General features: G+C 52.9%; 1 protein-coding gene across 2 annotated transcripts; it reads right to left on the minus strand.

Moving 5' to 3' along the window:
* Positions 1 to 11,137: 11,137 nt before the first annotated feature.
* PXDC1 (PX domain containing 1) lies at positions 11,138 to 27,926 on the minus strand. 2 transcript variants are annotated; one of them, XM_031435268.2, is made up of 5 exons: positions 27,014 to 27,926; positions 17,744 to 17,835; positions 17,288 to 17,405; positions 13,593 to 13,704; positions 11,138 to 12,182 (listed from the first exon to the last, which is right to left on the minus strand). In XM_031435268.2, exons 1-5 carry the CDS (start codon positions 27,267 to 27,269, stop codon positions 12,065 to 12,067), a joined length of 696 nt encoding a protein of 231 aa, XP_031291128.1. In that variant the 5' UTR covers positions 27,270 to 27,926; the 3' UTR covers positions 11,138 to 12,064. The 2 variants fall into 2 exon arrangements, with proteins under 2 accessions (XP_031291128.1, XP_064332215.1); XM_064476145.1 differs by lacking the exon at positions 27,014 to 27,926 and adding an exon at positions 23,318 to 25,106.
* Positions 27,927 to 59,130: the final 31,204 nt, after the last annotated feature.

The raw sequence follows: 59,130 nt of genomic DNA on the forward strand, positions 1-59,130 counted from the left end.
GAGTGTGTGTGAACATAACTCACACCCAAAGTTCCTCCCGCCGTTTGTAATCAGTCTCCCCGCCCCCCGCAACCCCCACCCCCAGGGGACCCTGATCTGCTCTCGGCCACTGCAGTGAGCTGCCTTTTCTGGAATTCGTCACAGATGAATTCACAGTCTGCAGTCTTTTTCAGCTGGCTTCCTTCACTCAGCGTACTTATTTCGGGATTTGCCCGTGCTGTTGTGTGCGTTAATAACTCTTTCCTTTCATTAACTCTCAAGAAATAGAGACAAATGAGCAATTTAAGTAAAGCTCATCCCGGAGCCCCGTGGAAGCCCAGTGGAGGTCCAGCTGTGCCATCTACACCCACCGGGTACCACAGCAGCAGTCAGGCCCCAACCCCGCACGCGCTCGCTGGGCGTGCGCCGAGGGCCGGGCGGGGCTGGCCGCCAGGGAAACGGGTGAACAGGTCGCCACTCCATCCTCAAGGAGACTCTGAGGTGAGAAACTCCATGCTTGCGAGCTCCAGAAGGACCTGCTGCATAAAAGGATGATTGAATTACTTTAAATGTACCTTTGGTGGTAAGTGTATTTCACGATCTTATAAAACTTTTGTGATGAAAAAGAGTTGGCTGATTATCCGTTGCTGTATGACGAATCACCCCAAAATTCAGCAGCTTAAAACAACCGAGGTCTGCTGTCACAGAGTGTCTGTGGTCAGGGGTCCAGGAGCAGCTCACTGGGTGGTTCTGGCTCAAGGTCTCTCATGAGGTTGAAGCCAAGCCATCGGCCACAGCTGCCGTGGCCCTGAAGGCTCACGTCGTGGTCGGTGGGCCCAGCTCTTCCCCGGCTGCTGGTCAGACACTTCAGCTCCGGGTCCCATGAGCCCCTCCGCTGGGTGAGTGGCCTCATGATGTGGCAGCCAGCTCCCCCAGAGTGTGTGACCTGCAGAAGCCAAAGTCTCTTTATGATTGAATATCGGAAGAGACATTCCATCACCACTGCTGCATTGCACTGGTCACACAGACCAGTCCCTGTAAACGAGGACGGGGACGGCACGCGGTGTGGGTGCCAGCACGGGGCCATCCGGGAAGCTGGCTAACCCAGGAGGTCACCTTGAACAATGTGTTTACTTAGCCTTTGTACTTGAGTTTCCGGCATATTCTGTGTAAGTGAAGTTTAATGATTAAATCTGTCAAGAACAATAAAGTATCACAATGGGTTTTAATAGGACAGATTGTGGGTAAGACATTTGATGAATAGAGTTGCCACACATCACATTTACCCCCATTTATCCCCCCTTACTTATTGACCTGTCGTGGATTTGTTTCACGGTGACAGTTCCCTAGTTACCATGGCAACAGTTTCGAGGTAAATTTCACTCAAGCACAAATGCAGTTTGCAGGAGAAACAAAACTGAGGAGACTTTCAACAAAAAGCAGAAAAGCTGTCTTTGTTTTCACAAATGGAGCTGGTCAGTTTTAAATTACACAGGAAAAGCCAAAAAGAGAGCCCCCAAAGGAGGTTATGCATGATTTCCTCTAAAATAAATGTAACAGACACATTTTGAAAAATTGGAATCCTGATGGCAAGTACTCAGAATGTCCGTAGAATATGTGTTATAAAAATTTTGAATACGAGGCTGGGATGGAGCCGGAGGTGGCAGGGGGAGTGAGGTGGGAGGAGACATGAGACGCTGGTCCCTGACCAATTAGTTTGGTCCAGTGGTTGGTGACCGCTGTGGTCTGTGGTTTCAGCTAAATCAACTGACCTCTAGTGTCACTGACACGCTCCCTCCACCTTCTTCCCACAGCTGCTGTGAACGACGCGAAGCCAGCGTTGTGAGGCTCTCACGTGTAAGACGCCGCGCCGCGGGAGGACACCAGAGAGCTCTGAGCAGGACTCCAGGTGCGGTTTCTCTGCCTGTTCACTTCACACATTAGGAGGATGAAAAGAGGGCCACATCGCTTCATTGGAAAACAATCCTGCCGTGCGTAAGTTTTAAAAAAATACGTGTCAGGAAACTGAGGTTGGTGCTTCCTCTAAACGCCAGCCCAAGGTCTTCCCAGAGGAACTGGTCCCCCTGCCCCCTCAGAATGACGTTCTGTGACGAGTAAGAAATGGGCAACTGACAATGTCTGACATGTTCTCTGAGATTTCCAGCTATCATTGTGAGTTTGTCAATTTCTCCCTGTAATGCTGTCCATTTTTGCCTTGTACTCTTTTGAAGCTATGTTTTAAAGGCATGCAAATTGCCCAGTTTTACATAGTTTTTTGACCATTAATTAATGCCTTTATCAGTGATCTTCTTATATCCCATTTTTTCCTGATATTAATTTTGGTATGTCACCTTTATCTTAGTAATAAACTTTTTGAATTATTAAATTTTAGGTGTGTTTCTTGAAAAATCAATTGACTGGATTTTGAAGTTTTTAATCTGATTTGAGAGTCTGTGTTTTGAAATTGTCGAATTTAATCCATTTACATTGATTGGATTACTGCTATATTTAGACTTTTCCTGCCATCTTCTTTTGTGTGTTTTATTTACTGTCCTTTTTTTCTTCTTTTGTTCTCCTTTCCTGCCTTCTACTGGATCACTTTTCTTTATTCCCTTTTCCTTCTATAATTTTTGAAGTTGTAAACAATTTCTATTCTTTTTTGGTTACCTCATTTTTGACATGCATTCATAGTTCACATTTTTAAAAGGCAAAAAGCTGATCAATATGTTTGTCTTATTCCTCAGAAAGGCAGAAACATCTAACCCCTCTCCCATATTTTGTGTTATTTCTGTCTGGTACCAAAACTCCACTGTGTTTTTAATCTTCCCTGTGCAGTGAGTTATTAAAATTTTAAGAGCCAATTTTTACGGAAAGCCATCAGCAGGTCATTCTAGTATCTTTGCTTAACAATGCTTCTTTCGCCCGACTTGAGTTTTGTGGATTCATTTTTCTTCTTGATACAGTGAATCCTTTAGGGTTCTTTGAGCAAGAGATCAGATCAGTAGGTGGTAAAATCTCTTAGACTTTGTTCATCTGAAAAGGTATTTATTTTGCCCTCTGTTAAAGGATAGCTGTGCTAGGTATGGAAGTCTAGGCTTTTGATGATTTTCTCATCAGCTTGAAGATATTATTCTATTGTCCTCTGACGTTTGCCATTGGTAATGAAGAATCTGATTGTCATCCCTTTGTAGATAATCTGTACTTTTTTTCTGAGTAATTTTAAGATATCTCTTTGCATTGGTCTTTTTGTAAATATATCTGTTACTTAGTGTGTTTCTTTTCCTTGGGGTTCAGCACAATTTCAATTTCAATATAAAGAGTCCTGTCTTCAGCTCTGGAGTCTCAGCACTTTCTATTTGACCGTAGCCCCTCCCGTTGACCTCCACTCTCACCCCCTGGGGCTTCCACGCCTCTGTCAGGGCTTTCGTGTCTTCCGTCTTCGTTTCTGCATTTTATATCTCACACCACAAAGGGGCTCTATTTTGGATGATTTCTTCAGCTATTCCTTCCAGTTAGTCATGTTTTGTTCAACCTGTCTATTAAAGATTATTATTTCAATGAGTACATTTTCCTTTTGTAAAATTTCTATTTGGTTGATTTCCAAAGCCAATGTTCTTTTTAAAAAATGTTCTATTCTTGCTTTATACATTCTATTACTTCTTCGTTTTAAAGTTATCATTAGATTGCTGTTATCCATAGCTCTTTGCATGCTTTTCTCCCATGGATTGTACAGTTTAGTCCATAGTATTGGGGCAAGGTTTGATCGAATTCCCTATCTGCTTTGTAATTTTGGTCTGTGAGCTCATCTTTAGTGGGATCACCTGATGCCAGAGTCCTAGAGACACACTGGGCTGTTGAGGGGTTCCTATGGGAATGTTTTTCAATTGCCTCTGAAACTATTCCAGAACTTCTCAGGATTTTAACCCTGCATGGGTAGTGTTAAGAATTCTGGACAATTTGCAGCAACACGGATGGACCAAGATTATCATAGTAAGTGAAGTAAGTCAGAGAAGGACAAATATCATATGATGTCACTTATATGTGGAATCTAAAAAAAATGATACAAATGAACCTATTTACAAACCAGAAATAGACTCACAGACCTAGAAAACAAACTGTGGTTACCAGCGGGGAAAGGGGATGGGAGGGAAAAATTAGGAATTTGGGATTAAGAGATATACATTACTATGTATAAACCAGATAAACAACAGAGACCTGCTGCCCAGCACAGGGAACTATAGTCAATATCTTCTAATAACCTGTGGTGGAAAAGAATCTGCATGACTGAATCACTTTGCTGTACACCTGAAACCAACACATTGTAAATCAGCTACACGTCAATAATCCATAAACAGGATACAAAACCAAGAAAATCAGTAACAACAACAACAAAGAATCCTGGTCCTACGTCAATCCTCCGCAGAAGCTACGGATTCCAGTTTCTCACAGCTGGTTTTATTTTCACCCACAGTCCAGGGCCAGAAACCTGCTTCCTGGTCACGTCTGTAGGCCGTGGGCAGAGTTTTCTTAGTCTTGGTTCAGACACAAAATAATCTTTCCCTGGCTCCAGGCTTCACAGAGGAGCCTAGTTCTAGGTGTCCCTGCAACTGTAACTCTCAGCCTTAAGATTAAAATCTCAGTCCTTACAATATATTTCTAGTTGAGTTACCTTTATGGGCCACACAATTTTGACTCTTACTCTTTGAAGTAGATTTTCTGTTTTTTCCTGATGCCTGGTAAATTTTGTAAACTTGCTTTCAGCCTTAAAATTGTTTAAGGACAAGTTTATGGAGCGGGAGAGAGGCTTCCTGTAGCCCTTTAGTTTGCGATCTTGGCTTTGAATCTCAAGAATGGCGTTTTCCCTTAGAACACACATGTTGATCTAGACTGACAATGGGGAGTTAAAGTCTCATCAGATTGTGAGCATCCTTGTGGCCGCTACTGTCGGAAGCTTCGTTAGGAGTGAGACACAACAGGTCAGAGAAGAAAAAAGTCAGTGTGTGTATTGAGTTACTTCCCCATCCTCTTCAGAATTTTGTTGTGTGATTTTACGAGCAAACGTAGAGGGCGTGAAGAAGTCGCTTTGATGCTCTTCATATCTGTGCTTTTCAAAATGTGCCTGTAAGTGTACATGCGTTAAAAATGTGAATTCTACCTTGCGTAACTCTAAGCTCTAGAAGAGCAGCTGGAGAGAGGATAGAGGAAAGCTGATGACCTTGGGGTTTGCATGGGATAGAATTCAACTTTTTTAAGCACAGAGGATCCACCGGGGAAGCTGAAGCGTCCTGCGGGTGGACGGTGGTGATGGCCACACAACAGCGTGAGCGTACTTAACGCCACCGAGCTTCACCCACCAGCGGTTTGAATGGTGAATTTTGTGTTGTGTCTATTTCACCGCAGTAATTTTTTTTAACAGTGAGAACTGAGTAGCCAGCAAGCAGGGAAGAACGAGAGTTTGCAGCCAGAGGCGGCAGAGTTTGGTGTATTGTTTTGGGGCTGGCATAGTTTCGGGTAATTTGAGTCCAGGGCCAGGCCGTGAGACTGGGTGGCTGAGGGGCCGGGATGAGCACAGGGGCCGGGACAGGAGGCTCCACGTTCGTCCGGGGCCTGAGCTCTGCGGATTTTCCATTTCACGCCCGCTGCACTGGGACTACGATTTCTGCCGGAGATGTGTTTCACAACTACTCGCAAACACCTTCACCACAGACAATGGAGAATGCAAACACATAAGACGTCTTGGCAGAGCCACCACCAGCTTGAGATCAAGTGTAATCTGACTGCAGGAGCCTGGCCGGGGGACAGGGTCTAGCCACACTGCCCCTCCGTATCCCTTTCCCTGTCTGGAGAGCGCCAGCAGGGTCACCGCTCCCTCCAGCAAGAGCCCTGAGGTCAGAATGAGACACGGATTCCACCAGCACCGGAGACCACGGGACCGCATCTCTCCAGCCGAATGCCGTTCAGGGGTCTTGTTTTCTACAAACCCGCCCTGCGCACGCCAGCTCATCGTCTGAATAATTGATGTAGCAAGCATGAATAATTCAGGCTCAGCTGGGACCCACGCTGAGCAATGCTATAGCTGGCTTCCTCACACAGTGTGACAAGGCAGTGACAGAGAAGGAGCCACCCCCAGCGAGCCAGTCCCGCCATCCAGGTGAGGGCGGCTGCTGAATCATACAGTGTCCCCCGATCCGTCAAGGCCTGCTGGGGCAGGTGGGTCCCCCTGCGGTGGGCACTTCTGGCTTTCTGGGTCCCTGTTGCTGCAAAAACTTCTAAATCCCAAAATATTCCCCCTTTGTAGGGAGAGCAAAATTTTCTGGGGTATCATCAGAAGATGGGCGTTCACAGCCCTGGAAAGAAGCCAGCCTGACATGTGTCAGCACTGTGAGGGCCACTGGTTCCCCTTCCCTCACTGCTCTTGGACAGCCCGGGGAAGAAGCTGGTAGACAAGCGTCCAGTAGCTCGGGGCTGAGTACGTTCCTGCTCAGGGGCTTTGCAGGTGCTGTTCCCTCTCCTCCGCTGCTCTTCCCTGCGCCCCCTCCCCGACTTATCCTCCCTCCACATTTTACTTTAACCACCTGCTCAGGAAAGCCTGCCCAGGCCCCCGGGCCCTGACTGGATGGGGACAGCAAGGGTTTCAAACCACTTCTTTTGGGCAGCAATGCAGGTTTCAACTAGATTTCAAAGCCCAGGTGCTCTCCTTCAGCTCGCAGCAGAAGAAAGGGAAGGAGGAGACAGGGCTTCCAAAGCCATGACCATGGCTGTAGGATGGCTTTACATAAACCGAATCTGAGTGTCCTCCTGAAAACTGAGAGCTGGAGGCGAAGTCAAGGGAGGGCTTTCCCAGCCCCCGTGCCCCTGGCTCACAGGACCCCAGGCAAAGCCGGGCCCCCCCCCCCCACCGCCGCGGCTTCGCTAGGACCACTCAGGGTCCACGCTCAACACTGTTTCCGGGCAGCTCCCCCCCGCCCACAGGCTGTGCCTGGACTGCACCTCGGAGTCCTCCCTCGGGGCCGGGACTTTGACCCCTGATAGGATTCTCAGTACAAGGAAGGGGTGCCTCCCCGCACTGCGACCAGGCGTCTGCAGCTCTGGGTAAAGCAGCGTCTGGGGCAGGTTTCATGAGGTGAAGGAAAGCGAGGAGGTTTTGCAAACCCTCCGACCCTCCCTGTGCTCATTTGGGACGTAAACTTGCGAATGTGAACATGAGCCTCTCGCTTCATCTTTAGGGAAACAAATATAAGTTGTTCTGGACCAAACTCTACTACAAATTGCTCCCCAAGTAGGTGTCCGGTGCCAGAGTCCATCACCGGTTGACCACACGTTATTTTCCAGACACTGCAAAGAGTTTCCCACCCTCTGTTTCACTTAATTCTCATGACAAGCTATGAAGGACTTCTGATGACTCCTGGTGAACTGGGTAAAGCTGGGTAAACTGAGGCTCAGAAGGGTCACGTGATGGCTCAGGGTGACCCATCCTGCAGTGTAGCCGGATCTGAACCCCGGTCTGTCTGGCCCCAAAGACTTCCAGCTCCTCTGCCGCGGCTGTGACTTGTCAGAGCAGCTGTGACACGTGTCACTACCACCTGGCTGGGCGAGAAGGTTGCCGCAGGACCCACTTCACCCCTGAAGTGCAGCCACAATTACAGACAGAGGTTAGCAGCGGAGCAGAGCTTGGACCTGTTCCAGGCAGACGTCAGGAAGGAGCGGGGGCCCGTGGCTTACGAGACCAGGCTTGGCAGCTTTGTGTGTGAGACGGGAACTGCCAGGTTCCAGAGAAAGCGGGGGGATCCCCAGCATCAGGCTGTTCGCAGAGCTCCCAAGACCAGCGTGATCTTGGCCCCACTCAGAGGCAGCCTTTCAAACTGACTCCCAAGACGGTAATAAAATCAATGGTGAAGTCTCCCCAGGCCCCTTCGATTCTTAGAAGAGACTTGTGGAGACCCACTTCCTGGGGTGCTCCATTCAGCCCATCACCCAGATGCTCCTGACCTCCCCGTGCAGACCAGCCGCACAGAATGGCTGTGATGTGGGCTCTGAGCTGGGGTGGGGGGGAGACACACACGTCTGTAAAGCACAGACGGAATGAATCTCTTGGTAACCGGAAGCCCCGCTCATGGTGACGGGACGTTTTGATGGCGGAGGACGGGTCGTCTGGGGGCCGTGGCGGGACAGGGCCACAGCCACAGCCACAGTTTGGATCAGGGCAGCGGGGCACCTGCCGGAGGAAGGCAGCTGTCAGGGATCCGCACAGAACAGGCAGGACTGGGAAAGGCCCATGTGCTGGGGACCCGGGCGCCCAGCAAATCCAGGCTCAAGTCCAGGCTCCGAGGGGGTGAACGCGGCAGCGGCTGCAGCAAAGTCAGCAGCCCCGATCTCAGCCTACCTGCCTGGGGGAGGAGCCCCACATCCGGCTGCTGCCCCTGGACAAGCTGGGAACTCCGGAACCCAGGCTTCCCCTTTGCTCCTAGTGACCAGGAAGCCGAATGACCATCCCCACGGCCCCAGGAGAGCGCAGCCAGGGCCCTGGTCATCCTCAGGCCCAGTCCCAACTGTCTTCCTTGAGCAGCCGCACCAGACTGAGAAAGTGTCATTGACACGTCCTCATTCTTTTTTCTTATTTTCTTTCTGGGAGGGGGACAGTTACACCCATCCCCCCAGCACCCAGGGGCACTGAAAATCCAAGAGAGACGGATTCCCGGAGAGTGAGTTCTGCCCGGGTGCCCGTGGTGTCTGGGGGACGTGCGAACCTGTCCCGCCGCTGCGACAAGCTCTCCCGGCGCTGGAATGTGCAGCGACTCTGTGTCTGATGGGCAGACATCTTGGGGCCTTGCTGGCCCTGGAGAGACTGCCCTCTCACAGGATGGGCCAGTTCCAGGAGACAGCTGACGGCTTGTCTTGGAGAGCACCTTCCAGATTCAAACCAACCCGTCTGGGGCCCACAGCCCCTCCGCTTCCTCTCTGGGGTCTCACGTGCCGGCCACTGTCCACCTCCCAGAATCACCAGAACCAGGTATCGGACCACTGGGGCAGCCCTGCGCCCCACAGTCCACGAAGCTATTCCACCTGGCCCATCCTAAGCTGGCTCACCCCTTCCCTCCCTAAAAGCCACAAGGAAGACTCTTGCCCACAGCTCCCTGCCCCCCCTTGCCCCCCGACCAACCCTGGTGCTTCCCTGTGTGGCCCTGTGTGGTGTGGTGAGCCCTGTCCCGGGACCTGAGAGTGACAAGCTATCTTCCGACAGCAGTCGTGTCCTGATCTGTTGGCCCCTCCATACCTGAATGACAATGAAACCTACATTTTAAAACAGTGTGAGCAGAACACTGGTCTGCAGGAGGCACGGCGGCTCAGCCGCGGGCAAGCTTCACCTGCAGTAAACATGCTTGTAATTTGACAGAAGCCCTCGTAATGAAGAACAAGAACACACTCTGTCCGCAGGGGGAGGAGGTGGAGACGGTCAGGACACACCGCTCAGGGCAGGTTGGTGTCCATACGCCTACGTACGCTCCTGTCACTGGGTGTTAACATCCGTGAGAACCACACCTGACGGATATTACCAGGTAGCTGGTGTGGGTCGGCTGTCCCCCAACAGGGGCAGAGCCGCCCAGCGCGTCAGTTCTGTGGGGCCAGCAGGGGGCGCACCTGGACCACATCCACACGTGCATCTGCTGCTCCAAGCAAGCCTCTTGCGTGAAATCCAGGATTTACAAGACAAAGAGGGGGTGATTCCTCTGCCTTTAACTAGCATCCACTGAAGGTTCCTTTCAAATAGGAAACTTAGGTGACCTAAATGATTTGATTTGCCAAAAAACCTAAAAGCTTTGTTTTAACTGCCCCCCTGCAGCCCCCGCAGGAGCCTACCTAACGCAGGGAACGCACCTCATGACGGCGGTCCTCACATTGGTCAGCAATAAAGGAGTGTCGGGCCACCACCGCCAAGGCCACCTGGTCAGCCGTGTGGCGGGAGGGATATGTCCCAGAGCAGGTGAGGGGAGAAGCAGGCTGTGTGTGCAGGAGCACAAACGTCCCGCCTGCCTGAAGCCCTCTTGTGCCGATTCTCTCAACTAATGGTTTAGAGGCTGCAAATTCCTGATTCTCTCACTCGGTCAAGTTTCTGGTAGTGTTTTTTGCAACACTTCAAAATGGGGATACTTCACATAGGAAGTCGGATTTCCGGCTTCCAGTGAAAGACGGGGAGAACGGGCCATGCTGGGCCCACAGCACCCAGTCAACAATCAGCTAAGCTCAGCAGAGCAGCTGCTCCCATGCGTGGGGCACAGGCTCCCTGTTTGCCACAGTCCCCACCACTCCACACTGCCTTCCCACCCGTAACCATCTCTCACTGCACTTAAAGAAACGCTGATCTGTATGTCAAGTCCTTTCAAATGTGGGAGCATAAGTGGGTCTATAAGATCATGTTTTTCCAGAAAAAGAAAGGGAGGGGGGAACCAGAGAGCACTGTGATGTGTTTTATAGGAAAGCATCCAAACATCTGACCCGACTTCAGAGATCTCATTGTGCCCCGACTGGAAGCAGGGAAGCTTCTCAGGGAGAGCTGACAGGGGGCTTGGGGAGCAAGCTAAGGCCCTGGGGGGCAATGCCGCCCAGGCAAGCAGAAGAGCTCAAGGCCCAACAGGCCGGGGGAAGCACCTCCATGGGCCATGGAAGATGAGGAAAACCCAGGACTCAATCACTGGGACTTGGATGGTAATTAACTGATTGCGACGGATTATAACCCTGCCAGGCAGGAAGCCCTGCCCTGTGCAGAACTGAATTCTACCCCTTGAGAGAGGGAAGGCAGCTGGTCGGCCCCATCAGCCACGGGACAGCCTCTCTGAAGGCCGGCTGCACGACCCTGAACACGGCTGGGTGGCAGAGGGAGACGGGGAATCCACAGGCCCCCGTGTGCTTCACGGCTGGGCCACAGAGGAGGCTTCCCCTGGGCCAACAAGGGACACGGAGGAAAGGGAAAACCCTACGTCAAAAGAACCAGCTGTCTGTTTACTTTCCAGTTCAGACAGATCATCCCCTCGGGTGGCCACGACGCATTTCCTACATAACACAGAGTGCTCAGGCCGCCCCGAGGGGCAGGGTGGGGCATCCACCCCGCCTGGCAGAGAAGACAAACAGCCACGCCTTTAGACAGGAACTCCCACGTCAGTAAAAGTAGAAGCATGTGTTTTATTTAATTAAAATAGATTAAAAACAGACTGTGTAGAAGAATTAGGACTCAATAATTTACTATTATTTACATGAGCCAGTTCTGGTCATTAATAGACTCTGTGAGGAGACACACACACAGAAAGCAGGCCTCCCCAAGGGTGAAGGGAGACCCGCTGGGGACACTCAGCGACCGGACCCCCCTGCTCTCAGGTTAACGCGTCACTCATGTCCCTGAGAGCCTGGTAATCGGCAGGAGGGGGCACCTCGGCCGCCGTGCCGCAGCGCTGTGACCCCGCACAGGAGGGCCGAGGAGACGCCGGCGGGAGCTCCCTCATCCTGGGAGAACCGTCCACACTCGGTGCCCGTCACCCGGGCCCCGGCCAGTGGCTCCCCGGGCCCATGGCCAACTCCCCGGCTCAGGACCAGCCTTCCACCAGCAACCCCTTGGCTGACACAGCCCAGTGTCCGGGGAGCAGGTGAAAAGCAGAAATGACAGCCGCACATTCTAGTTCCCGGGGAAGCTGGGGAGACAGTACACACACCATTGTGCCGTCCCCAACTTGGTGACAATTCAGAATCTCACACGAAATGCTTTGTGCGCTTATCAAGTGAGGGACCTGGGTTACCCACCAGGAGGAGGCGTGGGTGTCCAGCCCCGGCCCCGGGACGTCCCGTGGGGACCTGGGGCTCCTCCACATGGGGAAGCAGCAGGTCCCAGGGATGCCGTGCAGACGGGGAGACCTCTAGAAGCAGCAGGGGCGCCAGGCCCCCGTGACCTGACTCCCGGTTGTTGGAGATATGGGGTCCCCACTCACAGGACACCTGGCTCCAAGGGTGCGGGCAGTGGGGTGGCCGTCCCCGGCACAGCGATGGCAGCAGGGCCGTGGCCACGGTGGGGCAGGGGGGTGGAGAGACCCAAGGAGACTCAGTCCAGAATGTCCGTCTCAAAGGGCACCAGGTGGTAATAGGACAGGTTGGTGACATAAGCCGCCGGGTCGTCGCCGTCCTCCAGCTCTGGGGCAAACTCCGCACCGCTGTCAAACCTGAAACAGAGGCGACAGCACAGAGGTGAGGCCGGGCTGGCTCAGTGACTCGCCCCGACTCCAAAGACGTCCTGCTCCGGCTTCACCCCCTCAGAGACTGTTACTGCCCCTCGCTGAGCAGTGTTTGCCCAGGCCTTCGTCCACCTGGCCACTCCCTCATGGGGCGGTCACCTCTCTCTCCGACACAGCTGCTCTGTGTCAGGGTCTGGGACGCAGCAGTGGACCGGGCCCGGGAACCTGCCACGTGCTGGGCACGGACATCGGCAGCGATGGGAGGAGGGCCGTGTGGTCACGGCTCCTCATCCAACTGTGGCCCGGGCCACCTGCGCACGCCCCCTGGACCCGGGAGGCAGGTGGGGCCGGGCAGGCGCTGGGTGGGAGTGGAGGAGGCTGGCGGAGGGGCCCCTTCTAGAGGGAGCGTGTGCTCAGTGTGGGGGCGACATGGCGGAGGGGTGGGAAGAGCTCAGGGAGGGACCTGCACCCCCGGGAGAGGTCCCCTAAACACCTTCCCAACCTCGATTCCCCCTGAACGGAGACGTTCCCGCCTCCTGACCCGGACTCAGCCTCCTGAGCTGGAAAAAGATTCCAAATTGTCAAAGACGGCGAACAGAGCAGACGCGCACGAGGGCCTCCCCCAGGCGGGGAACGCACGCTGCCGGTGCTTCTCCCATCCCCCTCAGCTAAGGACCAGGCCAAACAAGGGGCGGGGGCTGCCCCGTCAACCTCCCACCCACGGAGCCGGCCCCGCGCTAGCTCAGGGGACCCGCGGGTCGTGAGCTTTCTTCACAGACCCTGCGAGCGCGCCCACGTGGGGAAGCCGGGGGAGGGGAGTAACGTCCCAAGCTCACACAGCTGGGAGAGCCGCAGGCACGGCCCCGACGGTCACCAAAGCCAAGTCGTGGCGCCCCTCAGGCTGCCGCCCGGAAGCATACCCAGGGGTCGGGCTCTCCTACAGCCCTCATCGGGGTCCCGAGGTCTGTCATCTGAGAAAGGATGGTGGGTGTCTTCTCTAATCCATGCATCCCACGACCAGGGCAGGCCTGTGAGCCACACAGAGGCCACCCGGGAGGCAACGCAAGGCCAACCTGCAGGGGATGCCCCCTCCAGGAGACCAGGCCCCAGAGAGGAGGCGGGTGGTCCCCAGACCCCTCAGGGCCCAGCACAGCACAGGCCTGAAGCTGGGCGGCAACTCAGTGTCCCCCATGCTCAGTCCAAGGAGCTCTGTCCCCACGGGTTTATGAATCAAGTCTCCCTGTCCTGTGGGAGGAGTGGGCACCTCGATAAGTCCCCAGTATTGGCCTCATCCATTGCCCTCCTGCGGAGCTCCGTGTGGGCGAGAGCCCCAGCCCCGGCACCGGCCGACCGGCTGGGGATCCGCGAACAAGACGCGAGTCAAAGCAGCGTACTCACAGGTGCTCCGCCGGGTCCACGGCCAGGTGCTGGTCCTTTCCGTTCGGGATACTGTGGTCAATAACGATCGTCTCCGTGTTCGCTAAACAGAATCCATTGGACCTCATGATTTCTGAAAATGAAAGCAAGAAGGGAGGTATTTGGAAGGGGGTCAGGTCTTGAAGTTTTGAAGTCTGGCGCTCATACAGACCTCCTTACTCCCCCCCCCCCACCTACTGTGCCCCCTTCTCCCCCACACCGAGAGGACGCTTGGCCGCACGGAGTCAGGGCTGAGCCTGTGCCAGCCAAGAGGTGCACCTCCCCCCGAGAAAGACGCTCGGGTTTTCCGAGCCCCCTCCCCGTTCACCCTCCCCGTGGCTTTAAAGCTGGAGGAAAAAGACTCTGGGTTTGAGGCCAGGCTCTGCCCAGGTAACCTGACCTCTCAAAGCTCCCTCCCCCCGTGTCTGAGACGAGGGGACCACTATCTACCGCCTGGGGCTGCCACCAGGGTCAAGGAGATCAGTGTGCCTTTGCAACCAAATGGGCAACTTCACCTTTTACTTTATACAATTTTGTATTAAAGCTGCCTTTTTATGAACAAGTTGAGGTAATTTTTGTTGTTTTTATATATATAACTTTTTTATTGAAGCACAGTCAGTTTACAATGTTGCATCAATTTCTGGTGTACAGCATAATACTCCAGTCATACGTATACACACATATATTCATTTTCATTCTCTTTTTCACCATAAGTTACTAAGAGATATTGATATGGTTCCCTGTGCTGTACAGTATGAACTTGTTCATCTATTTTATGTGTAGTAGTTAGCATCTGCAAACATCCAACTCCCAATTTATTCCTTCCCACCCCCTTCCCCCAGTGGTAACCATAAGTTTGTTTGCCATGTCTGCGAGTCTGTTTCTGTTTTGTAAATAAGTTTGTTTGTCTTTTTTTTTTTAGATTCCACACATGAGTGATATCATATGGTATTCTTCTTTCTCTTTCTGGCTTACTTCGCTTAGAATGACATTCTCCAGGTCCATCCATGTTGCTGCAAATGGCATTATTTTATCCTTTTTATGGCTGAGTAGTATTCCATTGTATAAATATACCACAGCTTCTTTATCCAGTCATCTGTTGATGGACATTTAGGTTGTTTCCATGTCTTGGCTACTGTAAATAGTGCTGCTATGAACTTTGGGGTGCATGTATCTTTTTGAATTAAGGTTCCCTCTGGATATATGCCCAAGGGTGGGACTGCTGGGTCATATGGTAAGTCTATTTTTAGTCTTTTGAGGAATCTCCATACTGTTTTCCATAATGGCTGCACCAGACTAAGATGTTTATTTTTCATCTTTCTAGGTATTTGGGTCTCAGTTGAGTTTCCCTCCATGTGAAAAGAATTAGGGAAACTACACACAAAAAAAGAAAGAAGAGTGGATTTCTTCCCCTTCCCCCAACCCAGGATGAAATGACCATTCATCAGATTTGCCAAGTACATGCTCAGATCTCCACTTTACTTTCTGGAGAGGCGACAACTCAGGTTGGCTGGCCTTTTGTGGTCAGCCAGTCTCGGCGAGACACCAGCACCTGTCTCTTCCCCACCCTCCCATCCCTGGCTGAGCACCCCTAAAGCCCAGTGGCCTTGGGGGACCTGTAAGTCGCAAGGAGACCATGAAAAGTCTGGTGAGTCTTTCATGGACGGGGCCTCCGTCTGCCCGGTGTCCTTGTGCTCGGGAATCTGCAGTGACGCGCCTTCCCCATGGAGCCCCAGATCGGGGTGTGGCATCATCAGCCTTATTCCTGGGGTGTCCTCTGCTCTCTCGGGTAAGGACATTTCTCCCAAGTCAGGTTACTATCTTCCTCTTGGCACTTAAGCAATATCTTGGTGGGGATGTGTTGAGACTGTGCAAATCCTGTTTCTCCTTAAACTTCGGCCCACTGATCTCGGTGACCACCAGTGATCTTTTCTGCAACGATGCCCACTGTCCACCTGGTGGTGATTTTCTTTTCTTTTCTTTTTTTAACCTAAAGCTTTGTTTCCACCTGCCCCACATGCTACCGCTCCTGAGTTCATGGATCCGTCTCTTCCCTTTCCCGCAGACAGTGCAGCTGCCTCCCTCTCCAAGTCCCTCTCCTGTCCGACTCCCAGCGTCCTCCAGCAACAGAACAGAGCCCGGAGCCATGCCTTTTCATTAACCGGCGGACAAGACTCTCCCCATGTGGTGAAAATTAAGGTTGAGACTGTACAGATGCCTGGTTAGTGAAAAATGAATTTATAACTCATTTCCAGGCTTCCCAGACCTGAATAATCTGATTTTTGTGGCCAATATCAATTCATCCAAGCAGCCAGGCCAAGGCTGAGGTGGATGCTGCCTTTTAAGGGACACAGACACAGCCATGGTGCAGAAGATGTAAGTCTTCTTAGCCTCCATGATGAGCTTTCAGATGAACATGCAGTGAAGGATGTTCAAGGCATCAGCACAGAGGCCACGCGCCTCCCAGAACCCCGGCCCCGGGAGGTGGCTGGTTCTCACACCGCGAGCGTCTGGCGCCATCTAGTGGAGCCCCGCCCCTAGACACTGTGACTCCCCCTCTGCAGTGTCCCTGGGTAGGGGAGCACGATGCCCCCAGAACCGAGGCTCCTGGCTTGCCCAGGGAGGCCAAGCCCCCGCCTTCCTAGCCCTGCACCCCAGGCCTCCTGAGCTCATGGACAGTAGGGAACCAAACCCTCTGTCCTCAGTCCTCGCCATGACCCAAGTATGTACTTAAAATCTCGACGTGGGACCCTAACGTTCTCCCCGTAAAATTCCATCTCCATCCTTTCAGCACTTTAGGATAAACCTGGGTCGTGCATTTACCCAAATCACCGATAAAAACGGCACCAAGACAGAGGGCTGGGATCTCCCTCCCGAGTTACCCAGACAGCATCAGCCTGTTCCCCACACACCCCGGGGCTTTCGGGGTCACCCGAAGCAGTGGGCCAGTGCCTGCCGCCAGCACCAGGCACTGGGAGGATTCTTCCACTCTCCCATTTGCTCAAAACAGGAAGAAATAAAGCAAAAGAGGCGCGGTGTTGGGACCGCCCACTCAGGACCGACGGGCTGCCCGGGCTCCGGGCCGCAGACGCCCACCCCGGATGGACGGCGGCCGTTTGCAGGCTCCTTAGAGAAGGTTCTGCACTCGCGGACGGGCCCCCAGCTCTCCCGCGGGGGCTCCCTGCGAAGTGCCCCTCAGCCGCCTCCGCCTCGAGCAGCGCGAAGACGAAGCCCAGCGTCCTGACGACGCGTGCGGCCCAGGTCCTGGGGAGCCAGGCCTCTCCTCCGCGCCCGGACCCGCAGGCAGCGGCCAGAAGGGGAGACCCGACAGCGCGGACGAGGCCCCCGCACCCCAGGGCTCCGGCCGGACGGCGCGGCCCGCGGCTCACCGCCTCGCGCCCCATCGATGCTTCCGTCGCGGCTGTTTGAGGGTGGCCCAATTTACACGCCAAACAACTCGCTTTGGAAGCAGGCAGAGCAGAAAGCGCAGGTCAGTGGGTAGGAACGCCGGCTGGTGAAAATCCGGACACGGCCCCTCCCCGGCTACTGCCACCCCTGCTGGCTCGTCTCTCTGGGTCCCCAGGGGGCGAGGTGGGCCCGCGCGGGGACAGAGGGCAGCCCGGCGCCCGGAAGAGCAGCCGTCCGCGGGGCACCGCCCGCCTCCCGCAGCCGCTTACCCGAAATCTTCACCGGGCTCTGGAAGCTGGGCTGAATTTTATGGACGTTGTCGTTCTTTAACACCTGATCCAGGGGAGACCTTTCGAAGAAGGTGAGCACGACTTCGGACCTGGAATACTGAGAAGAGACACGTTCGTTCCTAAAAACTCTCCTCCCGCCAGGTGGCTCCGACGGCCTGACTGACCCCACCGTCGGGCCTGCGTCCCCCACCCGCGCCAGGCGCGCACGTGGCTCGGAGGCAGGGCCCAGGCACAGGCAGGCCGGGGCCGGTGCGGACAACGGCTACCTCTTCCGAGGGCCGGGTCTGTGCGGGGCTTTCGCACGCGTCTCCCTCCACCTCACAATGAGCTGGGAGCCCCACCTCCGCTTCTTCCCCGGAGAAAACGCGGGGCACTAGGGCCCGGGAGCCCTTCCTCCCCGCATCGCAGCCCACCCGCAGGCGGCCGGGCACCCACCTTCCGCGGCATACTGATGACGGCCTTGAGCAGCTTCTCCACCTCGTTGAGCCTGGTCTCTATGTCGTGGGCTTCCTTTATGGCGACCAGTCCTAGGATGGAGATGCAAGCGGCTCAGGCAGGAATACAGACCAGGAGGTGTGCTCCCAAATGAAACACAGAACCACCGGCAACCTCGGCAGGGCTGCCACCCCGGGGTCCTGCTCCGTAGATGTCTGGGAAGATTTACCCGCCTCGTGAGGGGCAGCCCTGCCCTGAAAGCCCCGCTCCAACCCTTGATCTAAGTTTCAATGACTCGACAAGTGATTAGCGTGTGTACTGGAGCGGCCGCCGACCACAGAAAGCCACAGATGGACCATCGAAAGCTCCCCCCCGGGGCGGAGCAGTCTGGCCAGCTCCGTCATCACCCTGGACAGGGCTGCCGCTTGGCCCCCAGCAGCGTGGTGGCTGCAGGCCTGGGACCCAGCTGCCCCCCAGGACACAGTGGAAGGTCGCTCTGCTGACCACGGCAGCAATGGCCACGCGGTCAGTGCAAACAAAGCCCATGTTTTTTTAAACTTTTTTTTGAGTGAAGGTAGATTTATTCAGAGAGACACATGCTCCAGAGTGCAGGCTGTTTCAGAAGCAAGAGAAAGGCCACAAGGTGTGGGAACTGGGTGCTCAGTTTGAAGTAAAAGTAGTTACACACTGCACGGCGTGCAGGCGTCTCACTCAGAAGGGAGAGCGGCCCGAAGTCCATATTTAGACAAGCTGTTTACACGCTGGGTTTGGGATGAAAAAACCCCCAGCTCTTTTCCCAGAGAAAACCAACGTGGCATGACTCACAGCACCTTCCAGAAGCCCAAACATCACCCTCCTCACAGCTTCTGGAAGTCCTGACTGGCTGCTAGAAATGGCAGTGTTTTGTCTTTAAATCACGAGAGCTGGCGGCACGGAGACTGGGGTGCATTCCTGTCTCCGCACGAGCGGTGTGGCACGGATACATCAGCCTCCCCCGGATGGAGCACCTCAGCCGCCAAGCGCATTTCACGTGGCCCAAGATGAGGTCTCTGTGAGCTCCGACCAGACCACGGAGGCTGAGAGCCGGAACTATTTTCAGTCACTAATGCTCAGTTTTCAGAAGTTCTGGTTTGGTTTGGTTTCATACGAAAGAGGCTTTTTTCATTTTGCAGGCAACTCACTAACTCTATCTAGTGGTAAAAATTGACTTCCTGGACTATGCGGTTGAAATTAAGAGGCCCCAGAACAGAACGCTGGGTCCGTGGAAACCAGCGTGCCCCAGACCCGGGGCGGGGGGTGTTTCTGGAATCCTGGGCTGCAGCTGGGGGTCCCCTCACAAAGTGGGGCACGTTGAGTCAAAGCCCAGAATCATTCCCTCGCTTCCTGGAGTGCAGGCCGGGCACCCCTTCACCTGCCCACCCGGCGTCCCCACTGTCTGCCTGCCCAGCTTCCCCAGCCACACGGGCCCAGGCAGTCATCCTGAAGACCACGGGCCTCGTCCACACAGCCCTGCTCCTGCCCCACCAGGACACCCCAGTGTCACCCAGAGAAAGGGGCCGGACCACCTTGTCCCCTTCTCACCCACCCCACAGGCTGGGGGCAGCCAGGAGAAGGAAGAAGGGACAGCCAGGGTCAGTCTCGGGACGCCACCTGCCCAGCCCTGAGCTCCCTGCTTAGAATTCCAGACGCGCGCGCGCGCGCGCACACACACACACACACACACACACACACACACACACACACACAGCTCCGAGATCTCCTGTTTGCTACGGACAAGTCTACAGACGGAAAGAGAGACAGTGCAAAAATCCTCTGAAAAGCTGTTTTTAGAGAGAAGACAATCATGTGAATCATCCCCACACAGTGCTTCCTCATTCTAAATCAGAACTACTGCTGTGATTCAGCATTTATTACACTAAATGGACCGAGTTTATGACACAGCAGTTGTGCTTTTGCATCTTGCAGGTGCGATAAACAGGAAGGTTGGCCTTCCGTCCAGTCAGTGCATACGACACGTTCGCACGCGTTTTATAGGGCGTAAAGCAGGTCTGGCCCGTGGTTGGGTTGACAGCCGCCAAGGGCACCATTTGGTCAGGTACACGCACCCTGCTGTACGTTGCTTTTCTTTCAGGGCGGCCAGAATTAGCAAGTAAACACAGGACACTTAAGTGAATGTGAATTTCAGATAAACAATGAACAATGCACTGGTACGGAGAGACAAACTGAAAGCTTTTTCAGTGTTTATCTGAAATTCAAACCTACTTGGTGTCCTGTACTTCATCTGTCTTCTTGGTGACCTGCTTTCCAGAAGGAGGCAGAGAAAGGAAAGAAGTGTGTGGCCAGGCCTCCGGAAGCACATCAGTGTTTAGGCTCCGTGTACAGACCCTCGGGGGCCAGCCTGCTTCGCCAGCTCTGCGCCCTGCGACTCCCCACACTCTGACCCCAACCCCGGGGGAAGGGTCCAAACATGGGATCCAGTCCCACTGGCCTCCTCCACCTCCAGCTCGTGTGTGAAAATCACCCATCGCTTCAAGGGCTGGTGCAGGACACACCTTCCAGTCTGTGAAGCTCCCCGCCCCCACCGCCCCCACCAGACCCTGGGCTTGGTCTGCTCTTGGTTCCCCGAGACCTCCATCTACCCCTCCTACTCCACACTGGAACTGCTCCCTCACCTGTGTCCCCAAGTCTACCTGCGAACCTGAGGGCAGGAGGTGCCCATGGTCCCAGCCACCAACACAGGCCCGACACTGACACACGCCAGGGAGCCAGTGGTCGCCAGCTGTGCGTTGACAGAGTCAAGCTGCACAAGAGAGCAAGGTCAGGTACGAGTTACCTTCCTGTGTCATCAGCCCGCATCTCATGCTTCTGGGCATCACCCCAGCCAGACCCCAGCCAGCGGGCTCAAGGTCCCAGGCCTCACAGGCGAGCTGCCCGAGACCGCGGTGGCATCAAATCCACTGAGACACCGGCCATCCTAGTTTGGCTCCATCTGTGGACGCAGCACACCTTTCTGCTGCCCTTTACCTGTCTTTCTGTTTCTGAGTGGTCCTTGGAAATGGAAACAGACTTCAGAACAAAAGGGACTGAAGACACACCAGTGGGGGAAAGGAGGATGCTGGAATCCCTCCAGCCTGAACGGAGGTGACAGGTGGCCGTTTTTTAAGGTCTGGCTTTGCATGGGGTACATTTCCATCATTTATGTCCCCATCGCAGCTGCTGGGTGACAACCAAGGGGCGACAGGGATCAGCCTTCCTGAAGCAGGTCCTCCTTTCTCCGAGGAAACCCGTCTCCAGGAACAATGACAAGGTCTTCCCCAGGGGCTGCGGCCAATTAAAGGTGGAGACTCATGGAGCTTCAGCTGGGATGACTGACACCTGCCTCCGGGCGGCGGGCGGCGCTGACCCCAGCACGAGCACAGGGGTGAGGTTGGCACGTACCACAGGGCGGAGGCAGCCGCGCCCCAGGAGGGCCCCTCTCACACCCCAAATCAGTGCAGGAAGGGGACACCACTGGCCACGTTGCTCCCAACAGCCTGGCCTTCTTCAAAGTCTGCATTTCCTCCTCTCCTGGGCCTGGAAATCACCTCCGCCCCCACCATTGTTTTACAAGTGCTTCCCATCACACAGCAGGTGTATTAAATGTGGATGGAAAACATTAAAACAAACAAACCCAGAACTGGCCTCTGGGGCCATAGTGCAGAAATGAAGTAAATCTTCCTTTTAAAATTTCTCACTGTCTCAGAACTCACTGGGGCCCTTCCCACCACGTTTCTCGAGTTCAAACTGACAGGAGCTGAGCACCTGCTGGCACACCCGGAATGAGGGTCGATCCCCACAGTGACAGTGACGCAGCACCACGTGAGGTGGGTGCAGAACCCGGGGCCCGGGACAGACGGCGTGCTGCTGCCCCCCCTCAGGACGTGAAGTCGGGATGCTCCTGTTCTCGCTGCCGGGTTTAACTTTGTGACCCAAGGGCTTTGGCTGTAACTTACTGCTAGAGCTTTTCCAAATGTCACCTGTGTACAGTATCTATCTTAAACTTTATTTTTAAAAATGTGCTTAAGGACAATAATTTAGGATTATCAAAAGCTTTTGTATTCCAGATACTGCTGATGGAACGGAAACTCCGCGGGGATCTTGTCTGAGACTGTCATTTAAAAACTGCAGGCGGGTACAACCATTGTGAATTCGCATAGTGGGACAGGAAACCTCACACCCTTCTGGGTTATGAGGCTGTCGTTCCAGAGCCGGCCAGCAGGGGGCGCCGGCAGCCCGTGGAAGCCGCGGGCTCAGCCCAGTGAGGACCACAGGAGGGGACATCGACTACCTGCCGCGCGTCCAGGTTCTCCTCTCAGGCGGCTGACTCAGAAGACCTCACAGCCCCGGGAACTTTCTAATTTCTGATAAAGCATAATCACTAATCTGTTTTTAAGATTTCACTCGACACAACTTATGATGTCACAAATTTATGCAGGTACAGCCCAAAAGAGTCAAATATTTGAAACCAAATGATTGATAACACGGCTGTACAGAAATTGCAGTGTGTCAATTTTACACACCTTTGGGGTTAAAATTCAGCCTCGAGCAGTCAGGGCGTCCTTTCTGTCCAAACAAGTGTAGCCTTGAAAATTGGCTTCTGTCGGTTCCAGGGTTAACATCTTTCTGGCAACACAGACGCCTGACTCATTCTCGGGACCCAGACTGAACACGCTGCTATCAGCACAAAGGTCCATCCACGAGAGCAAACACAGACCAGTGTCCTCACCCCAGACGCCTGTGTCCCTCGTCCCTCTTCCGGGAGTGGAGGCTCCGGGCTGAGCACCTCTGCTAACTGTCCCCGCTTCCTCCCACATGGACTCAGGTCTGAATATAACTCAGCACCTTCTGCTGCTAAAATTCTGGAAGTGAAGACAGATGCTTCTCAGGTCAACCGGGAAGGAGCGTCCGTTACCCAAAGAACATCGGTCTCTTAAGCGGAGACTCCCACAGCAGAGCCCCAGGGATCTTTTCTGTAACGTGAACTTTCAAACTGAGCAGATAAGAAATCACATCTCAGAAGCCTGTGCACACACTGTCCAGGGGAGCAGATGGCTGGGGTGAGGTCAGGGTCACAGGGTCACCTTGCCTGCACAAGAGACATCTACATTCCTTCAAGGCTGAGCAGCAGACAAAGTTTGGAAACGAAATACTTCCAGTTTTCCAGGAAAAACTTTCAATGATTACTTCCTAAGTGCCTGTCTTCTAATAGGTGGTCGCCACTTGGGAAGTGGGGCCTCACTGATCAGCCGGAGAGCCTCAGCGAGGTGGTCATTCACTTAAGCATCCCTGCGGCAGGCCCACCTCCCTGGGAGCCCGGGAGGCCCTGTGAGACCACAGGCTCCCCTGTGGGTGGCCCACTCCTTGACCCCGCTCCCGCCCAAGGCTCGCAGCCCCTCCCTCCACCGAGGACCCAGGAAGGGGCAGAGAGGGGACTTCCCTCCCCGTCCTCTTCCCACACCTGTGAGACGCCCCTCCCTGATCCCCCCTTCCCTGGACGGCTTCCTCACTCTCCCACCGCCAGCAGAGTCCCCTTACCGAACTCCAGCCTTGACGTGTCTGAGGAGCCACTCAGCCTCCTCTGCCTTAAAACGTGGAAGGAATTCAGGGAATGAGCACACCAGCCGCTCCAGGCTCTCAAAACAGGAAGCACTTGATCCTGAAGCACTGCCTGCCTTCGGCTGTACCAGGTGCCCATCAGGGGACGGGGGCGGAGCAGGACTTACAAACACCTGGGGGCAATGGGAGCCAGGGCTCCCCACAGGCTGTGCCCCCATGGCGGTTCTCTTCCTCATGGGCAGGCGCGCGCGCGGGCACACACACACACGACCCAGGGAGTCCATGGTGGCTGCTCCCGGTGACACCACCTCCCAGCCCAACCTGCACAAGCACCACATCCTAACTTCAGGACCAGCAAAGCCACAGGCCTGGTGGGTAGGGGTCCTACAGAGGTTTCAGGGTGACCCCACCTCTGGGCGCTGGGGGCCAAGATGGGAGGAGGCAGGCCGCGTCTGCACCCCTGTCGGGAGGACTCTGGGCGAGGGGACACTGCATGTTCCAGAGCCAAGGGCAGAGTCACGCGGTCCTCACTGTTCAGTGCTCACAATGGCCCTGCCCCACCATCAGTCACACAGTGGGGACTTGTGCTGACTGACCTGCCTGAAGTCACATGGAGGGAGCAGGTGACAATGCCAGAACCTATCCTCGCCTGCCTGCTTCCAAACTCAGCACTTCCAACTGCTTAGCCTGACGCCTTCTGACTGTGACCTTGTGCCCCCAGGAGGGTCACCCTGACCTTGACCTCGTGTCCCTAGGGGTGTCACCCAATCTTGCAGGACCTCGACTTCCTCATGTGGGAATTGGGGGGCTCTGATGGGGTGAAGAGACACTGCAGTCAGAGCTGTAGCCCCCTGTCCGCCCCCCACCCTCTGTCCAGTTGCTGTGCCCCATGTTCCCAGTGAGCCTACGTTGCAAAGGACGACGAGATGTCTGTTTTCAAGATAACGTGATGCACGACGTGCAAGTTAAGTCAGCGGAAGAGCAGAGCAGTCTCGTCCACCGGCAGCACTGAGCCGGAGGACCGTGTCACAGGACGTGGTCTGTGCTCCCACGTGACACTCCCAAGCAGAGAACCACGTCTGTGCTGGCACTGTTCAGGGCAAGCCAGCCTCCTAGAAATGAAAGGTGCCCGGCCCCCCTCACCCCAGCCTCCTCCCTGCCCCCACCATGGGGGGATTCTGACCAAGGGCCCTGGGGCGTCTCAGGGTTCAGGGCTCACGGAGCTTTTTGATGAGCCAAGCAGGACAGTGTAACCCAACCCAGAAACAGTTCAGGAAACTTAGACCGAGGGGCTCTGGTGGGGGTCACTGCAGAGCCTGGCAGCCCTGGACAGCACACATGCCTGACGCCCTCCGCGTGCGCGGTCAGGGTGTCCCATCCGTTCATGAAAATAATAAACCTGCCTGGAAACGAGGCGGCATCTTCTTTTCTATTCCTGTAACGTATTTTACTTAGAAAACAATTTCTCTGGGCCTGAGAAAGGAGAAGGACTCCCAGAGTCTGCCTGTACAACAAGCTCAGGCACTGCCGGGGGCGGTGCCAGCTCGCCCCCAGGCAGAGAACCGAGGGCGAGAGCAGAGATGAATGTCGCCCCTCCTCTGGCCCCAGGCCTCCATCTCCTCTCCTCCAGGGGTGCTGGGAGGGCCTTGCAGGAGGCACCCCCCCACCCCGATCAGGACTCCAGCTGAGAAAAGAGCTCCCACTGCCAGCAAGTCAGGCTGTTAGAAAGTCCCTTACACCCAACACGGAGCCTCTAACCACTCCCACAGCAGGCACCCCCCCCCCGCCACAGCCCCCCCACATACACACCTCATGCCCACTTCTGATTTTTCCGCCTTTGGAGATTTGAAAGCAGCTGTCACAGCCCTTTCAGTCTGGTTCCCTCCCTGGTGATCACCCTCTTCTGGGACCTTTCTTGAGCAGGTGGCCCCCTCCGTGGAGGCGCTCTAAGAGCTGACACCTCGCAGGCCCAGAGCAGACGCAGCACAGCGAGCACGCGCGCAGACGGACAGAGCCGGGGGGTGCACAGCGGGGCAGGTGGCGCACACTCACCTGCCTTCTGCTCCGGGGAACGCGGTGTCCTCGCCAGGCCCCCAGCAACTGAAGCCACACCCTCCTCCCTGCTGTCTTAAGCCCCCGCCAGAAGCCGTTGGGGGTGAAGTCAGAAACCACGCTACTGCTAACCCCGGTACCACACACGCCAGTCCTCACGCAAAAGTAGGCCTTAGGTACCATGTTACAGGGGAGGGGCCGTGGGGAGCCCGAGTCCCCGAGTCTGCCTGGACTCACCTGAGCGGGGTCACCTGACCGGGGGCGGGGGGCGGGGAGGGCAGGCGCTCCGCCAGCTCTCAGGGGCTCCTGTTTGTTTACGGCCCGACTTGTTCCAGAAAAGACGTAAGTCGTTGAATAAACTGCAGCTCCTTCCTATAAGCTATCCCGGTTTGGGTGTTCAACTGATACATTTTTAAAAGTGAGTAAATAACACACACACCCAAACAGCAAATCAAGGCAAATGGCTGCCAAGCTTGAAATAATACTAAGCGACGTCCAGAGGGGCTGTAAACGGTGGGGACCTGGGGCGCAGGGCCTGGAAGGCTGCCCGTCTCGCTCAGGGCCTGCAAGCTTGCTGGCTTTAGGAACCTTTCCAAGTGACGTGTCTGCCAGAGGATGTGTCATGAGAACAGCTAATTATCCACATAATTCACACGCTGGGGTGGAGGCTGTCACCAGGGGGAAGTGGAAATTATCTCAGGACCTCAGGCAGACCGCAGCAGAGGAGACCCCCAATAGATGACGGCCTTCAGGAAATGCCCCCAAAGGTGCCCCAGGTCTCTGCTTGGAGGAAGACTCTGGGAAGTGTCACCAGATTCTCAGAGCTGCAGGTGGTCAAACAGGTGGAGCGGTGAGGAGGGGGGACCCCAGTCCTGGGTCTCAACTTCAGCCTCTCCTCCTTCTCCTCTGGCCTCCCATCCGCAGGCCTCCAAAGGCCAGCCCCCGGACACGAGTAAGAAACGGGAAGCCACCACAGTTCTCTGAAAACTCCAGTCCCCGCGAGCCAGGAAAGTCACAAGGCCAGGGAGGAGGCGGCCACGGTTAATCAAACCCGAATGCGGACCCACCCTGGGCGGCCCCTCCGGAGGAGTGACAGAGGCCGCGTGGCACCTCGCACTCGGGCTGTCGGTCACCGGGGAGGGGAGGCGCGGCCCTGCCCGGGGAGGGCTCCGAGGGGGCTGCCAGACGCGCGGCCCGGGCTGGACGATGCCCTCAACGCTACCCAAACGCCGCCCCCTCCCCCGCGCCCCTCCTGCTGCGGCCGGGGCGGGGGTTGCGGTGGCCTGAGCCGCCCGACACAGGAGCTGGCCGGTGGCTGGCCTTGGGGACGGGGACCGTCAAGGCACCCGTCCTGCCGGCCTCCGCCGCTGGGGCTCCGGGCTTCGTGCGCCGTCAACTCCGTCCTCCCGCCACTGCCGCCTGGGCGCCCCCGCATCTGGGAGCGGGCAGAGGTCTGAGTGTCCCTGTCCAGTATCGGGAGGGGGAGCCACAATCCCCGCTTAATAGCAGCCCCTGCGCCCCCTCCCTGCCCCCAGCCCTGGAGCCCGCCCAGCCCCTGTCCCAGAGTCCCCTGAGCCCCCGGCCCCGATCCCCCCAGGCCCCCGAGACCGGGCCCGCGCCCACCTTGGCGCAGCGGCCCGCGCGCCAGCTCCGGCCGGTCCTCTGGGAAGGCGTCGCGGAGGCGCTGCCACAGGCGGCCCAGGTCGGCCAGGCTGCGATGCAGGTAGAGCACGCTGCGGTCCGACCACTCGGTGCGGATCTCGAAGAACTCCTCCTCGTCGCCGCGCCGGCTGACGATGAGCCTGCGGATGCCGTTCACCCAACAGCCACGCACGAACATGTTCACGAGCGACGTGCCCTCAAACACCGCCGAGGCCATGCCGCGGGCCGTGCATGCCCCCGCCGGCAGGGGGCGCGCCCGCCCGGGCCGGTTCCGCCCGGGGTCGGGGTCTGCAGGGAAGGGCTTCTCCCCGAGTCCGCCCGGCGCCAGGGACTGCTCCGGAGTCTGTCTGGAGCCGGGGTCTGTCCGGGGTCTGCCTGGAGCCGGGGTCCCCCTGGGGCCGGGGTCTTCCGGGAGCCTACCGGGGTTGGAGTCTATCTAGGGCCGGAGTGAGGTCTTTTCAGAGTCGGATTGGTCCGGGATCTGTCCAGAGCCGGTCGGGGGTCTGCCCGAGGTCAGTCCGGGGCTGGGACCCGTCTGAAGTCTATCCCGGGTCGGATCAGGGATAGACTATGGGATCCGCCAGGAGCCGGGGTCAGGCCCAGGTCCTTCCGCAATCTGTCCGGAGACGAGATGGTCGGGGGCCTGCCAGAGTCCGGGTGTGCCGGGGCCCGGGGCCGTGCGGAGAGCGTCTGTCGCGGTCCGCCCGGCCTCCGCGCGCTCCCCGGGATGGCGCGGCGACGAGCCGCGGGGGCGGCCGAGCGGCGGCTTATAAGGCACTTCCCATCGCGGGCGGCGCGGTCGCCGACGTCGAGGCCGCGGCCGCGTCCGCCTTCCCCGCCTCCGGGCGAGAGGACGCGCCGCGCGCGGAGGGGTGGCCTGGCAGCCTCGCCCCGCGCCGCGCCGCCTCCCGAGCCCGCGCTGCTGGGGCCGCGGGGACCCCGGCCTCGGGGCGGGGCGGAAACCCGAGCGCCGGCCCCGCCTCCGCGCCCCCGCCCCGCCCCGCCCGCCCGCCGCCTCCCACCGCTCTCGGCCCCGAGCCGCCGGCCGAGACGGGACCGGACTCGGAGGGGGGTGGGGGGGGGCCGGCCTGCGCTCGCCGGGTTCCCGGAGAGTCTTCTCTCTTTCTGTTTCTCCATCCTCAGGGACTCTCGGGCCTGGGGCTGCGCGCCCCACGCGGCCCGCGACGGGGTGGCAGCCGCACTACTGCGGGGCAGGGGGCGGGGGCGGGGCGCACCCGCTCCGGGGACCCGGTGCCGGGACCGTGTGCCAGGTTCCCGTCTGCGCGCCGCCCACCCATCCCCCGGGGCCGGGGCGGGCTGGGGGCCGAAGTCCGCCCTCCCCGCCCCGCGTCCCCCGCGCATTCCTTTCGTGCCACTGCCGGGCCACCGCCTGGACGCGGCTGGAGACAGACGGGGACTCGGCGGCACAGACGACGCGGCAGGCCCGCGCCAGCCAGCCACGGAGAAACCGGGATTCACAGCGGCCTGTTCCTTAGGCTGTTCCTAATTGGGAGGTAATTTCAAACGATAGTTCAAGAATCAAAAGTTAGTCCAAGAATTGGAAGTTGGTTCCACAGTGTCTGGAGTGACCTGACACGGGCGCTTTGCAGTTTTAGAAGGTCTCTGAAGCCCAGCTAGGGCCCAGAAGCAGAACGGGCCGAGAGCAGGCAGCCGGTCACTTGACTGAAGCCAGGCAGAGAGGAGTGTCCCCCCGCTACCCAGCCCCCAACACACACACACGTCCCTCACCACCTCCAGCCTCACTCAGGCTGCTCCAGTGACTTGCCATGTCACATCTTCAAACTTCATCACCCGAGTTCAGTACACCGGGAAGAGAAGGTATTTTCCACAACCTGGAGACCCCTCAAAGTGGTGGCAAACAGTAAGTGCTGGTGACTGATGGCCTGAGCACTTAGTGTGCAGGAGGGCCATGAGGGCGGAGGCTGGGGCAGCCGGCAGAGCTGAGTCCCACCGCCCCCGACAAGGCCCCATTCAGGCCTCCCCTCATCCTCCCTGGGCACGCGCCCCTCTCTCCCACTGCCTCTGGGCCGAGCGGCAACCCTGCAACTTTAAAGGCCAGAATTAAGATGCTTCTATGCGTCCTACAAAATCTTCCCTAGGAACAACCAGGGCTTCCTGTTGCCTGGAGACCTGACTTTGCGAGGCTGCCCTCCAGATGTGTGGGGCACTCTGGTCACTAAAGAGGAGGAAGCATTTCCTGTCAGCGATGTTTGCTTGTCTGAAGAGACCTGGAACCAGAGAGCAGAAATAGCAGCGGCCCAGTGTCACTGATCATTGCAGAAACGCACAGCGAGACACCACGGACTGCTGACTTTTAGTCCACTGAGTTGATACAGATTTTTTTTTTAATCTATTAAGAAAAATGATCCAAAATCTGGAAATAAGACCAAAAGGATAGTGATGCTTTCAACATATTGAAGCGTTGTTTAAAGCCTAAGGTTACGTGCTTTTCTAGGAGAACGCACCACTGTTTGATGTTGCTGTTCACTATTAATGGAAGGCCAAGACCCCATGAGGTTATGTATCAACTTGTAGAGAAGCAAATAAAATAATTTTTGTCCCAAAGAAAAGGTAACTTCAAAGGGTATAATGTATTGTCCTGTAGAACATTAACCATTTACACACCTGGCCTAGCAATCTTATTTTGATATAGCTTAAGGACTGTATAAACCCGTTTCCGCAAATGGTCTTTGAATCAGCTTCTTCATCTTACAGATTTCCTCATCCATTAATGAGGTGAATACACTCTTGGCACGTGGGCATGCCATATTTGTAGAAACATTTGAAAGTCACTTAACTTTTGAAAATTATACTTGGGCAAGTCTAACAAGAACAAGAATTTTAGCAAGGTTGTAGAGGTGCTTAACTTCACGCACTGATTTTGGGGGAATCCATTGGAAAAGGCCTTTGGAAGGCAGGGGTTGTTAAAACTGAAAATGTGCATCACTTCTGATCCAACACTTCCTCCTCTAGGAGTCAAGCCTAGAGAAACATTTCTACTCGGGCACTAACAGAAATGTACATTCACTGTTGCAGTGTTCACCACAGCGAGAAACTGAAAAGGACTTAAATGCCCATCAAAAGTGGAACGATTAAATTAGTAGCATGTATGTGATGGGATACTATACAGCCACAAAAAATGAACCAGTCCTAAAAATATGGATGGATCTCAGAAACATGTCAGTGGAAAAACTGGCAATGAAAATGACTGACGGGTACAGTGTCATGGATATATGATAAAACAGTGCTAAATCTGGAAAGATACTTGCCAACAGAAAGGTGCCTTTGGGGTAGTGAACAAAGTCTGGATGAGAGGATGTCAGCAGGGACTTTTGATTTGTCTGGAGTGTTCTTTATACATTTCTGAATTCAGTGACTGCACATGTTACTTGTGTAATTTTTTAAAGGGGTCTATAGGGCGCTGTGCATAGCTGGAATTAAATAGAGTGTACCCAGGGCTGGACTCTGGGCAGTGAGAATGAATCCTGTTGAGAATTTCTTTTTGGTGTTTTTCTGTTACTTAAATATTTTCTGATGATGATGATGATGATGATGATTAAAGAATCTCAGAAATAAGTACTAGGACTTCAGACCCCTGGTCCCGCCCAGCACTGAATCCCACCGAATGACCTCACACTGCTCACATGAATGCTCTTTGCCTTGATTTGCCTTTCCACGAGTCAGGAATTTAAAGCTGAAATGTAAAAAGCCCACGTCTGCGGTGAGGACAAAGAAAATGGTAGACAGCTGAAAGGGTGCTGTAACAGGTCTTAGAACCATGTTATGTAAACGTTAGGAACAGACGCAGAGCAGGTGGGTGGTTTCAGGTGGTAAATGGAGCTGATTCGCCTGTGGCTACACAATGGAAGAGAGGCGCCCGCTGGGTCACCTGCCGGCTTCCAGGCCCGGGTAGAGTTACGCAGGTGTGTCCGAGGGGCTGGGTGGCAGGCAGGAGCCTGGGAAACCAGACACTCTCATCTGATTCTTACAAGTCAAGACCGGGAGTAGAGGCTTCGTGAAATTCAAAGCCTGTTCTTCTGAGGGGATGTTTATTTTTCTGTTTAGTTTTCTTTCTGTGGTTGCTTTGTTTGGGCTTAGATCATTATTATTTAAGATCTATCGTTTCTCTCTAAGCCTCACAGTTAAGGAGAAAAAGCCAAAGTTGGTGTCACTCCAGGTCACCCTCTGGGTCCCACTCCATCTGCAAATGCCAACGTAGTAGGAGGGTGGGAGCCACAGCCAGGAAGCGAAACTGAGGCGGGGGCCCCAGGGTGGCCCTAAGCCCACAAGTTCCAGTTTGTAACCACCCCTACCCCTCCTCTACCTCCCCCACATGCAGAGTTAGAGCTTAAAGTCTTTTGCATGAGTGCCCGGCCTTGGGGTGAGTTTTGTAAACCAGTCACAGGAGCCCCACAGTCTGCTTTGGGTTTTGCCTCACCGGCTGCTCTGGACACGGTCAGGTGGCTGGGTGAGCACCCCGTAAACTCAGCCCTTCTCTGTTCCCCTCCAGACGAGCAGCCACAATGGGGCTGCTGTGGACGTTTTAGACACATAGATTGGTCTGACCCTCATGACAGCCCTCCGGGATGGGGCAGGCAGAATAACGGCCCCTGCAGGTGAGGAAACTGGGGCTCCAGGTGGGGCTGATGCGCCCCAAGCCCAGGTCTCCCTGCGGATCCCACCAGCCTCACCTGAACGCGGTCCCGGCATGCGGCTTCCTTTACCGGCTCAAAGCATCACCCACGCGGATGGTGGATGTCGGGCTCCCAGGCCCGGCGGGCCTCCCCACTTCGCCACCTCCCTGGGGCCCCGGATTCCCACATCCCAGTGGGCCTGGGAATCCCCTGGGAGCCTGTTAAAAAGCAGACCCTGGTTCGGTGGGCTGGGTGGGGAACTTGCACTTCTGACAAGTCCCCAGGAGGTCCCAGGGCTCATCTTCTGCAGGTCATTCTAGTAGCAAGGCTGACTCTCACCTCAACCAGACAAAGCGGGTCTGGGCGGTGTACCCTCTCCGAGTGTCTGCATCTGTCCGTAACTGTAACTAAGTGTTAATCAGGTTTTCCTGGCTGGAATGCCGCCTCCCTGAGGACAGGCTGTAACTGCCTCCTTTGTGCTTTTATCCCCGGCACCTAGCACCGTGCCTGGCTCACTAAACAGCTGTCAAACCAATGAAACGAGTGAAGGAAACGAACGGCTGAGCCCAGAGCCACCACTGTTCCTCCCACCAGAGCGATGCCGTCCCTCTGTGTCCATTTGGGAAGGTTCACAGTCTATCATCAACTCAGATTTTCCCGAAGACCCAAATCCCAGGCATCAAACCATCGTAAAAGGGGTCCATGGTGATTGTCTCTCAGGAAGGGGGTTACAGACTGTTACTTTCTTTTGTGCACTTTTCCTGTTTCCCAAGTTGACTGCAATAAGCGAGAGTCACTGCAGTAATTCAAAGGGAACTGAGGCTTCATGGCAGCGGGTTCCTCCTTGTACCACCTGTGCGGCCACCTCTCCTCTGTCACTGCAGGTGCTGAGCTGGCTGTGTCCCAGTGTCCCCGTTTCCTGACTACAAAGAAGGTGGGGCTACAGGTACCACTGAGACTGTTACTCCCAAGGAGTCTGAACCCCATTCCTTCATCTCTGCCTGTTCCTGCCAACCTGGACACTGTTTCACGATGCCCCTTTTCTGAGGATGGAATTTTATTACTTAAGGCCTGGGTAACAGCTTTCCCCCTTACGTGCAGCTCAGGTGTCTGCGCAAACTTAAGTCGCCATTTTTAACATGATGCTAAAAAAAATCGGGGAAAACCCAAGGCTGTTTACGACTACTATCAGCACTAATCACAGCATTAAACATTCCCGTTGAGAAGGGTTGCTGGAGTTTTACACTTTTCACTTACCGACATTCAGTAAATATTCTTAAAACAAATACATAACTTGGGCGAGGTCATTCAGCAAACAGCCTGTGGACAAACGAAGCTTCAGTGTCTCTTCCCCACACCCACTCCACTCCCCCCAGTGGCTTGGATGCACGAATATATGATTTAACACGATTGTGTTTGGCTTGAAGCTAAGCATTGTCCTCACGCTGCCAGCTTGCTGACACGTTCATTCAAGCTGCCATCTACGGGCTGCCAAGAGCAGAGCTAGTGAGCACGTTTGGGGAAACTGCGTGGAAAAACTAAAGAAAGTTTAAAGATCACGACTGAATTATTTGGGCATCAGCACTGTCACTTGGGACATAGCTCCTGACTATAACGTTTGTACGCAGACTGTTTCATCAGGACAAACTTCAGGCCTCTGTGCAGGGCTGCATTAAGTAAGGAGTCGTCGTCACTGCAAGGGCTCCGCCTTTCCTTATATTCCGGGCAGAAATAAAGTTCAATGCCTGATTTTTGTTCTTACTGGTTCTGAGCTAACATAGCTGCTCATATGAACCAGCAATATAAGCCCAAAAGAAGCTGTAAAATTTTAAAATACTTCCTGCGTAGATGGAGTGATACAGAGACATAGGTATGTCTTAGTTGATTCCACAAAAAATTTAAGATGACTTGCCAAAAATATATATACAATACAAAGTACATAAATTGGAATTGAAGGCCAGGGGAAATATAGGAGAAGAAGGAGCAGAGAAAGGCGGTGCCCAGTTATGCAGGTGACAGAACCTCACTCGGTTACTAAATGTGGTTTGCAAATGGCATTCCTCCAATGGATTCTCACCTCAGAGTTAAATTCCAGAACCGCAGCCTGGCCTCCAAGACGCAGGACCTGCTGCATGCGTCGCCCGACCATCACTCCAGCCCCCGGCCCTGCTCCCACCCGCCACCCTCAATCCAGCCCTCTTCGGACACGCCCAGCAGGTCCCTCAGGCCAGCTCCACACCGCCGGCCATTCCTTGACTTCTGCATGGCCACGTGTGCCGCTGCCACGTGCCCTCCCTGTCCCCACTCCCTTCCCCCACCTCCCAGAGCACCCTGCAGCACGGTCCCCACACGCCCCCAGTGACAGGCCCTTTCCATTCCCCTCTTTCCAAGGCAAGAACTCTTCCTCCTGACCCTCTGTGGCTGTTTTTTTTTTTAATCTCAACAGCATCCTTCTGGGATGGAGAACCCTTGTTTACTTCTCCTTGTCTTCTTGACACAGTCATTCTAGTTCTTCTTGACGGTTAGTCTAAGAAAATGTGGGAAAATGTTCATCAAGATAATGTTGGAAGGTGTCTTCTACTGGCCAAGAGTCCCAGATGACCGTTCCTTTACAGCAAATAATGACATCCCGGTTTCCTTTTCGACTTTTGTGACTCATTATATTTTCATTCGCAGATGTGTTCAGTGCAGGCAATGCTGTATGAATAAAGCCTCTAATTTTAGCCTCTCTCCTTCTCTCTGGTTGACCTGGATATTGACTTCCAAGGAGCAGCCCAAGTGACTTAACTCGCTTGTCTACACATCCCAAGTATTTCAACCAATTGTCAAATTTCTGCTACCCGTTGCCCCGTAACTGTGACTGCCTCACCACTGGGGCTTAAATTCTGCCCAGGCACAAAGGGCTCAGTGAACTGAAACCAGAAAAAAGCTCAGGGCAACGGAACAAATGCCCACATCTTGGCTCAAGGAGTTGACTTTTATAGAAGTAAGTACATTTGTAAGAGTTGTTATGATGAATTGCTCTGACAGTCTTCCAGACAGGGAAATAGCTGAAGTTTCTTTTCCCAAGGGCTCCTTAAATCAAACATTCAAAATGACCTGGCTTCCATTGGCCCAGAGCAGAAGTCATAAGATTGAAAAAGTAAGTAAATAAAGTTTTAAAGAGATGGAGAAAACACTGCTCTCTGAAAATACCCGATTCAGACCAGTGATTGAATAGGAGCTGAGGGTACGTGGAATGTTTGCTTCCTCCTTATTTCAAACTGTTTAAATTGCTTACGATGATTTTATCCACCCTCTCTGAGCGAGAAGACGTGTGTGCAGGGAAAGCTCAGGCCTGAGGGGATTTCTCTCCACCCCCCACTCCCCAGATATGCATATTCTAGAAAACTCGTGCTGGTCTGGAAGCCAGCTCTGGGTTGAGCTGCAGTTTAGAAGTCAAGCCATTGCAGACTGCTCCGTCAGGCTTTGCTGTTTGTTAATGACCTACTTCAAGTTCAGCAGACCGGCACCTCCTTTGACATTGATTATACTCCTAGAACTCCTCCAAGTTCACCGTCAGCGGATCCTGGACAGTAAGCGAGGTGGTTGTTTGGGTTTGCTGGGGGAATGCATCTGAAAGACAGACTCCACCCAAGGCAGCTGCCCCTCCTCGGCCCCTGACGCAAGGCAGTTTGACTTAAAGGCCATCTCCCCCAGAGAGCTGGTCCACCCGGGAGGCAGGGTGGGCCTGCCCCGGGAACGCGGCCAAGGAGTGCGTGATCTCCACACCCGTGACCACACCCTCCTGTTGTTAAGCACTGTCTAGTCTTCAATGATAGTAGCTCCTGGTGATTAATTTTGCTGCTTTTGGTCGCTGGCAGGGAAACAGGTTTTGACGTGTAGTCAGGATCCTTCAAATTGAGAAAAGATCGCATTGAGGGAGCTGTTTTCCAATTAATCCCAACAATTTTAAGTCCCACATTAGAAAACAATGCAATTCTTCCTAGAAGACAAACATACACAGATGGTTGTGTGACTTAGGATAACTGTTTCCTTCCAAAAAGGGTCTGAAGTGGCTTCCAAAATGCGGGGTAAAAGAAGGAAACTGACAGGTAAGGATGTTGGGCAGAAACCCGGCATTTCCAAATTACCTTGCTCTCCCGTTCCCCTCTCTGTTCAGTTCACCTCAAGAGGCTTAAGAAACGAGGAAGGAGGGCCGTCCTGGGGAAATGACGCGGGATCTGGGACTGCCCTGCTTCAGCCATGGGCCCACAGCAAACCAAACAGGCCTCGGGGTGCTATTCAGCCCCTTTGTGACACCGTTTAACTGTTACATACACATACAGAATGAAAAGCGTTTTGATAACGTGGGTGAAAATATCTACACATGTCCTAAATCAGCCCACGTCGGGCACCCCGTCCTATCCACCCTGTGCCGCCCGCCTCCTCCCACCGCGAGGCTCAGTCCTCCATAGCTGAACTTCTCCTCTGAATTGGCTCCCAGCTGGGAGGAACAGTCTGTTTTCAAACAAAGGCCACTTCCAGGAACTCATCAGTCAAAGAACTGGTCCAGCATTCTTTCATCTGGGACCAGCGGGCAGGAGGGAGGCAGTGGGAGGGCACTTTTCTGCCTCCTCTGAGTCCGGTGCTTGGTGGTCTCCCGGAGTCTTCAGTGGAACAACAAAATGGCCGGAAAGCACTTAAAAAAAAATTTCTATGACAACGTGTTATGAATGAGCGCACTTCCTAAGGAAATGAAACTCCTAAAAGCCTCTGTGACTTGACTGGTGACCTCAAGAGAAGGTTTGTTTTGTTTTTTGTTTCTCAGCTCACTGATTATAAACCCAGGTTCTAAACCTATGACTTACCTACCCAATGAACCCGTTAATTTTTTAACATGTGAAATAAATATTTGTCACCCCTCCAATTTATTTATTTTTTTAATATTCAGCTAACATGAACTTTCTCTCCCTAGGAAAGTCTCTCTTTGTCATATGTCCGTCAATTCATCACTCCCTCCTTCACTCGTTCAACACGTTTTTATTGCAGGTGGTAAATCTAGTGAGGGCAGCACCACGATGAGCAGGAATCCGTCTATACCTTCGGCTGCTTCTTCATAAAAGATAAACAATCTTTCTGGACCTTAATGAAACAGGAAGAACAAATCTGACTCCATATTATGTCTGTTCCTTTGGCTCAAACCCTGGGCTCTGTTTCCTGGGCTTAGTCATGCTGGTTCTGCACCTTTTGTAAAACACCGCTGCCTAGAGTCTTGAAATGTACAGGAGAGCCCGTTCTCCAGGCTCTGATCTGTGAGGGTGTAATACTTTCCCCATTCACGTAGAGATAAAAAGTTGCAGAATAAAAAATAACATTTGTTTTGTTGGAGGTTTACAGGAACACAATGACCTGACCCACTTGGACAGCTGCAAGAACAAAGAATTCCTACACCAAGACGTTTGCAACAACCAACCCCATCCCCTCCCCTTTTTAGTATAAAAGGAGCCTGAATCCTGACTTGGACAAGATAGTTCTCCAGGACGTTACTCCCCCATCTTCTCAGTCTGCATGCTTTCCAAATAAAGTCATTATTCCTTGCCCCCAACACCTCGTCTCCCCATTTATTGGCCTGTCATGCGGTGAGCAGAATGAGTTTGGACTCGGTAACACTGAGAAATAACCAGGTGGTTAGGGTTTTCATTTATGTTTTTTACATTTAGATTTGCTATCCCGAGAGATCAGGAATTGCTGGCTCGTGAAGAAGAGGACAGAGGAAGGATGACATTTCAGAAGCCCATCACCTGGTACCTCTGATAAGCCCACATATCAATTTTTAATGCCACCACGGTTTCATTTCAAAGCAGAAGAAACTTGTAGCAGACTGTAAGCAGGAGTGTGGCATTCCTGACTGTGATCGAGGCGACCCTGTTTCATGTTTAGTAGGCGGCCGTGCTGTCTACACCTCCTGGAGAACGCTACCTGGAGATAAGGCTTGGGTTTTTCCTATATACCCAGACATCAGACCATTCACTTCTGCATCAATTTTCTCCCCCACTTTAAGGGACCTTTCTCGGTGGTCATGAGTTCATTTATAGACTGACATTTCAAGAGGCCCCGTTTTGGAAGTCTCTAGGAAATTTAAAATAGCACATTAAATTTGTCACAGCAAGTGTCTCCCATTTGCTTTATAAAATTCACATACACATTTCTTGTCCAGGATTTAGGTGGCCCGGGGGAAAAAAGGAGAGAAGTTATGGATACGTAACTTTACGAACAGGAATATCCCAAACTTCCAATCTCATTCTTCTGATGAAAAGAATGATCACCGCTTGGTAAGCTTTTGCTGTAAGGACCTTTGCAGAAACACGCTAATAATTACTAGTAGCTAAGAGTGTCGTGTCTGAAAGGAAGGCAGAGACAGGAGAACAGCCCGCTGTCACAGTAGATGGGGAGTAGCCATGCGAACTACAAGGGTAAGGACAAAAATAATTGTTTCATTCTTTCCCCTCCTTTTCACCCTAGTGTGTGGTTCATTTGCATCTTCAGACCCAGGCGGGGGGCTTCCGCCTGTGCCTCCCCAGAGCCACCGACCACGTTCTGTGGAGCCAGCCAGGGGCCGGGAGAGGGGCCGTCCTCTCCAGGGGACAGCTCTGAACCCGTTACAGCTTTTCTTTAAGAAACAAAAGTCCTCGAGATGGCTTTCTTTCTATTTTTCATCACCTCCCCAATACACAGGCACTGTATTTGCATAATGTATTTCTGGTCCGCATGGGACCTCATCTCCAGCTTCCTGAATATGCATCTGATTCTGTGTGATGTCTGAGCGTTGAGCCTCTAATCTCATTACCAGCCTGGGTGCTTCCAGTGAGTTATTCTCTGGGTTTTAGAACTGCACCTCCGATTTGTAAGCCTAGCTAACAATTACATTTTCGTCTCTGAAAGACGTTAAATGAAGGAATGCTTTGTGGGGAGAATAATCAAAGGTCTCAGCATGAGCGGCCCCTTCACCCCCGGCCCAGCGTCCGTGCTAACTCAGTGGAGGCTGGTCACCTAAACCCCCTTCCCCTGGAGCATCCGTCTTCACCTGGGGACCCTTGCAGGGACTACGTTCAAACCACAGCACTGTTGACCCCTCTTCACCAAGATGCTCTGACTTGATCGCCCCAGAGGAGAATCATTTCCCGGGCTTGGAGACAGGGCTGAATTATTGAAGTGCCGACTGAGGGAAACGGCGTGGGAGCCTGGATTGTTGCGACTGGTGAATAAACCGTCCAAGTTAAAGTTGCAAAAAATGTGATAATAATTTCGTGGAGTAAGGTCAAAGGCAGGATCAAAATCACTCTTGAAGGTCACTCCCATTTTTTCGGGTCCTTAGGTTTAGCTGCTTTGGGGCCAAATGCTTTGCCCAGATGATTTCTTTCCACCTTTACCACGATCCTTGGAGGCGGTTTTTATGTGGGTGTGTGTATCCTTGTTATACAGATGAGGAAGTAGAGGCAGGTGACTGTCCCTGGGTCACACGGTGAGAGACGGAGCTGTAACCGGGCCTGCAGGGTTGCATCAATGTGCAGCTTCAATACTCACCCAGTCCTGGGTCTAGCCCTTCAGTGTCTTCCTGCCTTAATGCTGGCTTTCTCAAAACTCCCGGGGCAGGCCCGCGCTCACGTCCAGCCTCTCAGATCTTCCAGGGCAGGCCCGCGTTCGCGTCCAGCCTCTCAGATCTTCCGGGGCGGGCCCACACTCACATCTGACCTCCTTCCCCCAGTCGTGGCTCTGCCAGCTGACACTTGCTTTGCTACCTTCTTTTTGCCTCGGGGACCTGCTTTCCGCCAAGCTGAGTGCTTCCCACACCAGGTGCATCACCCGAATCACCTAGGTGCTTATTAAAAACAGAAGTGCCTCAGGATCTCTTCAAGACTCTGAGTCCTGGTCCTGCGGGCGGGCGAGGAGCCGGAAGCATCTCTGCGGCATTCTGATGATCAAGTTGGCAGAGGCGCCATTTCCCCAGTTTCGACTCATGCACCCCTTTCATGTGATACAGCTTCTGAAAAACTCCCTCGAAAAACTTTTAAAAATTATTTCCACATGTTAGCCAAAAGTTGTTTTAACTTCAGCATCTTATTTCAGACACTATGAAATCAAAGGATGCCATAAAGTATTTCTAATGCAATGTTAATGACGATCATAATTTGTAAGGCACATTTTCACTTTTTCTCACTTAATGAATAGCTTGCACTATTTAACAGACTTTAATTTTATATAAAAAACACAATTGGTTGACAAGCCAATTTTAAAGTAACTTTGATATTGTGGTTGGTTTGGGCAAACATGGATATTACAATGCAGCTTGAAATGTAACCATGTTAAGTGCATCACAAGCAGATCATAGACTTAATTTTTTAAAGAATTTTCGTATTTTGTTTCAAAACGATAAGGGAGAGGGTGTTTCTTTCGTTAGATTTTGCTTTCGATAAATGGAAAAGCAATTGGATAAACTGGTGTTCTCTCTTTTATTAGACAACGGTTTTGAGACACTCGAGACTGGCATCCTCAAAGAATTTCAAATCTTTGAATGTAACTGGTAGAGTTTTTGAAGCTTATGTGAGGCATGATTGTGCTGTTCTCTTTGTAAACTTGTATTTAAATGTCAATATTCCAAATGCTTTGTTGATTTAACCAGTGGCCCAGAGTGGGCGAGAATTAAACAGGGTAAAACAAAGGCGAAGAATGATGAAAAACCGTGTGGCCGTGAGAGGGCAGGAGAGGTGCTCAGCAAACCGAGGGGCAGGGCGTGACCCCAGCACCTGACGTGGGCGCGCTCCTGGGGACTCAGCGCATTTCTCTCATTTGTTATTTTTTAAGGAAGTGTAGGAGCAGGTGCCATTAGCACCTCCGTGACCTGGCCCTTGAACGCTTCCAGTCATCAGCAAGGCTCTCAGTCCTGACCGTCCGTCAGAATCCGTGGATGCCCAGGCCCGGCACACTGTCAACCAGACTCTGGTGGAAGCTTCTAGTGTCAGGACCGGTCTCTGCAAGTGAGTTTAACGTGTGGCCTGAGAATCAGCAACCCAAAGGGATGGGACTCTGTGACAGGCTGAGTAGGGGAAGATGCTTGGGGACAATTAGGCCTAAGCCCTGAAACCCCAGTAGGACCCCAGCCATCTCCCAGAGGCGCCCCCCCCCCCGACCCCGTGCCTCCTAGGAGTCCACCGTGGCTTAAGGAAAGTGTGAGCCCCGCAAGAAACGCTTTGCCTGAAGGATTCTGGAAATGTGCCTGCAGGTCACTGTTAAAGACTGCACCTTTACAACGCAGGCTTGCTCAGGCCACCCCCCGTCACGGCCCCCGCCCCTCAGTGCCGAAGCTCCCGGGCCCTGCCTCAGCACAGGGCCCTGTAGGAGACGCAAGCCCCGCTCGCACTCAGTCCCGGGTGCTGGCTCTGTGCGTGGCCTCGCTGAGATGGGAGCCCTGAGCCCCCCGGGGACCCCCGGGGCCCCCAGGACAACAGGAGCTGCGGGTCAGCCAGCCCACTTGCGCCTGTGGGAGGGGGTCTCTGAGCTCCGGGCCGTTGGGGTCCCACATCAGGATGGTGGCAGCCTGGCCGGGGGATGCTGGTTGGAGCTGCCCTGGGCCCAGGGGTGGTGGCTGAGCGAGCTGGCCCTGAGGGCGGCCCCTCCTCCCCTGGGCTCTGCTTCTCAGCCAGGAGCTGATTTACTCACCACAGAATTCACGAGCCAGCCTTTTTGTCTGCTCTTTTCTCTCCAGATAAATAGATCAATGAGTGCTGACTGCCAGCAAAGCAGGAAGAAACCGCGCTCAGCCTCCTGCCTCCCGTCGGACCCTCTCCACCCCAAAAATGGGTCAGGAAAGCGGCTTCAGGGCTGTGTTTCTTTTTCCCGCCACCAACATGTAATTTTCATGCAGCGGCCTGAAGTTCCTTCCAAGAAAACCCAGTGAGATGAAGTCAGCGGGGCGGGTAACGACACGTAGGCTAAAGGCTGTGAGACCCGGGACCGCCAGAGCCCAGGATGCCCGGCTGGAACGGAAGCAGAGCCCTTCTTTAGCAGAAAAGCAGTCCGAGGCCAGTTAACCCAGTTCAGCCAACTCTCCTTCCCGACTCGTAACCGAGATCTGTGTCTATGTTTGAAACCACATTCACGTGAATTTATTTGTCCACAACATCCAGCCATGAACCTCTTGTGGCCTCACAGTGTGTGTGTGTGTGTGTGTGTGTATGTGTGTGTACGTACATGTGTATGTGTGTGTGTGTGTGAGTGTGTGTTGACTGTGTGCGTGTAGCACTTTACCTCTCACGCTCCCCGTGGCTCTGGACACCAGCTGTCCTGCCTAAGGAGTGAGATCTGGATATAATACAAAGCCCAGGGGTGCGTCCCCTGTGGGTGTGGCATGGATCCCCGGATGTGAGGTTCCTCTCACCCCAGCAGCGGTTCCCAGCCCCCAGTGCCTCTAGCTGGTAAAAGTCAGCATGGAAGGCGGTTTCGCAGTATCTGACAGATTGCGCTGATTCCTAATTAGCCCTGTAAACTCCCTTCCCTGTTCTCTGCTTCAGGTCCTTCATGTCCCAACCAGACTGAAGTTGCTCATGGTGTCTGCATTTGACAGGAAACAGTAATGCTCTCCTCCTTAAAACACTAATCATGCATCATTTCTGTGCTGCCGGGGAAAAAAAAATGACTCTGATGTTACCTCAAAAGCACCAGGACGATGGAGCTGCGCTCTGTGCAGGGTGCGCTCAGGCGGGACAACACCCTGTCCTCTCCGGGCAGCAAGCTCCCGCCAACGCTTGGCAGCTCTGATCCCCGCAGGCACCTGTCGGAGCCGTCCGTCCCAGGTGGGTGTTCGGCAGACAGCCTTCCAAAGCCACGTGTGATTCGGCCAGTGCATTTCCACGCCAGGAGGCTGCCACACCCCGTCTGCGTATCTCCCAGGCTGTCCCACTTCTGTAGGAGCCAGTGAGCACCCGAAACTCACCTGCTCCCAGGGATCTGCAGAGTCGCGGAGAAAGGGCCTGAGAGGCTCCGGCCAGCACACTCTGCGCCTGGGGACCTCCGGGCTGCGATTATTCTCTCTTCCTCTGTTCTTCCCTGAAACTCTCAGCACCAATGGAACTTTGACCAGAAAATATGTAACAACACGCAAGGCATGGGCACCCAGGGGTCAGGTTGGGCGCTGGCTGAGGAGGGTCCCAGAGACTCTCAGCTGGGCGGGGTTACCCTCTGGACGGAGCCCATGGAGGCCTGGGGGAGGGGGGCGCGGGGCGGGCTGAGCCAGGGCTGCGGATGCTTTGTCTTGGGCAGTGTTTGTTTCTAAGCCACGAATAGGGGTGCGCAGACGACCAGGTCTGCAGGTTTGCCACTGTGGCCGCACGTCAGGACCACCTGGGAGCTTTTAAAGATCCCCGCACTTAGACTCTGGCCCCCACCAAAGGAATCAGAGTCTCTGGGCGTCTGTGCTTTCAGGCGACACCAGTGAGCAGCCCTGCTGGAGAATCTGCTTCCACCCCGGGGCTTCTCAGACCCGAACGAACACGCAAACCGCCAGGGCGTCCTACGAAGACGCAGGTTCTGAACGCAGGTCGGTGGGGGGCCCGGGAGCCTGCATTTCTGACGTGCTATCAAGTGACGTGATGCTGGCCACAGCTGGAGCAGCGGAGCCGGGAACGGGCTTGGCCGACCGCGGCTCACCCGCCACATGCCTATTTTTGTAAGTAGTTTTACTGGGGCCGAGCCAGGCCCAGCCGGGTCGTTCTAAGAGACTGCATGACCTGAAAGGCTGAATTACTTACTCTCTGGCTCTCCGCAGAAAACCCTGCAACCCCCGGTTTACAGCACGCGAATTAACGCTGGCGTAACTGTTACGAACTCGGTGGCCCAGGCTGGTGGGCCAAGATCTGTTTAACAGGATGGGGACTCAGAAGGTCTCACAGGAGTGGCAGGGCGCATTTTTAAGTCCCAGGAATCATTAGATCTCCTTTTGAAGCTTTTAGATTTGGTTTACAATTTTGGTGGTGAAAATTGTTTGTTGTGCCTAAAACATACCAGAAAAAAAGAAAGGATAATTTACACCGCTCTGGAAGTTCTCTGGCTAATGTCCTCAGCTGTGCGACCTACTGTCTATAAAATTCTGACGAATTACTGTCATTTGAAAGCGTTCTACCATTTAAAAACTATACAAGTGATGTGTGTTTGTTAAGAAAGCATCTGGACATACAGTACTTACCATCTGAACATCCAGAAAAACCGCTATAATGTTTGCATGCATAATTCTTCAGGTCATTTCTATACACACATGTATACATGTCACCGTGTCTCTGGCCCTGGGGTGTCAACAGATTAAAAGATCAAGTGCGTAAAGTGCCGAGCTCATGTTAATAGCGCAAAATATGTTACGTCTGGAAACGGGCTTCTTTTGTTTTATAAACTACCCCGAGGATTTGGGAGCCAGGCATAAAATCAGTGCACGCCACTCCCATCACAGCTCTGGACAGAACCTGGTCACAAGACCACACCTTTCTCCAAGGGATTCTGGGAACGGCAGTGCAGCTGGGCAGCCCCCAGCTGAAGCCAGAAATTCGGAGTCAGGGAGTGGATTTGGCAAAGGCAAGCCCTATGCCCTGCAGTCCCTCTACAGCAGTCTCAGTGGTCCCCTAACTGTGCCCTCAGGCCGCAAAAGCACATGGAATGAATACTGTCCCTAAATTACATCTACAAACTATTTCACATCTCCCGTAGAACCACCCCCACCTCCACCTTGGACTGAGTTCATGGCTGAAGGAGTGAGAGTGATCGCTGTAGTTGGTCAGCCACATGACTCCTTGGCACAGTTCTGAAAAATGTGACCACAGACGGACAGTCCCTGTAATTCCCCGAAGGAACGATGTCCGCACACCTGTGCTTCTGCCCTTGCACCGTGCCAGACAGCTCTGTGTTTATTGTTCTCACTTTCCCAGTGGAGAGTTTGCTTCCTTCCCTTTGCTTGTGAACGTCTTCAGCAGCCCGACAGCAACTGCCCTCAGGTCTGTTTACAGCCAGCGGGTTGGGAGGGGCCGCGGTGTCCTCTAAGGGGTATTGTGTGTCTGTGTTCACAAGGGACAGTCCAGTTTGCTCACCCTCTGTCTCAGTCTCGATCTTTTCTCTCTCTAGACTACTTCTCAGTAACAATCTAGAGCTTGCCTTTAGGAGAATGGTATCACTCCGCATCCCGAGGCATGGGTTCCAGCCCTGGCGGGGCTGCTCCCTAACTTTCGTCACTTAGGGGCCCACCTTTGTGCATCTCGGTGTCATTAATGGTCGGTCAGAGGCAGCTGCACCTGCCCTGTCCACCCAGAGAGCTGGGTGCATGTCTAACTGAGGATTATTTCAACAGAAACAAGTGGGTTGATGGAGGAGGAAGGAATATGAGCAAGACACGGTCTCTGCTCTCAGTGGAAAACCAGCAGGGAAACGGCTGTGGCATGGACGTGGGTGAAACAGTGTTGAAGCCTTGAAATGCTTCCGTGGAAGGTTATCATTGCTTAGTATTTGTGGAGTGACTGCAGCTTGGGAGGTGGTGCCAGCCCAGGAATCTCTAAAGCTGATTTACTGCAGATGACCGGTCCCGGTGACAGACGTCTTCATCGGGCACCAAGAGCAAGCTCACAGTTCGTCTGACGGAAGCTTCTGGAATTGCAGACAAGGTTCCTAGGTAGAAATGCCTTCTAAGGACTGACCTTGCAAGGAACAAATCCATTCAGTCACAGTTTTCCCAAATTGTGTTCCATATTCTCTTTGGAGAGGTTAGGAAGTGTGGTGAAAAAGAAAAAAAGACGGTGGGCTGAAATATGATTGGGAAACGCTATATACTGCACGCCCCTCAACAGCTCATGATACGTGTGAGCAGGCTAGACTCCAAAACCAGAAAGCATTAAAAAAAATCTGTTTAATTTTGTTTAATTTAAATGTGTGCATGTAAGACTTTTTAGGGTCCCATTCTGTCACCGCTGGTTGACAAGTGTTCTCCCAGGCACCAGGCTGGGAAGTGCTGAATGGTAAAGGTGGTGGCCAACCTCACAGGTGCTTACAAGAGTAACAGGATGGAAGACAGAGGGTGTGTTGGTACAAATCTATTTCTAGAAAACGAAAAACAGCCCAAAGCATGTGATCAAAAGACAGGATAGTAAAAGTCAAAGCACAGGTGCACGTGCTCATGTTTTCTTACGTGTGGCTTCTGCGGAGGCGGGGGTGCTACTCCATCACGCGTTCCCTCCTTCACCCCCTCTTTTGTGTGTGTGTGTGTGTGTGTGTGAGTGGAGGTACTGAGACAGGAGGGAAGGGGGCAGGGCACAACCATTAAAAGAACGGCACAGCAATTAGCACCAAAAGAGCAGAAGAGTCAACTCCTGCTAGACCTTGAGGCTCAAGATGGTGGAAGACTTGACTTCAGTAGACCTTGACTTCATTATTGTAATACATTGCAACATATTAATATACAAGATGTAATATATTAATTGTAATATGTTAATATATTAATATTGTAATATACTAATATACAAGATGACAACACCCACGGCACCATGACAGTTCCAAGGTTAGCCATAAAAGGTCAAAAAGTGGATGGTGGTCCAGTTTCTGGGAATCTCAGCCCCTTATCCACAGTAGTTGGAATGATCCTTCCACTTGTTAGCATATGGAGTTACCAAGCCCATAAAAGCTAACAACCCCCACACCTCACGGCCAATCTCACTTTTCTAGATGACCCGACGCTCTGAGGCCACCACCCCCCATCTCTCAAGACAGCCCACACTCTGTCGGTGGAGGGCGCATCTCTCTGAATAAACCCACCTTCACTCTGCTATGGCTCACTCTTTAATTGTTTTTTGCACAAAGCCAAGGACCCTCTCTCGGCGGGGCACGCCCCAGGGACTTGTCCCACGTTCTCCTGTACCAGTGCTGGGGACTGAACCCAGGACCTCGTGCACGCTAAGCACACGCTCTGCCACTGAGCTATACCCCCCACCTCCCTTTTACCCTTCTTCTTACCTTACTTACATATTTCTTATTTAAACCCAATCTTTTAAACCTGAGCCTTAGTGCCCTTCAGCTGCCATGAAGGTAAACCCCGGCGGGTCTCGTCTGCCCCACAAACTGTGGCTGAGAACACACACTGGTAGCAGGTTTCCATGAAGTCCGCAGGATTCTGAAACAAAGACGTTACTAACTGCCCGAGGCTGCGGCAGAGCTGAGGGGAATTTTGTTTTGTGCTTGTTCATCTTGCACAGTCAAAAGACAAAAACCTAAAATAGGTTTCTTGATTTCTGGTGCCACTTCCTTTTCAACCCCGGGAGAGGAGACCGTGGGTGTGAGTGTGAACTCATCAGATGGCCGAGGTGGCCCTGCGGCCGGGGAGGCTGCGGCCGGCCCAGGAGGCTGGGGAAGGTCCCTCCTCTGGCAGGGCTGGGGCCGATGTCACCCAAGAAGCTCACTTCCTTTATCCAGTTTCTTGTTTTATGTGTGGACTTGAATTACTTGAGGGGGAAAGTTTCTGGCAAAAACCCAGGAGGAAGTGGCACCTGCCTGTGCACCCCTGACGTCTTAAGGACTGGGGGTCTCCTTCCTATAGTGGGTCCACTTTGAGGAAAGTGGGACCGTCCATCCATCCACCCACCCACCCAGCCACACTTACTGGACACCTCCTGTGTACCAGGCTATGCGGCCCCAGCCCTCAGGGAGCTTAGTGTCTAGGCGGGAACGACGTTAGCGTCCAGGCCTCTTGATGGAGGGTCCGCACACAGCTGTTCGTGGGCTCCCTTCGGGAACTGCCTCCTAAGTCAGCAGCACAAGCATGACTAACTGGAGAAGTACCGACTGCCTGTTAACCATTGGCGGGCACTTAGCCTTTTTGTCTTTATCCACTATGCAAAGTCCTGGGTTTGCGAATTTCTGATACTTAAGAAGCTATCTCTGCTTCCAAACACAGGTGAAATTGTTAGCTCAGACTCGAGGTTTACTGTCCGGTATGAAGGCATCTAAGATAAGACGTTTTTGTTTCACGAAGCCCAAAGCTGTATGAATGCTTCAGGTGCAAAACACTGAAAGAGCCCAGGCTTCTGGTCTACCCCGCGGAGCAGCCCCTGACCCAGGGCACACTGTCCTCCCAAAGCATCCCTGATCAGGGTGGAGGAAGTACGACCTTCCAGAAACAGGGCAGGTGGAGATGGCAACAGACGGTTGCCATGTTTAAATGTCAGGCACTGTGCAGATAGTTCATGAAACAGCTCATTAAATCTGAGCCTGAAGCACAGAGAGAAATAACTGACCAAGATTCCAATCCAGGTCTGTCTGCCTTCCAGACAGCTTGGGGAAGGTGGTGACATCTGATGAATCGAACGATTGAACAATGGTATCTCAGTAGGAGGGGTAGCCAGCTGTCTTCAGCCCTTGGGGTAATGGAATAAGAAGCCTTGAGTGGCTCTGCCCTTTACTCGCCGGGTGCCCTTGGGTGAACCACTCCCAACCCTTATCAGACATCAGTGTCCTCGGCCCCGAAGTGAGAACAACAATGACGCTAAATGAAAATACCCGTAAAGAGGGCTGGACAAGTAGAGTGAATTCTCAGATCTTAGAGAGAGGCAGACACACATCTGAATCCAGGGTCTACCACTGATGAGTTACGTGACCTTGGGGGAGTTATTCAAATCCTTTAGCTTCAGTTTCCTCATCTGACAAATAAGAAAAACAGTAACATCCCCCGCATGATGCGGCTGCAGGGATTAAATGAACAAATGGCTGCATGCAAGGAAACCCTGTGCACAGCGATCAGAAGTTTTTGCGTAAGCACTCAATGAAGTCAGCTTCCGTTGTTACTTACACGGACTCACACACAAGACTGTTGTCACCCTTGAAACTTAGAGCAACAACAAGTGTAGGAAGATGTTTTGTAAACTGTAAAGTTTCCTCTCCGCGTTACTTACCATTAATGGAGGCAATGGCTGAGGCCGTGGTGAGTGCTTACTGTTACTATGTCTCCCAGCGCTTGTTCTTAGAGTCATGCTCTAAGAGAGGCGAATGGGCCCGCTACCTCTTACCCCGGAGCACAGAGATCTGAGCCAAGTATTGCTGGATCTGGGGAGCAAAAATACCACATGAGTAAGAGCGAATTCACCCAGGGTGGCCATTACGGGTGAGATGAACACCTGGAGAAGAAACACTGGCTCCTGCCCGTGACTCGGCTGCCCTGCTCCCCCAGCAAGTACTGGTACCCAGCCGACTTCAGGATTCACCCCGATCAGGTGGTCCGGAAAAGCGCAGCAAAGAGCCGCCTGGATGCCAGGCAGAGAACAAGGCGGGCGGGCGGGCGAGGTAGCGCAGGAGCTCCAGGCCCACACCCGGCCCCTGCAGCTACGTCGGGGTGCCAGGCTCTCCAGAAGCAAGACGAAAGCGGAGCCGGCCCACGGGACGCGCCGCCGGCCTCCGGAGCGGGAAGGCGCCGGGGGCGCTTGCGCTGCCCGCCCCCCGCCTCCGCACACCGCCCCCCGCCCCCCGCCCCCCGGTCACGCACACCGCCCCCCGCCCCCCGCCCCCGCACACCGCCCCCCGGCCACGCACGCAGCGCCACTGATGACGCCGCCTCTCCCGCTCAGCCCACGCAGAATTGCGCGTCCTTCCCGACGACGCGCGCCAGGCCTGTGTTGCCGAAAGCTCGGCATTTGCCGGCAGAGTGGAGCCCGAGGAAATGTCCAGCATCAGCGTTTCCCAGGAGGGCGGCAGTGCAGCGCCTGTGCGCCCCGCCTGACGGCGCTCCCCTCGTCCTCTCTCCGGGCGCGGTCTGCGCTGCAGTCTGGACGCTGAAAGCGTCAGGGGCTCGGTTTCCCAGCCCCCTCTGCTGCAGGGACGTAGTTTGTGTCCTCGTCCTGGCTGAGGGGACGCGGGGGAGGGGGAGCCTCCTGTGTAAGTTCTGGTGGAAGTCTTCCTTCCCGATAAAGAGAGATTTGAGAGAGAAACCCCCCTCTTTATACTTGGAACTCGCTTGTGTGAAGATGCAATGCCTGGGGCCGTGGCCACCATCTCGTAACCATAAGGCGCCAAGCCAGTGCTCTGTGGACGGTGGGGCGGAAGGACACACACAGACTGACAACAGCGGTTGCCTTTTGTGGGCGTGGGGTTAAGCAATGATGAAAAGGGACTCTGGCTCTACCTGTGATATTTTAATTTTGTACGATGAGAGTGTATTCAGAAATTGCATTTTTATTAATTTAATTAAATTAAAATAATATTAATAAAATTAAATTAATTAAAAGTAAACACAAACATTTAAAGCAGTGAAACATGTTTTCCATGGAACTTATATTCCCCTAGAACAAACCTGTGGATCCCAGTTCCAGAAACACCTCTTCCTGCTCCACCTTACTGGAACCAGTCACAAACAGACATCCGTTAGTTCAGGTTTCCATGGATGACTCTTTAGATGCGTGGCTAAGTGTAAACTGGTCCTCTACCCACCCAAGTGGTCCATCCCCCCAGATGCAGAGTGAGACACCTTGAATGTGCTCATCTTTCCAGCTGTGTGAATATTGACGGCACAGCCACTGGTCTCCATCAGTTGAGGCTGACCACACGGTCAGTTGAGGTTCTGACACAGACAGTGTGCTGAAGAGGGGTGTTTCCTGCGACCCAGTGGTTTGTTTTATTGCATAAATTTCAGGCTGTTTAGTGTGTAAACAAGATGTTGTGTTCAGAAAATTGCCAACGAAAACCCAAGATATAATAAAGACCCCAGAAAAATGGAAAATGTTTTCAGAGTAATGAAAGCCAGGAGAAACAAATTTAAAATCTATTTGGAATGAGACTGTGTTATCTCCGTTCTTTGTGTATGTGAGTGACTAATTGTAATCCAGTCACAAGTGATGGAAAAACTGAAAGGCAAGACAAACCCCAATACAGGAAGTTTCAATGCTGCGTTAGATTCAGCGCATCTCATAACCCCTAGATGGGACGATGGATGTGATTTTCACCAAAAGAAAATTTGTTTCTTCTCACCTCGTAAGTGTGGAATACGCATGAGAAGGATATTGGCTGGGAGTGGGGCTAAATTTGTAGCTGCCGAGAAACCTCATGCCGGGCTCCCTCCTGCTGGATGGGGGCTCTGTCTGCCTGCGATAAGGGCCCCAACTCTTTTATTAATTAAAAATTTTAATCCATTGTTTGTGCACTTAGTTATTAATGAAATCAATTTATTGAGCACCTGTTACATAGGAGGTGCTGGGAATGCAAAAATGAGTTAGCCTTGCCTGCACTCCCAGAGCTCAGAGAGATGGATGCCCAGGACAGGGGAGCAGGACTGAGGTGAGACCCAGTCCAGCTGCATGACCAGCAAAGGCTGCAGGAAAACGGAGAACAGAGGCGGCCGGGATGCAGGGTTTAGCTGGACGGCCCTTCCATGCCGGCAGTCGGGGGCCCTGCTCTGCCAAGAACAAGAGCCAGAGGTCGCTGCTGGGGGTGGGGGCAAGAGTGGGTGGGTGCCAAGACCACAGGGGGACCACCCTCTCCTGGCAGCTGTCTTGCTTAATTATTTTTTAAATGACATTATTAATTAAGTACTATTTTTTTTAAAAGGAGAAAATTTATAATTTTGCTTTCAAAATACAGTTTGTTTCAAGGCGTTTAATAAAGTTGATGAGAAGCAATAAACTATTAACTAACACATTAGTCCGGTAAAGTCTATTCGGGGGGGGAGTAATTCATGTTTACTGAGCACTAACTAAGGCCAAGGCTTGTCTTTTTTTTTTTGGAAGTATAGTCAGTCTACAATGTTGTGTTTATTTCCAGTCTGGGTCTGTGAGGGGTGGGCGTCGAGACCAGAGGCCCCCCCCCCCCACTCCTGCCAGCTCTCTTGCTTTAGACCCGGGGCCAGTAAACGTTTCTGTAAAAGCAAAATCCTTAACCTTTGTGGGCAAGAGCCTGAGGCAGGGTCACCGTCACTGAGGACGCGGCTGTGTCTCCCAGCCCCCAACCCCCGGCTCCCTGGGTGTGACTGTGCAGCCTCGCTTCCCGATGTTCATTTGCTGTTTATCTGCTGATGCGGGTGCTGCCGGGTGCCAAGCGCATGCAGGGGGGATGCGGGGTTTCCTGCACGCAGCTCCGCGACTCCCTGACTCCTGTGCACAGTGCGAGTCTCCAGGGCCCCTTACGTCTGGGCCTCTCCAGCTGTCAAACTGCGCAGGGCCTGGACCCTGTAACCCCAGCTCCTGCTCTGTGAAAGGAGGCGAAAATCCCTTCTCCTCTTCCTCCTCCTCCACCAGCGCCGCACACTAGCCAGCCTTCCTCACTGAGAAGTACGTCTGGGAGATGCGAGTTCCAAATCCCCAACTGCCCTGGAGTGACCTTGACTCCAGGGGAACTTTATAAACATTATTTTTCCAAGACCATTTTGAAAAAAGCCCAGGCATAATAAAAGCACATTGTGCTGCCCGGAGTTTGTGTTGAAGAAGTGTTTTTCCACTGGTGTTCTGACTGAAGGGTTTTGTTTCTTCTTTCATTTCTCCTCGAGGCCTTGGCGGCCGTCCACATACCGAAGCTGCACCCTCTGCTCGCTCCCGTGGATAAGACTTCCAGACTCAAGCTCCTTGCTCTCAGGAGTTGGCCGAGCAGCCAAACAGCTCCTGTCGTCTGTGTCTCAGAATCCTCAGGGCGGCGCAGGCTGTGTTTTTTCAGGACCTGGACAGGATGCCGAAGGGATGATGTCACAGCCCCGGCACCAGCCCCTCCGCTTCCTGTCCCTTTCCGCCGACAGACTCACGACTCACGAATCCACGGGACTCGGGCATGTTTCCCTGTTCCGCAGACATTGGCACTTACAGGAGGTGGGAGCCAAGTGTAATCAAAACACGAAAGCCTGAGTGAATTTACTTCCAAAGCTGGAACACATGCCCTCCCGTCTCCAAAGGAAGCACAGCGCCTGGCTTAACTCAGCGCGTTCCGGCCAAGCGTTCCGCTCCCCGGGTCAGACGGCGGTGATCTCATCTGAAAAGCTGGAAGCTCCCAGGGCTGAGCAGGGCAAGGGCCCAGCCTAGGTGGCGCCGTGGCCCCTGTGCGAGCCCACTCTTGGCCTTGGAGGAGCGAGTGCACCCGGGGCGGGGGCGTCGGAACAGTGGACCCAGCCAGGTGTTTTGGACTCTGCAGGCAGATGTGGCTGGGACTCTGTTTAGCCATTCTCCCTGGCCTTGCATCCCTGCCCTCGGGTGACAGTGTTGATACGAAAACAAGTCTAACAAAGAATCTCGACCCGTGAGTGTGAAACGGAAACATCAATGACTCTAAATATGAGGAGGGTCTCAGGGAGTCAGAGACAGGAGTGAACCAGGCACTCGGCCCCCGAGAAGGTGAGCTTACCTGCTCGCAAACACACATGGCTATGTTTATCAAGACCTCACCACCTGACAGGCCAGCTCTCAGGGCTTTACCTGCAAAGCTCATCTCACGTTCACAACCCTGGGAGGTAAATACAATTCTCGCCGTCATTACAGGTGAGGAAGGAGACACTGGGAGGCACCCGGGCTGCGGTCGCACGGCCAGTGCACGTCTGAGCCTGGGGGCACCGGGAGGATCCTGTGGTCACACGTGAGCCCTCAGACACGAGAGTGTAACACTATAGATGCAGACGTTCAGGGGTTTTCTGTGATCTTTTAAAATTGAAGTATAGTTGATTTACAATGTTGTTTCAATTTCAGAGGTACAGCAAAGTGATTCAGTTATATGCACACATATATATTCTTTTTCATATTCTCTTCCACTATAGATTATTATAAGAAATTGAATACAGTTCCCTGTGCCGTACAGTAGGTCCCTGTTGTTCACTTATTTGATATACAGTAGTGGGTATCTGTTCACTCCAAATGCCTAGTTAATCCTCCTTCACCTCTTCCCCTTTGATAACCATAGTCTGTTTTCTGTGTCCCTAAGTCTGTTTTTGGTTTATAAATAAGTTCATTTGTATTTTTTTTATTCCACATATAAGTGATACCATTTAATATTTGTCTTTCTCTGTCTGACTTATTTCACGTAATATGATAATCTCTAGGTCCATCCACATTGCTGCAAATGGCTTTCTTTCAGAGAATTTCAGGGTTTAAAATGAATGTACTTATTTCAGAAGTTCCAGGTGTATTTTAGTACAATGTATTTGGTGTAATGAGATTTGACATCTGTGTCTCCTGAGACATATGGCCAGCCAAGGGGGGAAACACACAGCTCAGCACGTGGACAACGTGGACAACATGGTCATGGAACTCGTGGGAGCCTGTGTGTCCCAGGCTCCGGTCTGTGTTGGGGCCGGTTCCACAGCCACCTCTGCAACTGCCAGGGCTGCACGTGGAGAGCCTGCGCGCCCTTCATCCCTGGGTTGGATTCCACACGAGGGTCCTCTTGGGCAGCAAGGCTACTTTGACCGGGTGATGCTAACTGTTTCCTAAAGACATTGGTCAGGCCGGGCTTGTCCACATTTCCCTGCATCTTTGGATGCCGATTATCTTGAAAAAGGCTGTGGCAGCTGAGTTCTGACTCCCCCAGCACTTGTCTAATGAGGAGGAGGGGGTGTGCACTGGCCAGGAGGCCGTGGGGGTCAGATGGCAGTGTCCTTTCCTCAAGGGACCAGGAGGCCCCCTCTGCTGGCCCCGTCGCCACGTGCGCCCCGCTTTGTCCTCCTGGTAAACTACTGTTGGCCAGCCTGGTGTTGGAATGGCTTTCAGGAATTTATCTAAAGGCAATTCAAAGAGCATATTCCCAGGACCCCTGCAATCTCCTGAGAATTTGTATAGCTCGTCCGTGAGGGTCGCTTAGCAGAGGGTTTCCTCACATATGGTAACAAATTCTAAACATCTGTGTCATCAGTCATAATTTCTTGAAGCTGAAACTTTTCTAAAATACCAAGAACTATCTTTGCTTAACCTGGTTACACGAGAGACTGAATCATACCTGTCTATTCTCTCTGTGGAAAATACCATGATATTGTTCCCACACGAGGAGGCAGTAGCCAGCTGCCAAAAAGTGCAGGTGTTTTAGACTGTTATGTCATCTTGTGAACAGCTTTAAAGATGCTCGGGACACAAGGCAGTAATTAATCCCGAAGAAGGAAAGGCCAACATGAGCAAGAGCAATCCAGGAGACCGTCAGGGGAGGCAGGGAGACCCGGGCCCCAGCAGGTGAAGGACAATGGAGGCCAAGAGCAGGGCTCAGTCAACTGGCAGCCGCTTCTGTCAGTTACACCCGCCTTCAGTTCTGCTGGCTCCGCCTGCGTGCTGATTGGTTGGCGCCTGCCTTGGCAGTTGGTATGTGTTTGCATGTCATCCCCATCAGTTAGAGAGAACAGTATTAGCAAAGGCACAGAGAAGGAATCATCTTGGCCTGTGTATCGAACGGTAAGGAGATTAAACTGGCTTGAGTCCAGCTGGGGCAGTTACGGGGAGTACAGCCGTGGTTAATTGTTATAACACTGGTTGTGAAGAATACTGCACGTCAAGCAAAGAAACCTGTACACAACCCTGCAAGTGGTGCAGGCGAATGAACCCTTTCGGTAAAGTAATGACAAAATGGAAATTTCTGTTGTATCTTAGGAAGATTACTGAATGGGGGAACAACCAGGAAGACCGTTTCAGGACGTGGTTGCAATAAGCTAAGCATGAACTTATCAGATGTTACCTGGGGAAACAGGAGTTTAGGCTGGGTTGGATATCACTTCCTTTACTCAAGCTTTGTATTATCAGCTTATAGTGGATCACGTGTTGAAGGCCCCTAAGGCCCCACTAAAACCCTCTGGCCCCATCTCCTTCCGGCCACTGCAGTGAGCAGCTCTGCTCAACTAGCTCCATGCTGGAGCATCCTCTGAGCGCCTCTTCTTGCTCCCATCTTTGGCTTCCTGATGCGGTGACTGGCTGGGATGTCCAACCACCCAGCCCACTGGGCACTTAGGCAGCTCAGAGATGCAGGGTTGTCGACACCCGCAGAGCAACTGTGGACCGCCGGGGACGTGAGCTGCAGGGTAAACGCTACCCCTTCTCTCCCCACCTCGCTATGATGATGACACATGTCTAGAGCTTCCAGAAGCTCTCGAGGGGTCAGACAGTCCTCCACGGAGACGCCACCTCGACCGTATAGGCTTTCCTCCTCGGCTTCCCGTCTCATCCTTGCACTCCCTCCTGCTCCCCGGGACCACGTTCCCAGATAAACCACCCACGGGGTGGACCCTCTTATAATGTTCTGCCCCCTCAGGAGCATCAGCCAAGTGGTGATTCTAAGCTGGCAGGGGGGCCGTTTGGAGCACTAGGAAGAGCAGAGTTCAGAGTCATAAGATCCAGATTTGAGCTTTGCCGCCTACTAGGCAAGTGATCAAGCCGAACACGTCACTCTCCTCGTCTTTAGTGTCCCATCCATGAAACAGGGAAGTTAGTGACCACCTGTAGCAGCCAGGCAGTGTGTCTGTGGTGGGTGTTTGCTGGTCTGAGTGCTTGGCTGTCCTGCTCCCGGCCTCTCGGGGATGCGACTGCAAGTTTTGTTTGGATGGTTAGTGACTTTCCCCGACACATCCCACCCCTGCCGCACCCCGCCCCCTGCTCCAGGGTAGGTTCTGACTGACCAAATTGAAAGAGACCATTTATCATTTTCCTGGACGCCATGCCTAGAAAAAGCAAGAGGAAACGTGTTATGGGGTCTGTGAAGGAATTTCCCTCACTCTTCTGAGAGCAACCAAAGAACAATCTCTCTTTGCCCTGGACATGAGACAGCAGGTGGCTCCTGGAAATTGCCAGACATCATCTTGTGACCTTAAGGCGTGTCAGCCTAGGGGTGAAGCAGGCAGGAGGGTGAGATTACTGACCCAAGTACCGCCACATCCAAAGCGCCACTGACCTCTGGTCTTTTCAAGTGAATGAGTCACTGACTCCTTTACTCAAGCCGGTTTGAGTCAGGCTTCTCTCACCTGAACAGGAAGACTCCCAGCTGATGCAGGTCAACAAGCTTTGTAACATGCAAATCCCGATAAAACATTTGTTTTTATTATTTTTATTACTACTAGTTAGCAAAAATACCATGGAGCACGTTGAGAAATATTCCTAAGTTTTCATTTTAATGTACCTTCTTTTGGAAAAAATATCCAAATCATTGCCTTATAGTATAATCAGAAATAGCTTCCAGCTAGATTAACTATCTATGTAAAAAGAAACACTCATAAGATGACCCTACAAAAACGAGTGAATTTTTAAATATACATGAAACTCATACACCAAAAAAAAATCCTGTCAGATTTGGCTACCTAAAAATAAAAATTCAAAAACTACCATGTAGCCAGAAAAAAAAAATACCATAAACAAAGTTAAAATTCAAAGAAGAAACTGGGGGAAATGTCTGGAGCTTATATAGCAGGAAAAGTGTTGGTATTCTTAATATACAAAGAGTTCTTATAAATCAATAAGAAGAAATCTCCTCAATAGAAAAATAGGTTAAAAATTTTACATGAAATTTAAAGAACATAAGATGTTCAACTTATAATCAAAAAAGTCAAGGGCTATCAGGTTAAAAAGAATTACTAATAATTGTGATAACTAATATATATTAAATGCTAGGCACTGTAAGAATTCTCTCACAGAGATGTAGGTATAAGAATAATCATTGTAGAGTTAAAAAACACAACAACTTAAATGTCAAGCAATAGAAAATTGGTAAAACATGTTACAATACATTCTTACACTGAAATACACTGGGGCCATTAAAAAGGATCTGATAGGTCTTTAAGTGTTAGCATGGAAAAAAGAATGCTATATCATCTGAAGTTATCAAACAATGTACAAAATGATCCCACTTATATTAAAGTACATATTTATATGTACATTTGAAGTCCTGAAGTAAATTCCAACTATTAATGATTATCTCTCAGGTTTGGGTTACATAAAGGCCATCTTATGTAAAGTTTTTACAAAATCCATGTAGTGTGAAAACATTTTTAAAAAAAGAAATGAGCACAAATCATAGAGAAATCTGGGTTGGGAAATCTAGGGCCACCATGAGGGTGGAATTCATTCCTCTTATCCTTGGCATCTGAAGGCTGATGAAGTAAGTGGTGGCACTTCATCAACAGCAACTGTCGTGTTTGGGAAGGCTGCGGTGGGGCGAGGAGGGGCGAGTGAGGGCTACACACGCCACCATCTCAAAGTGGTGCCTGGGGTGGGACTGGAGGCTTGAAGAGGACACGGTGGGGAGGGGGCGTGGTTCCCAAGGAAGTAGAAGAAATTCCTCAGCTAGAAAAGTAGGAATGGAAAATTTTCACAATTAGCTCCCAGTGAACATGTGGGATTTGATTTCTATGCTCACTGCCCTAGAGTCAGCTCTGAGCAAAGGTGTTAGCAGTGGGTCCTTGGAAAGTCTGAGAAGCATCCATTTGCCAGGCTCTGGCTGTGAAGGCCCGACGCTGCCCCAACTCCTCCACCACCAAGTCAGTCGTTTCCTGGACTTAATCAAATCCCTTCCCAGCCCTTTGGATTTGCCTTTGGACTAACCTGCTAACACGTCAGCCCTGCTGTGACCAGCCAAAGCCTGAGACGGTCTGTGAGCAAATGTCTTTGGCTGAGCTGGCATCTCCCCACCCCACCTGGAGAAATTTGGATTTCCAGATAACCAGCACCGAGGAGGAATTATGCAAGCAAATCAGCTCTAGGCTCCCTAATCCATGTCTCGTGATCAACTTGGATGAGTTATGAGAAAGTCCTCTTGACTGCATAACTCAAAAGGATCAGATAAACCAGTTCGCAATTTTTCAGATGACGAAACTGAAGCGTAGAGATAATACAGCTTCCCTGAGGCCGTAACAAACTGTGGAGCCGCAGTGAGGGCCCAGCCCTCCCCACGTGGCACGATTTCCACTCTGCCAGACTACGTCTTGGCTGCCACACTTCCAGCTGCAGGGTTTCAGAGACTCGGGGGTTTGTACAGAGCGATCATTTACACCTTCACTCTAAATAGAGAATTGAAAATGAAGATGTAACACTGAGCACTTTACTGTAATGCCTCGTGTTTCTAGTATCAGTAGTGTCTCAATGTCATATAATCAAACAATGTGACATTTCTTCATTCAATCATCAAAGATTTATTGACCGTATACAATATTGCCAGGCCCTGGAGCAGGGCAAATGAAAACACACACCAGCAGCAAGAGGACATACAGCCTCTCAGTAATTTTAAGCCATATATCCTCACCCAGTTAATCTGGTGGAGCCCACTGGAGTCTTGGCCTGTGGCCATGGCAACCCTCGTACAAAGAATTACTCCATCAGTGCAAAACCCATCAGCAATGAGCTCTTGGACGCAGTCCCCATGGATGGTGGTCTGGTGGGAGTCTCAGAGGGTCAGAAAATGAAGAAGCTTTCAACGCTTACATTTCACCTACTGCTGGAATCTTAGCAT

The sequence above is a fragment of the Camelus dromedarius genome, chromosome 19 (assembly GCF_036321535.1).
Source record: "Camelus dromedarius isolate mCamDro1 chromosome 19, mCamDro1.pat, whole genome shotgun sequence".
Taxonomy (NCBI): domain Eukaryota; kingdom Metazoa; phylum Chordata; class Mammalia; order Artiodactyla; family Camelidae; genus Camelus; species Camelus dromedarius.

Coding starts and splice junctions, on each gene's coding strand:
- PXDC1 (XM_031435268.2), bottom strand. CDS start 27,269: ATGGCCTCGGCGGTGTTTGAGGGCACGTCGCTCGTGAACATGTTCGTG. Junction 17,836..27,013: donor GCGCGGGCCGCTGCGCCAAG/GTGGGCGCGGGC, acceptor TCTCCATCCTAG/GACTGGTCGCCATAAAGGAA. Junction 12,183..13,592: donor GTGGACCCGGCGGAGCACCT/GTGAGTACGCTG, acceptor CCTCTGTTTCAG/GTTTGACAGCGGTGCGGAGT.